Source organism: Arachis hypogaea, chromosome 5 (assembly GCF_003086295.3).
Source record: "Arachis hypogaea cultivar Tifrunner chromosome 5, arahy.Tifrunner.gnm2.J5K5, whole genome shotgun sequence".
Taxonomy (NCBI): Eukaryota; Viridiplantae; Streptophyta; class Magnoliopsida; order Fabales; family Fabaceae; genus Arachis; species Arachis hypogaea.
Genome location: NC_092040.1, coordinates 36,041,047 through 36,113,135, shown reverse-complemented (window position 1 = coordinate 36,113,135; position 72,089 = coordinate 36,041,047). Strand labels below are relative to the sequence as shown.

Genomic DNA, 72,089 nt, shown 5'->3' with positions numbered 1-72,089 from the left:
AAAGGACTGGAGCACTAGGCTCCAAGATACGCTTTGGGCAGATCGGACAGCATACAAGACACCGATTGTGATGAGTCCTTTCTGCTTAATTTATAGAAAGGCCTGTCATCTCCCAGTTGAGTTAGAACACAAAGCCTTCTGGGCAGTAAAGGAATTCAATATGGACTATGAGAAAGCCAGAGCTGAATGGAAGTTGCAACTGCAAGAATTAGAGAACCTTCGCCTAGAAGCTTATGAAAACTCCAGGCTGTATAAAGAGAAGGTGAAAGTTGTGCATGATAAGAACATCAAGAGAAGAGAGTTCCAACCTGGGGACTTAGTCCTTTTTTACAACTCCAGAATGCGGCTCATGCCAGGCAAGCTGAGATCCAGATGGGATGGTCCCTATCGAGTAGAGAGGGCGGAGCCATACGGAGTCTTTCACTTGAGCCATCCTTCAAGATCTGAACTTATAAAGGTCAATGGACATCGCTTGAAGTTATTTCATGGTAAAAAGATGACGAAAAACCAGAAACTGGAGATCTTCCTCTTGGAAGATCCACCTACAGCAGAAGACTGAGCTAGTGGAGCGTCCAACTTAAGGACGTTAAAGAAAAGTGCTAGATGGGAGACAACCCACCATGGTATGATCGTTCCTTCCCCTTGATGATTGGATTTTTGACGGTTTAGAATTTCACTAATGAAATCTCGTTGTAAAGTATAGTCTCTAAACCAACAATAATCCTTTCATACAAAAATTTGTTTGTCACAAGTACAAACCCCTAAAATCTATAAACCGAAGTATTTAAACCCCGGGTCGTTCTCCCTAGGAATTACAATAAAGTGTCTTGTTATTGGTTGTGAGTTATAATTGGGGTTTTTAAGATTTTAGACAAGAAATATAAATGGCAAAGAAAATAAACTAACAACTAACAAAGCTCTTGGCAAGATATGAGAATTAGAAATCCTATCCTAGTTATCCTCTTCAATTGTGATAACAAATTGTCCATTACTCCCACTTAGTTAACCTCTAACCATAGAGGAAAGTCAAGTGGATGAATCAATTTGATTCCTCAAGTCCTAATCAACTCCTAAAGGAAAGACTAGCTTTAGAGGCTGGTGCACGAAATTGTGATCATCAATGGCGCCATCAACATGGTACGCACAATTGTAATCTCAACTCTTTATCACAACTTCGCACAACTAACCAGCAAGTGTACTGGGTCGTCCAAGTAATAAACCTTACGCGAGTAAGGGTCGATCCCACAGAGATTGTTGGTATGAAGCAAGCTATGGTCACCTTGTAAATCTTAGTCAGGCAAACTCAAATGATTATGGATGATGTATGAATAAAACATAAAGATAAAGATAAAGATACTTATGTAATTCATTGGTAAGAATTTCAGATAAGTGAATGGAGATGCTTTGTCCCTTCCGTCTCTCTGCTTTCCTACTGTCTTCATCCAATCCTTCTTACTCCTTTCCATGGAAAGCTGTATGTAGGGTTTCACCATTGTCAGTGGCTACCTCCCATCCTCTCAGTGAAAATGTTCAACGCACCCTGTCACGGCACGGCTAATCATCTGTCGGTTCTCAATCAGGTTGGAATAGAATCCAGTGATTCTTTTGCGTCTGTCACTAACGCCCAGCCTTCAGGAGTTTGAAGCTCGTCACAGTCATTCAATCATTAAATCCTACTCAGAATACCACAGACAAGGTTTAGACCTTCCGGATTCTCTTGAATGCCGCCATCAATTCTAGCTTATACCACGAAGATTCCGATTAAGGGATCCAAGAGATAAACATTCAAGCCTTGTTTGCTTGTAGAACAGAAGTGGTTGTCAGGCACTCGTTCATAAGTGAGAATGATGATGAGTGTCACATAATCATCACATTCATCATGTTCTTGGGTGCAGATGAATATCTTAGAACAAGAATGAGCTGAATTGAATAGAAGAACAATAGTAATTGCATTGTTACTCGAGGCAGCAGAGCTCCACACCTTAATCTATGGTGTGTAGAAACTCCACCGTTGAAAATACATAAGAACAAGGTCTAGGCATGGCCGAGAGGCCAGCCCCCATGATCTAAGATAGCATAAGACTAAAGATAGCTACCCCGATGAAAATACAATAGCAAAAGGTCCTATTTGTAGAGAACTAGTAGCCTAGGGTTTACAAAGAGGAGTAAATGACATAAAAATCCACTTCCGGGCCCACTTGGTGTGTGCTTGGGCTGAGCATTGAAGCATTTTCGTGTAGATACTTCTCTTGGAGTTAAACGCCAGCTTTTGTGCCAGTTTGGGCGTTTAACTCCCATTCTTGTGCCAGTTCCGGCGTTTAACGCCGGGCAGTTTTGAGCTGATTTGGAATGCCGGTTTGGGCCATCAAATCTCGGGCAAAGTATGAACTATTATACATTGCTGGAAAGCCCAGGATGTCTACTTTCCAACGCCAATTGAGAGCCCAGAAAATCCACTTCGAGTGCAGGGAGGTCAGAATCCAACAGCATCTGCAGTCCTTTTTAGTCTCTGAATCAGATTTTTGCTCAGGTCCCTCAATTTCAGCCAAAAAATACCTGAAATCACAGAAAAACACACAAACTCATAGTAAAGTCCAGAAAAGTGAATTTTAACTAAAAACTAATAAAAATATACTAAAAACTAACTAAAACATACTAAAAACATACTAAAAACAATGCCAAAAAGCGTATAAATTATCCGCTCATCACAACACCAAACTTAAATTGTTGCTTGTCCTCAAGCAACTGAAAATCAAATAAGATAAAAAGAAGAGAATATACAATGAATTCCAAAAACATCTATGAAGATCAGTATTAATTAGATGACCGGGCTTTTAGCTTTTTGCTTCTGAACAGTTTTGGCATCTCACTCTATCCTTTGAAATTCAGAATGATTGGCTTCTTTAGGAACTCAGAATCTAGATAGTGTCATTGATTCTCCTAGTTAAGTATGATGATTCTTGAACACAGCTATTTTATGAGTCTTGGCTGTGGCCCAAAGCACTCTGTCTTCCAGTATTACCACCGGATACATACATGCCACAGACACATAATTGGGTGAACCTTTTCAGATTGTGACTCAGCTTTGCTAGAGTCCCCAATTAGAGGTGTACAGGGTTCTTAAGCACACTCTTTTTGTCTTGGATCACAATTTTATTTTTTTTCTTTTCTCTCTCTTTTTTTCTTTTTTTTCGTTTTTCTTTTCTCCCTTTTTTTTGTATTCACTGCTTTTTCTTGCTTCAAGAATCATTTTTATGATTTTTCAGATCCTCAGTAACACGTCTCCTTTTTCATCATTCTTTCAAGAGCCAACATTCATGAACAACAAATTCAAAATACATATGCACTGTTTAAGCATACATTCAGAAAACAAAAGTATTGCCACCACATCCAAATAATTAATCTGTTATAAAATTTAAAATTCATGCAATTCTTCTCTTTTTCAATTAAGAACATTTTTCATTCAAGAAAGGTGATGGATTCATAGGACATTCATAACTTTAAAGCATAGACACTAAGACACTAATGATCACAAGACACAAACATAGATAAACATAAGCATAATTTTTGAAAAACAGGAAACTAAAGAACAAGGGAAATTAAAGAACGGGTCCACCTTAGTGATGGCGGCTTGTTCTTCCTCTTGAAGATCTTATGGAGTGCTTGAGCTCCTCAATGTCTCTTCCTTGTCTTTGTTGCTCCTCCCTCATGATTCTTTGATCTTCTCTAATTTCATGGAAGAGAATGGAGTGTTCTTGGTGCTCCACCCTTAGTTGTCCCATGTTGGAACTCAATTCTCCTAGGGAGGTGTTCAGTTGCTCCCAATAGTTTTGTGGAGGAAAGTGCATCCCTTGAGGCATCTCAGGGATTTGATGATGAGAGGGGTCTCTTGTTTGCTCCATCCTCTTCTTAGTGATGGGCTTGTCCTCATCAATGGGGATGTCTCCCTCTATGTCAATTCCAACTGAATAACAGAGGTGACAAATGAGATGAGGAAAGGCTAACCTTGCCAAGGTAGAGGACTTGTCCGCCACCTTATAAAGTTCTTGGGACATAACCTCATGAACTTCTATTTCTTCTCCAATCATGATGCTATGAATCATGATAGCCCGGTCTATAGTAACTTCGGACCGGTTGCTAGTGGGAATGATTGAGCGTTGGATAAACTCCAACCATCCCCTAGCCACAGGCTTGAGGTCATGCCTTCTCAATTGAACCGGCTTTCCTCTTGAATCTCTCTTCCATTTGGCGCCCTCTTCACAAATGACTGTGAGGACTTGGTCCAACATTTGATCAAAGTTGACCCTTCTAGTGTAAGGATGTTCATCTCCTTGCATCATGGGCAAGTTGAATGCCAACCTTACATTTTCCGGACTAAAATCCAAGTATTTCCCCCGAACCATTGTAAGCCAATTCTTTGGGTCCGGGTTCACACTTTGATCATGGTTCTTGGTGATCCATGCATTGGCATAGAACTCTTGAACCATTAAGATTCCGACTTGTTGAATGGGGTTGGTAAGAACTTCCCAACCTCTTCTTCGGATCTCATGTCGGATCTCTGGATATTCACTCTTTTTGAGTTTGAAAGGGACCTTGGGGATCACCTTCTTCAAGGCCACAACTTCATAGAAGTGGTCTTGATGCACCCTTGAGATGAATCTCTCCATCTCCCATGACTCGGAGGTGGAAGCTTTTGCCTTCCCTTTCCTCTTTCTAGAGGTTTCTCCGGCCTTGGATGCCATAAATGGTTATGGAAAAACAAAAAGCAATGCTTTTACCACACCAAACTTAAAAGGTTTGCTCGTCCTCGAGCAAAAGAGAAAAGAAGATAGTAGAAGAAGAAGAAATGAAGGAGATGGAAATGGCTTTGTGGTTCGGCCAAAGGGGGAGAAGTAGTGTTTAGGGTGTGTGAAAATGAAGGAGTGAAGATGGGTTTATATAGGGGTGGGGAGAGGGTTAGGGTTCGGTTATGGGAGGGTGGGTTTGGGAGGAAAAGTCGTTTGAATTTGAATGGTGAGGTATGTGGGGTTTTATGAAGGATGGATGTGAGTGGTGAAGAGAAAGATGGGATTTGATAGGTGAAGGGTTTTTGGGGAAGAGGTGTTGAGGTGATTGGTGAATGGGTGAAGAAGAGAGAGAGTGGTGGGGTAGGTGGGGATCCTGTGGGGTCCACAGATCCTGAGGTGTCAAGGAAAAGTCATCCCTGCACCAAGTGGCGAGCAAAATTGCTCCCTGTGCCAATTCTGGCGTTAAACGCCGGGCTGGTGCCCATTTCTGGCGTTTAACGCCAGTCTGGTGCCCCTTTCTGGCATTAAACGCCCAGAATGGTGCCAGACTGGGCGTTAAACGCCCATCTGCTAGCCTTACTGGCGTTTAAACGCCAGCAAGTTCTCCTCCAGGGTGTGCTATTTTTCTTTCTGTTTTTCTTTCTGTTTTTGCTTTTTCAATTGATTTTGTGACTTCTCATGATCATCAACCTACAGAAAATATAAAATAACAAAAGAGAATAGATAAATATAATAAGATTGGGTTGCCTCCTAACAAGCGCTTCTTTAATGTCATTAGCTTGACAGTGGGCTCTCATGGAGCCTCACAGATACTCAGAGCAATGTTGGAACCTCCCAACACCAAACTTAGAGTTTGAACGTGGGGGTTCAACACCAAACTTAGAAGTTGGTTGTGGCCTCCCAACTCCAAACTTAGAGTTTGACTGTGGGGGCTCTGTTTGACTCTGTTTTGAGAGAAGCTCTTCATGCTTCCTCTCCATGGTGACAGAGGGATATCCTTGAGCCTCAAACACAAGGGATTCTTCATTCACTTGAATGATCAATTCTCTTCTGTCCACATCAATCACAGCCTTTGCTGTGGCTAGGAAGGGTCTGCCAAGGATGATGGACTCATCCATGCACTTCCCAGTCTCTAGGACTATGAAATCAGCAGGGATGTAATGGTCTTCAACTTTTACCAGAACATCCTCTACAAGTCCATAGGCTTGTTTTCTTGAATTGTCTGCCATCTCTAGTGAGATTTTTGCAGCTTGCACCTCAAAGATCCCTAGCTTCTCCATTACAGAGAGAGGCATGAGGTTTACACTTGACCCTAGGTCACACAAGGCCTTCTTGAAGGTCATGGTGCCTATGGTACAAGGTATTGAAAACTTCCCAGGATCCTATCTCTTTTGAGGCAGTTTCTGCCTAGACAAGTAATCCAATTCTTTGGTGAGCAAAGGGGGTTCATCCTCCCAAGTCTCACTACCAAATAACCTGTCATTTAGCTTCATGATTGCTCCAAGGTATTTAGCAAATTGCTCTTCAGTGACATACTCATCCTCTTCAGAGGAAGAATACTCATCAGAGCTCATGAATGGCAGGAGTAAATCCAATGGAATCTCTATGGTCTCAGTGGGAGCCTCAGATTCCCATGGTTCCTCATTAGGGAACTCATTGGAGGCCAGTGGACGTCCATTGAGGTCTTCCTCAGTGGCGTTCACTGCCTCTTCCTCCTCTCCAAATTCGGCCATGTTGATGGCTTTGCACTCTCCTTTTGGATTTTCTTCTGTATTGCTTGGAAGAGTACTAGGAGGGAGTTCAGTAATTTTCTTGCTCAGCTGACCCACTTGTGCCTCCAAGTTTCTAATGGAGGACCTTGTTTCAGTCATGAAACTTTGAGTGGTTTTGATTAGATCAGAGACCATGGTTGCTAAGTCAGAGGTGTTCTGCTTAGAACTCTCTGTCTGTTGCTGAGAAGATGATGGAAAAGAATTGCCATTGCTAAACCTGTTTCTTCCACCATTATTGTTGTTGAAACCTTGTTGAGGTCTCTGTTGATCCTTCCATGAGAGATTTGGATGATTTCTCCATGAAGGATTATAGGTGTTTCCATAGGGTTCTCCCATGTAATTCACCTCTTCCATTGATGGGTTCTTAGGATCATAAGCTTCTTCTTCAGATGAAGCTTCCTTAGTACTGCTTGGTGCATTTTGCATTCCAGACAGACTTTGAGAAATCATATTGACTTGCTGGGTCAATATTTTGTTCTGAGCCAATATGGCATTCAGAGTATCAATCTCAAGAACTTCTTTCTTCTGATTTGTCCCATTGTTCACAGGATTCCTTTCAGAAGTGTACATGAATTGGTTATTTGCAACTATTTCAATCAGCTCTTGAGCTTCTGTAGGCGTCTTCTTCAAATGAAGAGATCCTCCAGCAGAGCTATCCAATGACATCTTGGACAGTTCAGACAGACCATCATAGAAAATACCTATGATGCTCCATTCAGAAAGCATATCAGAGGGACACTTTCTGACCAATTGTTTGTATCTTTCCCAAGCTTCATAGAGGGATTCTCCTTCCTTCTGTCTGAAGGTTTGGACTTCCACTCTAAGCTTACTCAATTTTTGAGGTGGAAAGAACTTTGCCAAGAAGGCATTAACTAGCTTTTCCCAAGAGTTCAGGCTTTCTTTAGGTTGTGAGTCCAACCATGTCCTAGCTTTGTCTCTTACAGCAAAAGGGAATAGCATAAGTCTGTAGACCTCAGGGTCAACCCCATTAGTCTTGACAGTGTCACAGATTTGCAAGAACTCAGCTAAAAACTGATGAGGATCTTCCAATGGAAGTCCATGGAACTTGCAATTCTGTTGCATCAGAGAAACTAATTGAGACTTAAGCTCAAAGTTGTTTGCTCCAATGGCAGGGATAGAGATGCTTCTCCCATAGAAGTCGGGAGTAGGTGCAGTAAAGTCACCTAGCACCTTCCTTGCATTGTTGGCATTGTTGTTGTTTTCGGCTGCCATGGGTTCTTCTTCTTTAAAGATTTCTGTTAAGTTCTCTACAGAGAATTGTGCCTTAGCTTCTCTTAGCTTTCACTTCAAGGTCCTTTCAGGTTCAGGGTCAGCCTCAACAAGAGTGCTTTTGTCTTTGCTCCTGCTCATATGAAAGAGAAGAAAACAAGGAAATATGGAATCCTCTATGTCACAGTATAGAGATTCCTTGAGGTGTCAGAGGAAAAGAAAAATAGAAGGCAAAAGTAGAAGAATTCGAACTTATCAAGAGAGATGGAGTTTGAATTGTTCATTGAGGAATAGTGTTAGTCCATAAATAGAAGGATGTGAGAAGAGGGGAAGAAATTTTCGAAAATATTAAAAAGATTTTAAAAATATTTTGAAAAACTTTAATTGATTTTCGAAAATAAGAGTGGAAAAGAAATCAAGTGATTTTTGAAAAAGATTTTGAAATTAGAAGATAAAAAAGATATGATTGAGAACTATTTTGAAAAAGATGTTATTAAAAAGATATGATTGGTTTTAAAAAGATTTGAAAAACATTTTAAAAAGATTTGATTTTAAAAATTAATAACTTGGCTAACAAGAAAAGATATTATTCAAACATTAAACCTTTCTCAACAGAAAAGGCAACATACTTGAAATGTTGAATCAAATCATTAATTGATAGCAAGTATCTTTGAAAATGGAAAGAAATTGATTTTGAAAAAGATTTGATTGAAAAGATTTGATTTGAAAAAGATTTGATTTTGAAAAGATTTTGAAAACTAAAAAAAAAAATTTGATTTGAAAACGAAATCTTCCCTCTTGTGCCATCCTGGCGTTAAACGCCCAGAATGGTGCACATTCTGGCGTTTAACGCCCAAACCACTACCCTTTTAGGCGTTAAACGCCTAGCCAGGCACCCTGGCTGGCGTTTAAACGCCAGTTTGCCTTCCTTACTGGGCGCTTTGAACGCCCAGCTTTTTCTGTGTAATTCCTCTGCTGTATGTTCTGAATCTTTAATTCTCTGTGTTTATTGACTTGAAAAGACACAAATTAAAAATATTTTTGGATTTTTAATAGTGAGGAATAATCAAAATGCAACTAAAATCAAATAACAATGCATGCAAGACACCAAACTTAGCAGTTTGTATACTACTGACACTAACAAAATGAGAATGCATATGAGAAACAACAAAACACTCAAGTCAAGAGAATTTAAATATCAGAGCAATGAAACCATCAAGAACATCTTGAAGATCACTTAAGACACATGAATGAATGCAAGAAGAATAGAAACATGCAATTGACACCAAACTTAAAATGAAACACTAGACTCAAACAAGAAATATTTTTTTTGGATTTTATGATTTTGTAATTTTTTTGGTTTTTTTTTCGAAAATTAAGTGGAAAAAGAAATAAAGATATCAAAATTCTTAATGAGAATTCCAGGAATCATGCAATGTTAGTCTAAAGCTTCAGTCTAAAAGGATTAGACATGGCTAGTCAAGCTTCAGCAGGACATTGCATTCAAGAGCTAAATTGATGAGAATCAATCAGCTTTGGTGATGATAAGAATATCACCTTGAAACACTAGAATTCATTCTTAAGAACTCTGAAGAAAAATACCTAATCTAAGCAACAAGATGAACCGTCAGTTGTCCAAACGCAACAATCCCCGGCAACGGCGCCAAAAACTTGGTGCACGAAATTGTGATCATCAATGGCGCCATCAACATGGTACGCACAATTGTAATCTCAACTCTTTATCATAACTTCGCACAACTAACCAGCAAGTGTACTGGGTGGTCCAAGTAATAAACCTTACGCGAGTAAGGGTCGATCCCACAGAGATTGTTGGTATGAAGCAAGCTATGGTCACCTTGTAAATCTTAGTCAGGCAAACTCAAATGATTATGGATGATGTATGAATAAAACATAAAGATAAAGATAAAGATACTTATGTAATTCATTGGTAAGAATTTCAGATAAGCGAATGGAGATGCTTTGTCCCTTCCGTCTCTCTGCTTTCCTACTGTCTTCATCCAATCCTTCTTACTCCTTTCCATGGCAAGATGTATGTAGGGTTTCACTGTTGTCAGTGGCTACCTCCCATCCTCTCAGTGAAAATTTTCAACGTACCCTGTCACGACACGGCTAATCATCTGTCGGTTCTCAATCAGGTTGGAATAGAATCCAGTGATTCTTTTGCGTCTGTCACTAACGCCCAGCCTTCAGGAGTTTGAAGCTCGTCACAGTCATTCAATCATTGAATCCTACTCAGAATACCACAGACAAGGTTTAGACCTTCCGGATTCTCTTGAATGCCGCCATCAATTCTAGCTTATACCACGAAGATTCCGATTAAGGGATCCAAGAGATAAACATTCAAGCCTTGTTTGCTTGTAGAACAGAAGTGGTTGTCAGGCACTCGTTCATAAGTGAGAATGATGATGAGTGTCACATAATCATCACATTCATCATGTTCTTGGGTGCAGATGAATATCTTAGAACAAGAATGAGCTGAATTGAATAGAAGAACAATAGTAATTGCATTGATACTCGAGGTACAGCAGAGCTCCACACCTTAATCTATGGTGTGTAGAAACTCCACCGTTGAAAATACATAAGAACAAGGTCTAGGCATGGCCGAGAGGCCAGCCCCCATGATCTAAGATAGCATAAGACTAAAGATAGCTACCCCGATGAAAATACAATAGCAAAAGGTCCTATTTGTAGAGAACTAGTAGCCTAGGATTTACAAAGATGAGTAAATGACATAAAAATCCACTTCCGGGCCCACTTGGTGTGTGCTTGGGCTGAGCATTGAAGCATTTTCGTGTAGAGACTTCTCTTGGAGTTAAACGCCAGCTTTTGTGCCACTTTGGGCGTTTAACTCCCATTCTTATGCCAGTTCCGGCGTTTAACGCCGCACAGTTTTGAGCTGATTTGGAACGCCAGTTTGGGCCATCAAATCTCGGGCAAAGTATGGACTATTATACATTCCTGGAAAGCCCAGGATGTCTACTTTCCAACGCCGTTGAGAGCGCGCCAATTGGGCTTCTGTAACTCCAGAAAATCCACTTCGAGTGCAGGGAGGTCAGAACCCAACAGCATCTGCAGTTCTTTTTAGTCTCTGAATCAGATTTTTGCTCAGGTCCCTCAATTTCAGCCAGAAAATACTTGAAATCACAGAAAAACACACAAACTCATAGTAAATTCCAGAAAAGTGAATTTTAACTAAAAACTAATAAAAATATACTAAAAACTAACTAAAACATACTAAAAACATACTAAAAACAATGCCAAAAAGCGTATAAATTATCCGCTCATCAGAGGCATTCAAATCAATTAGCAACTTCCAATTGTCAATCAACAAGGGAATTAGATAACTCAAAAGTCACTAATTACTCTACCTAGGCCAAGAGGAACAAAACCTACACTAAAACCCAACCAAGCATTTCATCAAACACTTGGAAGGCACAAAAGAAAAGCATAGTGAATCAACAACAAGAATGAAATCTAGCAACAATTATTGCAAAGAATTAACAACAACAATCAAGGAAATCACAATTATCATGAATTACCTCAAATTTCATTATTGAAAGAAAACAAAGGAACAACAATCTATCCAAAACAAAATTAAGAATTACAATTATTAAAGCACATAACTAGAAAGAGGAGGAGGAGAAGATTAAGAATTGGTAAAGGAAAAGTGAATCAAAGCATGAATTAAACCTAGATCTAAGAAGAGAGATTAACCTAAACCTAATCCTAATTCTAGAGAGAAGTGAGAGCTTCTCTCTCTAAAACTAACTCTAAACTAATCCTAATTATGCTATATGCTAGATTGATTGCCTTCCCCTCAATCCTTGATCCTTTTATTCCTTCCTATCAGCATTTGGTGCCAAAATGGGTTCAGAAACCCTCTCAAATCGCCAGGCACGTGTTGCTTTAATGAAGTCATGTGCGCTCATCGACGCGTGCGCGCACGGTACGCGTGCGCGTCCCTGGTCGATTCTGCAATGTGCGCGCGGGCGCCTTGTGCGCGTGCGCGTGCATGGCTGACTTTGCTTCTTTGACTTTTTATGCTTCTCTCCACTTGTATGCTTCCTTCCTTGCTTCCTTTGATCCATGCCTAGCCTATTTCAATCCTGGAATTACTAGCAAACACATCAAGGCATCTTATGGAATCAAGGAGAAATTAGAATTCATCAAAATAAGGCTTAAAAAGCATGTTTTTACACTTAAGCATAAATATGGGAGAGATAACAAAACCATGCTAATTCATAGGCTAAATGTGACAAAAGGTTATCAAAATACTTTAAATTCAATACAAGATAAACCCTAAAAATGGGGTTTATCACTCCTCTCCTTAATTTCCTTTTTCAAATAACTCTTCTCAGTACTAGTGCCTATTGCTCGCATCTCATTTGCATATTACATATATAAAAAAAAGGGGAATCGCATGCGACACGTCTGCGTTGCATGTGCATTGGGACAAAAAGAAAATTGAACAGAGAGTCACGCAAAAGTGTGGCTGGATGTGTGCCTTTGGCACAAATGGATCCATGCGACCGCATCACTGACGCATCCACGTCATGTGCGTAATCGCCTCCCCACGCGAACGCGTGGCCCTGCAATTCGACATAAAAGGGTGTATGGCAGTAAGTTGCGCTGGAGTTGGGCTGAACTCGTGCTAGACGCACAAGCCCTACCACGCGTCCGCGCTGTATTCAAAGTTTGGCCATCCACGCAATCGCGTCAACCACGCGAATGCGTCACCCTAGAATTTGGCAAAATGAGTTTCGAACAGAGAGTTGTGCGAGCGCGAGGCTGCCCTCGCGCCACTAGCATAAATCATGTCAAGCGTCCGCGTGACCGACGCATCCGCGTCACCTCATTCAAGCGCTATCCGCGCGAACACGTGACCCACGCATCCGCGTCACATGTGCCGCACAACTTATTCAAATCTGCCAGATTATCTTATCTTTTCTTCCCCAAATCCTACTTCCCCCCTTCTTCCTTCTTCCTTCTTTCTCCCCTACTACTCCCTCTTTCTCACCACCATTATCAAGGTTTTTCTTTTCTTCTTCCCTCCATACTTTTCCATTCTTCTTCTTATTTTCATGTTTTCTTCTCCTTTTTCTTTCTACTCTCACTATCCATGTTTTCTTTTTCTTTCTTTTTTCCTTCTAGTGGTGTTGGACATTTATTTGGGTCATTATTTTTATATGTTGCTTGTGGATTGTTAAGGACTTGTTTAACAATTATATATTATTTTTATGGGGTTGCTTGCATGTTCAATTTCATACTTTCTATACCTTATTTACCATGCATGCTATATGTTTGTGCAAAAGTGGTGCACGAAATTGTGATCAATACTTTTCACAAATCAAATAATCCCCGGTAATGAATCCAAAAACTTGGTGTTCAATACCATGGCATAAACACAACTTCGCACAACTAACCAGCAAGTGTACTGGGTCGTCCAAGTAATAAACCTTACGCGAGTAAGGGTCGATCCCACAGAGATTGTTGGTATGAAGCAAGCTATGGTCACCTTGTAAATCTTAGTCAGGCAAACTCAAATGCGTATGGTGATAAACGCATATAACATAAAGGTAAAGATAGAGATACTTATGTAATTCATTGGTAGGAACTTCAGATAAGCGTATGAAGATGCCTTCCCTTCCGTCTCTCTGCTTTCCTACTGTCTTCATCCAATCCTTCTTACTCCTTTCCATGGCAAGCTTAAGCAAGGGTTTCACCGTTGTCAGTGGCTACCTTCCATCCTCTCAGTGGAAATGTTCAACGCACCCTGTCACGGCACGGCTATCCATCTGTCGGTTCTCGATCAGGCCGGAATAGAATTCAGTGATTCTTTTGCGTCTGTCACTAACGCCCCGCCCTCAGGAGTTTGAAGCATGTCACAGTCATTCAATCATTGAATCCTACTCAGAATGCCACAGACAAGGTTAGACCTTCCGGATTCTCTTGAATGCCGCCATCAGGTCTAGCCTATATCACGAAGATTCCGGTTAAAGAATCCAAGAGATATTCACCCAATCGAAGGTAGAACGGAGGTGGTTGTCAGTCACACGTTCATAGGTGAGAATGATGATGAGTGTCACGGATCATCACATTCATCAAGTTGAAGAACAAGTGATATCTTAGAATAGGAACAAGCGGAATTGAATAGAAGAACAATAGTAATTGCATTAATACTCGAGGTACAGCAAAGCTCCACACCTTAATCTATGGTGTGTAGAAACTCCACCGTTGAAAATACATAAGTGATAGTGTGATCATTGGCTTCGGCCCCAGAGAGGGAACCAGAAGAACCAAGATCTGATCTAAGAACTAGATGTCCAAAGATGATCAAAGGATCTAAAATAATCCAAAGATGAAAATACAATAGTAAAAGGTCTTATATATAGAAAACTAGTAACCTAGGGTGTACAGAGATGAGTAAATGACATAAAAATCCACTTCCGGGCCCACTTGGTGTGTGCTTGGGCTGAGCATTGAAGCATTTTCGTGTAGAGACTCTTCTTGGAGTTAAACGCCAGCTGTGGTGCCAGTGTGGGCGTTTAACTCCCATTTTGGTGCCAGTTCCGGCGTTTAACGCTGGAATTCTTGAGGGTGACTTTGAACGCCGGTTTGGGCCATCAAATCTTGAGCAAAGTATAGACTATCATATATTGCTGGAAAGCCCAGGATGTCTACTTTCCAACGCCGTTGAGAGCGCGCCAATTGGGCTTCTGTAGCTCCAGAAAATCCACTTCGAGTGCAGGGAGGTCAGAATCCAACAGCATCTGCAGTCCTTTTCAGTCTCTGAATCAGATTTTTGCTCAGGTCCCTCAATTTCAGCCAGAAAATACCTGAAATCACAGAAAAACACACAAACTCATAGTAAAGTCCAGAAAAGTGAATTTTAACTAAAAAATAATAAAAATATACTAAAAACTAACTAGATCATACTGAAAATATACTAAAAACAATGCCAAAAAGCGTATAAATTATCCGCTCATCACAACACCAAACTTAAATTGTTGCTTGCCCTCAAGCAACTGAAAATCAAATAAGATAAAAAGAAGAGAATATGCAATGAATTCCAAAAACATCTATGAAGATCAGTATTAATCAGATGAGCGGAGCTTTTAGCTTTTTGCCTCTGAACAGTTTTGGCATCTCACTCTATCCTTTGAAATTCAGAATGATTGGCTTCTTTAGGAACTCAGAATCCAAATAGTGTTATTGATTCTCCTAGTAAAGTATGATGATTCTTGAACATAGCTACTTATTGAGTTTTGGTCGTGGCCCAAAGCACTCTGTCTTCCAGTATTACCACCGGATACATACATGCCACAGACACATAATTGGGTGAACCTTTTCAGATTGTGACTCAGCTTTGCTAGAGTCCCCAACTAGAGGTGTCCAGGGTTCTTAAGCACACTCTTTTTGCCTTGGATCACAACTTTATTTCTTTCTTTTTCTTTCTTTTCTTTTTTTTTCGTTTTCTTTTCTTCCCTCTTTTTTTCGTTTTTCTCTCTCTTTTTTTTTATATTCACTGCTTTTTCTTGCTTCAAGAATCATTTTTATGATTTTTCAGATCCTCAGTAACATGTCTCCTTTTTCATCATTCTTTCAAGAGCCAACATTCATGAACCACAAATTCAAAAGACATATGCACTGTTTAAGCATACATTCAGAGAACAAAAGTATTGCCACCACATCAAAATAATCAAACTGTTATAAAATTGAAAATTCATGCAATTCTTTTCTTTTTCAATTAAGAACATTTTTCATTCAAGAAAGGTGATGGATTCATAGGACATTCATAACTTTAAGGCATAGACACTAAGACACTAATGATCACAAGACATAAACATAGACAAACATAAGCACTAAAATTCGAAAAACAGGAAAATAAAGAACAAGGAAATTAAGGAACGGGTCCACCTTAGTGATGGCGGCTCTTTCTTCCTCTTGAAGATCCTATGGAGTGCTTGAGCTCCTCAATATCTCTTCCTTGTCTTTGTTGCTCCTCTCTCATGATTCTTTGATCTTCTCTAATTTCATGGAGGATGATGGAGTGTTCTTGATGCTCCACCCTTAGTTGTCCCATGTTGGAACTCAATTCTCCTAGGGAGGTGTTTAGTTGCTCCCAATAGTTTTGTGGAGGAAAGTGCATCCCTTGAGGAATCTCAGGGATCTCATGATGAGTGGGGTCTCTTGTGTGCTCCATCCTCTTCTTAGTGATGGGCTTGTCCTCATCAATAGGGGTGTCTCCCTCTATGTCAACTCCAACTGAATAACAGAGGTGACAAATGAGATGAGGGAAGGCTAACCTTGCCAAGGTGGAGGACTTGTCCGCCACCTTATAAAGCTCTTGAGCTATAACCTCATGAACTTCTATTCCTTCTCCAATCATGATGCTATGAATCATGATAGCCCGGTCTATGGTAACTTCGGACCGGTTGCTAGTGGGAATGATTGAGCGTTGGATAAACTCCAACCATCCTCTAGCCACGGGTTTGAGGTCATGCCTTCTCAATTGAACCGGCTTCCCTCTTGAATCTCTCTTCCATTGGGCGCCCTCTTCACATATGACTGTGAGGACTTGGTCCAACCTTTGATCAAAGTTGACCCTTCTAGTGTAAGGATGTTCATCTCCTTGCATCATGGGCAAATTGAATGCCAACCTTACACTTTCCGGACTAAAATTCATGTATTTCCCCCGAACCATATTAAGATAATTCTTTGGATCCGGGTTCATACTTTGGTCATGGTTCTTGGTGATCCATGCATTGGCATAGAACTCTTGAACCATTAAGATTCCGACTTGTTGAATGGGGTTGGTAAGAACTTCCCAACCTCTTCTTCGGATCTCATGTCGGATCTCCGGATATTCACTCTTTTTGAGTGAAAAAGGGACCTCGGGGATCACCTTCTTCAAGGCCACAACTTCATAGAAGTGGTCTTGATGCACCCTTGAGATGAATCTCTCCATCTCCCATGACTCGGAGGTGGAAGCTTTTGCCTTCCCTTTCCTCTTTCTAGAGGTTTCTCCGGCCTTGGATGCCATAAATGGTTATGGAAAAACAAAAAGCAATGCTTTTACCACACCAAACTTAAAAGGTTTGCTTGTCCTCGAGCAAAAGAAGAAAGAAGAGAGTAGAAGAAGAAGAAATGAAGGAGATGGGAATGGCTTTTGTTTTCGGCCAAGAAGGGGAAGAAGTGGTGTTTAGGTTGTGTGAAAATGAAGGAGTGAAGGAGGGTTTATATAGGAGAGGGGGAAGGGTGATGTTCGGCTATGTATGGGTGGGTTTGGGTGGGGAAGTGGTTTGAATTTGAATGGTGAGGTAGGTGGGGTTTTATGAAAGATGGATGTGAGTGGTGAAGAGAAAGAAGGGATTTGATAGGTGAAGGGTTTTTGGGGAAGAGGTGTTGAGGTGATTGGTGAATGGGTGAAGAAGAGAGAGAGTGGTGGGGTAGGTAGGGATCCTGTGGGGTCCACAGATCCTAAGGTGTCAAGGAAAAGTCATCCCTGCACCAAATGGCAAGCAAAATCTCGTTTTGTGCCAATTCTGGCGTTAAACACCGGGCTGGTGCCCATTTCTGGCGTTTAACGCCAGCTTCTTGCCCTTTTCTGGCGTTTAACGCCAGTCTGGTGCCCCTTTCTGGCGTTAAACGCCCAGAATGGTGCCAGACTGGGCGTTAAACGCCCAGTAGCTAGCCTCACTGGCGTTTAAACGCCAGTGGGTTCTTCCTCCAGGGTGTGCTGTTTTTCTTTCTGTTTTTGCTTTTTTCATTGATTTTGTGACTTCTCATGATCATCAACCTACAAAAAACATAAAATAACAAAGAAAAATAGTCAAAATATAATATTGGGTTGCCTCCCAACAAGCGCTTCTTTAATGTCAGTAGCTTGACAGTGGGCTCTCATGGAGCCTCAGAAATGCTCAGAGCCATGTTGGAACCTCCCAACACCAAACTTAGAGTTTGAATGTGGGGGTTCAACACCAAACTTAGAGTTTGGTTGTGGCCTCCCAACACCAAACTTAGAGTTTGACTGTGGGGGCTCTGTTTGGCTCTGTTTTGAGAGGAGCTCTTCATGCTTCCTCTCCATGGTGACAGAGGGATATCCTTGGGCCTTAAACACCAAGGATTCTTCATTCACTTGAATGATCAACTCTCCTCTATCAACATCAATCACAACCTTTGCTGGGGCTAGGAAGGGTCTACCAAGGATGATGGATTCATCCATGCACTTCCCAGTCTCTAGGACTATGAAATCAGTAGGGATGTAATGGTCTTCAACTTTTACCAGAACATCCTCTACAAGTCCATAAGCTTGTTTTCTTGAGTTGTCTGCCATCTCTAGTGAGATTTTTGCAGCTTGTACCTCAAAGATCCCTAGCTTCTCCATTACAGAGAGAGGCATGAGGTTTACACTTGACCCTAAGTCACACAAGGCCCTCTTGAAGGTCATGGTGCCTATGGTACAAGGTATTGAAAACTTCCCAGGATCCTGTCTCTTTTGAGGCAGTTTCTGCCTAGACAAGTCATCCAGTTCTTTGGTGAGCAAAGGGCGTTCATCCTCCCAAGTCTCATTTCCAAATAACTTGTCATTCAACTTCATGATTGCTCCAAGGTATTTAGCAACTTGCTCTTCAGTGACATACTCATCCTCTTCAGAGGAAGAATACTCATCAGAGCTCATGAGTGGCAGAAGCAAGTCCAATGGAATCTCTATGGTCTCATTTTGAGCCTCAGATTCCCATGGTTCCTCATTGGGGAACTCATTGGAGGCCAGTGGACGTCCATTGAGGCCTTCCTCAGTGGCGTTCACTGCCTCTCTTTCCTCTCCAAATTCGGCCATGTTGATGGCTTTGCACTCTCCTTTTGGATTTTCTTCTGTATTGCTTGGGAGAGTACTAGGAGGGAGTTCAGTAATTTTCTTGCTCAGCTGACCCACTTGTCCCTCCAAATTTCTAATGGAGGACCTTGTTTCAGTCATGAAACTTTGAGTGGTTTTGATCAGATCAGAGACCATGGTTGCTAAGTCAGAGTTATTCTGCTTAGAACTCTCTGTCTGTTGCTGAGAAGATGATGGAAAAGGCTTGCTATTGCTAAACCTGTTTCTTCCACCATTATTGTTGTTGAAACCTTGTTGAGGTCTCTGTTGATCCTTCCATGAAAAATTTGGATGATTTCTCCATGAAGGGTTATAGGTGTTTCCATAGGGTTCTCCCATGTAATTCACCTCTTCCATTGAAGGGTTCTCAGGATCATAAGCTTCTTCCTCAGATGAAGCTTCCTTAGTACTGCTTGGTGCATTTTGCATTCCAGACAGACTTTGAGAAATCATATTGACTTGTTGGGTCAATATTTTGTTCTGAGCCAATATGGCATTCAGCGTGTCAATCTCAAGAACTCCTTTCTTCTGACTAGTCCCATTGTTCACAGGATTTCTTTCAAAAGTGTACATGAATTGGTTATTTGCAACCATTTCAATTAGTTCCTGAGCCTCTGTAGGCGTCTTCTTCAGATGAAGAGATCCTCCAGCAGAGCTATCCAAAGACATCTTGGATAGTTCAGAGAGACCATCATAGAAAATACCTATGATGCTCCATTCAGAAAGCATATCAGAATGACACTTTCTGATTAATTGTTTATATCTTTCCCAAGCTTCATAGAGGGATTCTCCTTCCTTCTGTTTGAAGGTTTGGACTTCCACTCTAAGCTTACTCAATTTTTGAGGTGGAAAGAACTTTGCCAAGAAGGCATTGACTAGCTTTTCCCAAGAGTCCAGGCTTTCTTTAGGTTGAGAGCCCAACCATGTTCTAGCTCTGTCTCTTACAGCAAAAGGGAATAGCATGAGTCTGTAGACCTCAGGGTCAACCCCATTAGTCTTGACAGTGTCACAGATTTGCAAGAATTCAGCTAAAAACTGATGAGGATCTTCCAATGGAAGTCCATGGAACTTGCAATTCTGTTGCATTAGAGAAACTAATTGAGGCTTAAGCTAAAAGTTGTTTGCTCCAATGGCAGGGATAGAGATGCTTCTCCCATAAAAGTTGGGAGTAGGTGCAGTAAAGTCACCCAGCACCTTCCTTGCATTGTTGGCATTGTTGTTGTTTTCGGCTGCCATAGGTTCTTCTTCTTTGAAGATTTCTGTTAGGTCCTCTACAGAGAGTTGTGCTTTGGCTTCTCTTAGCTTTCTCTTCAAGGTCCTTTCAGGTTCAGGATCAGCCTCAACAAGAATGCTTTTGTCCTTGCTCCTGCTCATAAGAAAGAGAAGGGAACAAGAAAATGTAGAATCCTCTATGTCACAGTATAGAGATTCCTTTAGGTGTCAGAGGAAAAGAAAAGTAGAAGACAGAAGTAGAAGATTCGAACTTATCAAAGAAGATGGAGTTCGAATTTTGCATTAAGGAATAGTGTTAGTCCATAAATAGAAGGATGTGAGAAGAAGGGAAGTAATTTTCGAAAATTAAGTAAAAGAGTTTGAAAACATTTTTGAAAAACACTAATTGATTTTCGAAAATGAAAGTGGAAAAGAAATCAAGTGATTTTTTGAAAAAGATTTTGAAATTAGAAATCAAAAAGATCTGATTGAAAACTATTTGAAAAAAATGTGGTTAAGAAGATATGATTAGTTTTAAAAAGATGTGATTGAGGAGATATGATTTGAAAAACATTTTTTTTAAAAGGATTTGATTTTGAAAATTAAAAACTTTGCTAACAAGAAAAGATATGATTCAAACATTAAACCTTTCTCAACAGAAAAGGCAACATACTTGAAATGTTGAATCAAATCATTAATTGATAGCAAGTATTTTTAAAAATAGAAAGAAATTGATTTTGAAAACATATGATTGAAAAGATTTGATTTTGAAGATTGATTTGAAAAAGATTTGATTTTGAAAAACTTTGAAAACCTGAAAAAAATTTGATTTGAAAACAAAATCTTCCCCCTTGTGCCATCCTGGCGTTAAACGCCCAGAATGGTGCACATTCTGGCGTTTAACGCCCAAAACTATACCCTTTTGGGCGTTAAACGCCCAACCAGGTACCCTGGCTGGCGTTTAAACGCCAGTCTGTCCTTCTTCACTGGGCGTTTTGAACGCCCAGCTTTTTCTGTGCAATTCCTCTGCTGTATGTTCTGAATCTTCAATTCTCTGTATTATTGACTTGAGAAGACACAAATTAAAAATATTTTTGGATTTTTAATAATAAGGAAAAATCAAAATGCAACAAGAATCAAATAACAATGCATGCAAGACACCAAACTTAGCAGTTTGTATACTACTGACACTAATGAGAATGCATATGAGACACACAAAACACTCAAGTCAAGAGAATTTAAAGATCAGAGTAAGAAATCATCAAGAATTACTTGAAGATCCTTAAGACACATGAATGTATGCAATTGACACCAAACTTAAAATGAGACACTAGACTCAAACATGCAATATTTTTTTGGTTTTTATAATTTTGTAAAATTTTTTGAATTTTCGAAAATTAAGTGGAAAAAGGTATCAAAATTCTTAATGAGAATTCCAAGAATCAGTGCAATGCTAGTCTAAGACTCCGGTCCAGGAATTAGACATGGCTTCACAGCCAGCCAAGCTTTCAAAGAAAGCTTCGGTCCAAAATACTAGACATGGCCAAAGGCCAGCCAAGCCTTAGCAGATCACTGCTCCAAAAGCAAGATTGATAGAAATCAACAAGCTTTTGTGATGATAAGTTGAAACCTCGGTCCAATGAAATTAGACATGGCCTCTCAGCCAGCCAGACTTCAACAAATCATCATGAAACTCTAGAATTCATCTTCAAGAATTCCGAAAAAAAAATACCTAATCTAAGCAACAAGATGAACCGTCAGTTGTCCAAACTCAACAATCCCCGGCAACGGCGCCAAAAACTTGGTGCACGAAATTGTGATCAATACTTTTCACAAATCAAATAATCCCCGGTAATGAATCCAAAAACTTGGTGTTCAATACCATGGCATAAACACAACTTCGCACAACTAACCAGCAAGTGTACTGGGTCGTCCAAGTAATAAACCTTACGCGAGTAAGGGTCGATCCCACAGAGATTGTTGGTATGAAGCAAGCTATGGTCACCTTGTAAATCTTAGTCAGGCAAACTCAAATGAGTATGGTGATAAACGCATATAACATAAAGGTAAAGATAGAGATACTTATGTAATTCATTGGTAGGAACTTCAGATAAGCGTATGAAGATGCCTTCCCTTCCGTCTCTCTGCTTTCCTACTGTCTTCATCCAATCCTTCTTACTCCTTTCCATGGCAAGCTTAAGCAAGGGTTTCACCGTTGTCAGTGGCTACCTCCCATCCTCTCAGTGGAAATGTTCAACGCACCCTGTCACGGCACGGCTATCCATCTGTCGGTTCTCGATCAGGCCAGAATAGAATCCAGTGATTCTTTTGCGTCTGTCACTAACGCCCCACCCTCAGGAGTTTGAAGCACGTCACAATCATTCAATCATTGAATCCTACTCAGAATACCACAGACAAGGTTAGACCTTCCGGATTCTCTTGAATGCCGCCATCAGTTCTAGCCTATACCACGAAGATTCCGGTTAAAGAATCTAAGAGATATTCACCCAATCGAAGGTAGAACGGAGGTGGTTGTCAGTCACACGTTCATAGGTGAGAATGATGATGAGTGTCACGGATCATCACATTCATCAAGTTGAAGAACAAGTGATATCTTAGAACAGGAACAAGCGGAATTGAATAGAAGAACAATAGTAATTGCATTAATACTCGAGGTACAGCAGAGCTCCACACCTTAATCTATGGTGTGTAGAAACTCCACCGTTGAAAATACATAAGTGATAGTGTGATCATTGGCTTCGGCCCCAGAGAGGGAACCAGAAGAACCAAGATCTGATCTAAGAACTAGATGTCCAAAGATGATCAAAGGATCTAAAATAATCCAAAGATGAAAATACAATAGTAAAAGGTCCTATATATAGAAAACTAGTAACCTAGGGTGTACAGAGATGCGTAAATGACATAAAAATCCACATCCGGGCCCACTTGGTGTGTGCTTGGGCTGATTATTGAAGCATTTTCGTGTAGAGACTCTTCTTGGAGTTAAACGCCAGCTGTGGTGCCAGTGTGGGCGTTTAACTCCCATTTTGGTGCCAGTTCCGGCGTTTAACGCTGGAATTCCTGAGGGTGACTTTGAACGCCGGTTTGGGCCATCAAATCTTGAGCAAAGTATGGACTATCATATATTACCGGAAAGCCCAGGATGTCTACTTTCCAACGCCGTTGAGAGCGCGCCAATTGGGCTTCTGTAGCTCCAGAAAATCCACTTCGAGTGCAGGGAGGTCAGAATCCAACAGCATCTGCAGTCCTTTTCAGTCTCTGAATCAGATTTTTGCTCAGGTCCCTCAATTTCAGCCAGAAAATACCTGAAATCACAGAAAAACACACAAACTCATAGTAAAGTCCAGAAAAGTGAATTTTAACTAAAAACTAATAAAAATATACTAAAAACTAACTAGATCATACTGAAAACATACTAAAAACAATGCCAAAAAGCGTATAAATTATCCGCTCATCAAAAAGCCTGTATGGCATTGTGCACTATTTTTAGATTTCTTTTAATCTAATACTCTAAATGCTTGCTTTTCACAAAATCTTTTTTCTATTTTATTATTTTTATATAATTTTTATTACAAACATATTATTAGTTTGGAAGACTTGGTAATCTAACTTGGACATTGAATGCTTGATCTATGCTACTCATGCCTTTGCTGGCATTCCAATAAACACCTTGCATTTAACTGTCTTCACATGCACTTGCTATATTTCTATTGATGACTTTTCACATGTAGTCATGACCATGTGTTAACATCTTTCTTCTTTACTGTGCATTGATTACCATCTTTCTCGTTCTCTTCCTTGCTTTAACCCTTGACGTTTTGACGTACCTTCTCTTTTCTTTTTTTAGGATGGCCACTAAGAAAGGCAAGGAGAAAGCTACCCCCAAATCAACAGCAATGAGAGGAATAAAAAGAGCATTAATGGCAGAGCCATCTTCAACTATAGTTAAGCCCTCAACAAAAAGAATTAAGAGGATCATAAAGGTCGATGAAAAAGAGAAAGCCTTCCCAACAAAGGACACTGCGCGATTTTCCAACCACTACTGTAAGCAGATGTTCCCCATCCTGGCAGAAAGGAGTTACAACAATGAATACCTTCTTATCCTCCCGACCCGTGTTGCTGACTTTGTTGAGCTGCGAATTGAGCAAAGACACTGGGGATTCCTACAGAGACAGCCACGACAGGTTAATCTTTCATGGGTAGTTGAGTTCTACTCCAATTTCCACCTGCCAACCCTACAGTTTGTATATGTCCATCAGAAGTAAGTCCCCATTACAGAAGAGGCCATTCAACGAGCCTTAGATCTCCCCCCTGCTCCAGAAGGACTGGACGCATTTCAAGAAGCCGCACTCAAGCGCCAGACGTACAACTTTGACTGGGACGATCTTCTCAGAGTTATCGCGCAACCTGGCAGCAGATGGATTTTTGGATACCATCGTTCCCGGCCTAAGGGAATATCAGCTTCCGCTCTCACCTTGCAGGCTCGCGTATGGGCACAGATTATGTCCCATTACGTCTTTCCGAGCACTCATGAGTCCTTCTTCACTGCAGACATGGCCGTTCTACTCTGGTGCATCCTCACAGACCAACCTCTAAATCTACCAAGACACATCTGGAATGCTATGGGACACATACAAATTGCGAGCAACTTACCTTTTCCCGCCTTGGTCTCAAATCTTGTCTCAGCAGCTGGAGTCTCCTACAGAGCTGGGGACACCAAGGTCATACTTCTACGGGATGATCAGTACGTCCCCAACGGGAAATATCTCAGACCACCAACAGCCACTACCACCCAGTCTGCAGAACACGCTGCAGACATTCCTCCTTCAACACCACAAGCCCCTTCAACAAGTCAGCTGCTGCATCAAATACTGGAGAGGTTGGACCGGCAAGACCAAAAAGCGAAGCTACGAGAGCACCTCAACCAGCGCCGATTCAATTACCTCAAGGAGCTACTCACAGGCAACCACAGCCTTGACAAAGACCCAGACACTCCAAACTCCACTTCCTTTACTAGCACAGAGAGCCATGACGGTCCCGACTGTGGAGATACTGCTACCAGCCCACCTTTATTCCTGACAGATGGCACCGAGGACAGTGCAAAGCCTTAAGTGTGGGGAGGTCGGTCAGTACCTGACTTTCGGAGGTAATTTCTCTTCCCTAACACCAATTTCTTTTTTTTAGAATATGATAGATTGCATAGTAATAGGTTAATTGTATGCATGTTCTACTTGATTGAAAAGATAATAAGTTTCTTTTAAGACCCTATTTTTGAAAAATTTCACTAATTTAAATCAAAACCTTTATGTTAAATTTGTTTGAAGTTGTAATTGGAACATGGTTTTTGAGCTAAAGAACACACAACCCGTGAAACTTTGAGCCTAAATACATGGTTACATTATTTAACCATAAATATTTTTTCTTGTGTGTTTACTTCTCTATGACTGTAATCTGAATTTTGTTTTATCATATATGTCCAATGTTAATGTGTTATATGCATGCATATGATTGAGGCCATTATTTGTTTAGCTCACTTATCCCAAATAAGTCTACCCTTTTAATTACATTTGTCAGTCACTTTGAGCCGTTTTTAATCCGATTTGTTCTACATTTTACCGCATTACTAGCCTTAAGCAGAAAAATAATTAAAAATCTCAATTGAATCTTTGGTTAGCTTAAGATAGAAATTGTGTGTTAATTGGGTTTGGGAAGATTGTGGGAACAAAGGTTAATAAAGGAATATGTCATGATAAAATAATGGGAATTTGGGTACCTACTCATGTGAAACCATAAAAGAAAAATTAGAAATCTATGTGCATTAATAAGCTATGTTAAAAAAATAAAATAAAATAAAATAAAAATTCAATAAAAAAATATTTATTTTAGTAAATGAGGGGACAAAATTACCCCAATGATAATTTAAAGTTCAACAATCAATGCACATATGATAAAATTAAAATAAAGGTTGACGCATGAATGTGAAATGTGAAAAGGAAATTCTGGGTAGCTAGGTATAAAATTTGAAGTTATATAGAATATGCATATATGATTAGGTGAAAGCTTGGGTTAATTAAAGATTCAATTTATAAGCTCACTTAGGCATATATACCCTTACCCTTATCTTAGTCCCATTACAACCGTGAAAAGACCTCATGATGTTTACATTGATACATTAAATGTTGTTGATTAATTAGGTGAAAAACAAAAAAAAAATTTGAAAGCATGATTAGAGAAGGATAGAGTGATTACCCTATACACTAAAGATATTAGAGTGCACATACAACAGCAGTAAGGGTTCAATGCTTAATCCTATGTTCCCTGCTTTCACGAGCTGTCTTCTTACAAATTTACTTGCTTTTACTGAATGATTTGAACTAGTGGAATCTGCTCCATGTTTTGTCTTAGAGAACTTATTTATTTTTAATCAGATAGACAAAATCATATAGTTGCATTCATACATATAGGTTGCATTGCATTGCATGAGTCTTACATGTCCCTATTCATTTAGATTTATCTTCTTCAACTAAGCATGAGGACATGCTAATGTTTAAGTGTAGGGAGGTTGGTAAACCATTATTTTATGATTTATATTGTGTTTAATTGTGTGGTTTTATCAAGTCTTCACCCACTTATTCATATGATTTGCATGTATTTACAATTCTTTCCTGAAAATGTTCTATGATTGAAAACTTGCTTCCTAAAGATCTTTTAATTGTATATTTTTAGTCTCCTTTATACCATTCGATGTCGTGATCTGTGTGTTAAGTGTTTCAAACTTCATAGGGCAGGAATGGCTTAGAGAATGGAGAGGAAGCTTGCAAAGATGGAAGGAACACAAGAAATTGAGAAGATGACCAGCGAGAAGTGACGTGGGCGCATGGCTCACGCGACCGCGTGGATTGGAAGCTGCACGAGTGACGCGAATGCATGGACGACGCGCACGCGTGGCACAGGAAACGCTGAAGTGACGCGAACGCGTGGATGACGCGGTCGTGTGACGTGCGCGATCTGCAGAATTACAGAAGTTGCTGGCATAGAGTCTGGGCCGCGTTTTAACCCAGTTTTCGGCCCAGAAACACAGATTAGAGCCAGGGAACATGCAGAGACAAGGGAGAAGAATTCATTCCGCATAATTTCTAGTTTTTAGATCTAATTCTACTTGGTGTGCGAAATTGTGAACATTACTTTTTCACAACTCTCATAATCCCCGGTAATGGCTCCAAAAACTTGGTGGCTCAATACCATGGCATTACACAACTTCGCACAACTAACCAGCAAGTGCACTGGGTCGTCCAAGTAATAAACCTTACGCGAGTAAGGGTCGATCCCACGGAGATTGTTAGTATTGAAGCAAGCTATGGTCATCTTGTAAATCTTAGTCAGGCAAACTCAAATGGATATAGTGATGAACGAAAATAACACAAAGGTAAAGATAGAGATACTTATGTAATTCATTGGTAGGAACTTCAGATAAGCGCATGAAGATGCCTTCCCTTCCGTCTCTCTGCTTTCCTACTGCCTTCATCCAATTCTTCTTACTCCTTTCCATGGCAAGCTCGTGTAGGGTTTCACTGTTGTCAGCAGCTACCTCCCATCCTCGCAGTGAAAACTAATGCTCATGCACTCTGTCACAGTGCGGCTAATCACCGGTTTGGTTCCCTCCCCTACCGGAATAGAATCACTCTTTTGCGTCTGTCACTAACGCCCAGTAGGTTACAGGTTTGAAGTACGTCACAGTCATTCAATCATTGAATCCTACTCAGAATACCACAGACAAGGTTTAGACCTTCCGGATTCTCTTGAATGCCGCCATCAGGTCCTGCCTATACCACGAAGACTCTGATCTCACGGAATGGTTGGCTCGTTTGTCAGGCGAGCACTCGGTTGTCAGGCGATCAACCACGCATCGTGCAATCAGGAATCCAAGAGATATTCACCAAGCCTCAAATGCTTGTAGAACAAGAGTGGTTGTCAGTCACTTTGTTCATGAGTGAGAATGGTGATGGGCGTCAATCATCACCTTCATCAAGTTGAAGAACAAGTGATATCTTGGAACAAGAACAAGCGGAATTGAATTGAAGAACAATAGTAATTGCATTAATACTCGAGGTACAGCAGAGCTCCACACCTTAATCTATGGTGTGTAGAAGCTCCACCGTTGAAAATACATAAGCATAAGGTCTAGGCATGGCCGAATGGCCAGCCTCCCAATGATCTAAGATAGCATAAAAAATAAAGATAGCTACCAAAGTCTCTCTATCATGATCTAAGAACTAGATGTCCAAAGATTCAAATACAATAGTAAAAGGTCCTACTTATAAGAACTAGTAACCTAAGGTGTACAGAAATGAGTAAATGACATAAAAATCCTCTTCCGGGCCCACTTGGTGTGTGCTTGGGCTGAGCAATGAAGCAAATTTCGTGCAGAGACTCTTCTTGGAGTTAAACGCCAGCTTTAGTGCCAGTTTGGGCGTTTAACTCCCATTTGGGTGCCAGTTCCAGCGTTTAACGCTGGGATTTCTTGAGGTGACTTTGAACGCCGGTTTGGGCCATCAAATCTTGGGCAAAGTATGGACTATCATATATTGCTGGAAAGCCCAGGATGTCTACTTTCCAACGCCGTTGAGAGCGCGCCAGTTGGGCTTCTGTAGCTCCAGAAAATCCACTTCGAGTGCAGGGAGGTCAGAATCCAACAGCATCTGCAGTCCTTTGTGGTCTCTGAATCAGATTTTTGCTCAGGTCCCTCAATTTCAGCCAGAAAATACCTGAAATCACAGAAAAACACACAAACTCATAGTAAAGTCCAGAAAAGTGAATTTTAACTAAAAACTAATAAAAATATACTAAAAACTAACTAGATCATAACAAAAACATACTAAAAACAATGCCAAAAAGTATACAAATTATCCGCTCATCACAACACCAAACTTAAATTGTTGCTTGTCCCCAAGCAACTGAAAATCAAATAAGATAAAAAGAAGAGAATATGCAATGAATTCCAAAAACATCTATGAAGATCAGTATTAATTAGATGAGCGGGGCTTTTAACTTTTTGCTTCTGAATAGTTTTGGCATCTCACTCTATCCTTTGAAATTCAGAATGATTGGCTTCTTTAGGAACTTAGAATCCAGATAGTGTTAATGATTCTCCTAGTAAAGTATGATGATTCTTGAACATAGCTATTTATTGAGTCTTGGCTATGGCCCAAAGCACTCTGTCTTCCAGTATTACCACCGGATACATACATGCCACAGACACATAATTGGGTGAACCTTTTCAGATTGTGACTCAGCTTTGCTAAAGTCCCCAATTAGAGGTGTCCAGGGTTCTTAAGCACACTCTTATTTGCCTTGGATCACAACTCTTTATTCTCTATTTTTTTTCGTTTTTTTCTTTTTCTTTTTCCTTTTTTTTCGATTTTTTTTTTTGAATAGCTTTTTCTTGCTTCAAGAATCATTTTTAATGATTTTTCAGATCCTCAGTAACATGTCTCTTTTTTCATCATTCTTTCAAGAGCCAACATTCATGAACCACAAATTCAAGATACATATGCACTGTTTAAGCATACATTCAGAGAACAAAAATATTGCCACCACATCAAAATAATTAAACTGTTATAAAATTCAAAATTCATGCACTTCTTCCTTTTTCAATTAAGCACATTTTTATTCAAGAAAGGTGATGGATTCATAGGACATTCATAACTTTAAGGCATAGACACTAAGACACTAATGATCACAAGACACAAACATGGATAAACATAAGCATAAATTTTCGAAAAACAGAAGAACAAATAACAAGGAAATCAAAGAACGGGTCCACCTTAGTGATGGCGGCTCTTTCTTGCTCTTGAAGATCCTATGGAGTGCTTGAGCTCCTCAATGTCTCTTCCTTGTCTTTGTTGCTCCTCCCTCATGATTCTTTGATCTTCTCTAATCTCATGAAGGATGATGGAGTGTTCTTGATGCTCCACCCTTAGTTGTCCCATGTTGGAACTCAACTCTCCTAGGGAGGTGTGTAATTGCTCCCAATAGTTTTGTGGAGGAAAATTCATCCCTTGAGGAATTTCAGGGATTTCATGATGAGTGGGATCTCTTGTGTACTCCATCCTTTTCTTGGTGATGGGCTTGTCCTCATCAATGGGGATGTCTCCCTTTATGTCAACTCCAACTGAATAACAGAGGTGACAAATGAGATGAGGAAAGGCTAACCTTGCCAAGGTGGAGGTCTTGTCCGCCACTTTATAGAGTTCTTGGGCTATAACCTCATGAACTTCTATTTCTTCTCCAATCATGATGCTATGGATCATGATGGCCCGGTCTATGGTAACTTCGGACCGGTTGCTAGTGGGGATGATTGAGCGTTGTATGAACTCTAACCACCCTCTAGCCACGGGCTTGAGGTCATGCCTTCTCAATTGGACCGGCTTTCCTCTTGAATCTTGCTTCCATTGTGCGCCCTCTTCACATATAACTGTGAGGACTTGGTCCAACCTTTGATCAAAGTTGACCCTTCTAGTGTAAGAATGCTCATCTCCTTGCATCATAGGCAAGTTGAACGCCACCCTCACACTCTCCGGACTAAAATCCAAGTATTTCCCCCGAACCATAGTAAGATAATTCTTTGGATTCGGGTTCACACTTTGGTCATGGTTCTTGGTGATCCATGCATTGGCATAGAACTCTTGAACCATCAAGATTCCGACTTGTTGAATGGGGTTGGTAAGAACTTCCCAACCTCTTCTTCGGATCTCATGTCGGATCTCCGGATATTCACCCTTTTTGAGTGAAAAGGGGACCTCGGGGATCACCTTCTTCAAGGCCACAACTTCATAGAAGTGGACTTGATGCACCTTTGAGAGGAATCTATCCATCTCCCATGACTCGGAGGTGGAAGCCTTTGCCTTCCCTTTCCTCTTTCTAGAGGTTTCTCCGGCCTTGGATGCCATAATGGTTATGGAAAAACGAAAAAGCAACGCTTTTACCACACCAAACTTAAAATGTTTGCTCGTCCTCGAGCAAAAGAAGAAAGAAGATAGTAGAAGAAGAAGAAATGAGGAAGAGGGAGATGGTGGTGTGTTCGGCCAAAGAGGGGGAGAAGTGGTGTTTAGGTTGTGTGAAAATGAAGGGTTGAAGAAGGGTATATATAGGAGAGAGGGGGTAAAGGGTTCGGCCATGATGGGTGGGTTTGGGAGGGAAAGTGGTTTGAATTTGAAGGGTGAGGTTGGTGGGGGTTTATGAAGGATGGATGTGAGTGGTGAAGAGAAAGATGGGATTTGATAGGTGAAGGGTTTTTGGGGAAGAGGTGTTGAGGTGATTGGTGAATGGGGGAAGAAGAGAGAGAGTGATGGTAGGGTCCTGTGGGGTCCACAGATCCTGTGATGTCAAGGAAAAGGCATCCTTGCACCAAATGGCATCAAAATCCACGTTTTGAGCCATTTCTGGCGTTAAACGCCGGGCTGATGCCCATTCCTGGCGTTTAACGCCAGGTTCTTGCCCTTTACTGGCGTTTAACGCCAGTCTGGTGCCCCTTTCTGGCGTTAAACGCCCAGAAGGGTGCCAGACTGGGCGTTAAACGCCCAACTGCTAGGCTGACTGGCGTTTAAACGCCAGCAGCATCTTCCTCCAGGGTGTGCTGTTTTTCTTCCTGTTTTTCATTTTGTTTTTTTGCTTTTTTCATTGTTTTTGTGACGTCTTATGATCATGAACCTACAAAAAAGATAAAATAACAAAAGAAAATAATTAATTATAAAACATTGGGTTGCCTCCCAACAAGCGCTTCTTTATTGTCATTAGCTTGACAGAGGACTCTCATGGAGCCTCAGAAATGCTCAGAACCGTGTTGGAACCTCCCAACACCAAACTTAGAGTTTGAACGTGGGGGTTCAACACCAAACTTAGAGTTTGGTTGTGGCCTCCCAATACCAAACTTAGAGTTTGGTTGTGGGGGCTCTGTTTGGCTCTGTTTTGAGAGAAGCCCTTCATGCTTCCTCTCCATGATGACAGAGGTATATCCTTGGGCCTTAAACACCAAGGATTCTTCATTCACTTGAATGATCAACTCTCCTCTATCAACATCAATCACAGCCTTTGCTGTGGCTAGGAAGGGTCTGCCAAGGATGATGGATTCATCCATGCATTTCCCAGTCTCTAGGACTATGAAATCAGTAGGGATGTAATGGTCTTCAATCTTCACCAAAACATTCTCTACAAGTCCATAAGCTTGTTTTCTTGAGTTGTCTGCCATCTCTAGTGAGATTTTTGCAGCTTGTACCTCATAGATCCCTAATTTCTCCATTACAGAGAGGGGCATGAGGTTTACGCTTGATCCTAAGTCACACAAGGCCTTCTTGAAGGTCATGGTGCCTATGGTACAAGGTATAGAAAACTTCCCAGGGTCCTGCCTCTTTTGAGGCAATTGCTGCCTAGACGAGTTATCCAGTTCTTTAGTGAGCAAAGGGGGTTCATCCTCCCAAGTCTCATTTCCAAATAACTTGTCATTTAGCTTCATGATTGCTCCAAGGTATTTAGCAACTTGCTCTTCAGTGACATACTCATCCTCTTCAGAAGAAGAATACTCATCAGAGCTCATGAATGGCAGAAGTAAGTCCAATGGAATCTCTATGGTCTCATTTTGAGCCTCAGATTCCCAAGGTTCCTCATTGGGGAACTCATTGGAGGTCAGTGGGCGTCCATTGAGGTCTTCCTCAGTGGCGTTCACTGCCTCTTCTTCCTCCCAGAATTCGGCCATGTTGATGGCCTTGCACTCTCCTTTTGGATTTTCTTCTGTGTTGCTTGGAAGAGTACTTGGAGGGAGTTCAGTAATTTTCTTGCTCAGCTGACCCACTTGTCCTTCCAGATTCCTAATGGAAGATCTAGTTTCAGTCATAAAACTTTGAATGGTTTTGATTAGATCAGAGACCATGGTTGCCAAGTCAGAATTATTCTGCTTGGAACTCTCTGTCTGTTGCTGAGAAGATGATGGAAAAGGCTTGCTATTGCTAAACCTGTTTCTTCCACCATTATTGTTATTGAAACCTTGTTGGGGTCTCTGTTGATCCTTCCATGAAAGATTTGGATGATTCCTCCATGAAGGATTGTAGGTGTTTCCATAGGGCTCTCCCATGTAATTCACCTCTTCTATTGAAGGGTTCTCAGGATCATAAGCTTCTTCCTCAGATGAAGCTTCCTTAGTACTGCTTGGTGCATTTTGCATCCCAGACAGACTTTGAGAAATCATATTGACTTGTTGAGTCAATATTTTATTCTGAGCCAATATGGCATTCAGAGTGTCAATCTCAAGAACTCCTTTCTTCTGACTAGTCCCATTGTTCACAGGATTTCTTTCAGAAGTGTACATGAATTGGTTATTTGCAACCATTTCAATCAGTTCTTGAGCTTTAGTAGGCGTCTTCTTCAGATGAAGAGATCCTCCAGAAGAGCTATCCAAGGACATCTTGGACAGTTCAGAGAGACCATCATAGAAAATACCTATGATGCTCCATTCAGAAAGCATATCAGTGGGACACTTTCTGATCAATTGTTTGTATCTTTCCCAAGCTTCATAGAGGGATTCTCCTTCCTTCTGTCTGAAGGTTTGGACTTCCACTCTAAGCTTACTCAATTTTTGAGGTGGAAAGAACTTTGCCAAGAAGGCATTGACTAGCTTTTCCCAAGAGTCCAGGCTTTCTTTAGGTTGAGAGTCCAACCATGTTCTAGCTCTGTCTCTTACAGCAAAAGGGAATAGCATCAGTCTGTAGACCTCAGGGTCAACCCCATTAGTCTTGACTGTGTCACAGATTTGCAAGAACTCAGCTAAAAACTGATGAGGATCTTCCAGTGGAAGTCCATGGAACTTGCAATTCTGTTGCATTAGAGAAACTAATTGAGGCTTAAGCTCAAAGTTGTTTGCTCCAATGGCAGGGATAGAGATGCTTCTCCCATAGAAGTCGGGAGTAGGTGCAGTAAAGTCACCCAGCACCTTCCTTGCATTGTTGGCATTGTTGTTGTTTTCGGCTGCCATTTGTTCTTCTTCCTTGAAGAATTCGGTCAGGTGCTCTAAAGAGAGTTGTGCCTTGGCTTCTCTTAGCTTTCTCTTCAAGGTCCTTTCAGGTTCAGGATCAGCCTCAACAAGAATGCCTTTGTCTTTGCTCCTGCTCATAAGAAAGAGAAGAGAACAAGAAAATGTGGAATCCTTTATGCCACAGTATAGAGATTCCTTTAGGTGTCAGAGGAAAAGAAGAGTAGAAGACAGAAGTGGAAAATTCGAACTTATCAGAGAGAATGGAGTTCGAATTTTGCATTAAAGGATAATGTTAGTCCATAAATAGAAGGATGTGAGAAGGAGGGAAGTCATTTTCGAAAATTAAGTGAAAAATTTTGAAAACATTTTTGAGAAACATTACTTAATTTTCGAAAATGAAAATGGAAAAGAAATCAAGTGATTTTTGAAAAAGATTTTGAAATTAGAAATCAAAAAGATTTGATTGAAAACTATTTTGAAAAAGATGTGGTTAAGAAGATATGATTGATTAAAAAAAAATGTGATTGAGAAGATATGATTTGAAAAACATTTTAAAAAGATTTGATTTGAAAATTAAAAACTTGACTTAACAAGAAAAGATATGATTCAAACATTAAACCTTTCTCAACAGAAAAGGCAACATACTTGAAATGTTGAATCAAATCATTAATTGATAGTAAGTTTCTTTGAAAAAGGAAAGAAGTTAATTTTGAAAAAGATTTGATTGAAAAATTGATTTGAAAAAGATTTGATTTGGAAGAAATTTTGAAAACTTAGAAAAAAAATTGATTTGAAAACAAAATCTTCCCTTCTAGCCATCCTGGCGTTAAACGCCCAGAATGGTATCCATTCTGGCGTTTAACGCCCAAAATGCTACCTTTTTGGGTGTTAAACGCCCAACCAGGTACCCTGGCTGGCGTTTAAACGCCAGTCTGTCCTTCTTCACTGGGCGTTTTGAACGCCCAGCTTTTTCTGTGCAATTCCTCTGCTGTATGTCCTGAATCTTCAATTCTCTGTATTATTGACTTGAAAAGACACAAATTAAAAATATTTTTGGATTTTTAATAATAAGGACAAACCAAAATGCAACAAGAATCAAATGACAATGCATGCAAGACACCAAACTTAGCAGTTTGTATACTACTGACACTAACAAAACGAAAATGCATATGAGACACACAAAACACTCAAGTCAATAGAATTCAAAGATCAGATCAAGCAAATCATCAAGAACATCTTGGAGATCAATAAGACATATGAATGCATGCAATTGACACCAAACTTATGATGAGACACTAAACTTAAACAAGAAACATTTTTTTGGATTTTATAATTTTGTAAAATTTTTTTTTTGTGTTTTTCGAAAATTAAGTGGAAAAAAGGATATCAAAATTCTTAATGAGAATTCCAGGAATCAATGCAATGCTAGTCTAAGACTCCGGTCCAGGAATTAGACATGGCTTCACAGCCAGCCAAGCTTTCAAAGAAAGCTTCGGTCCATAACACTAGACATGGCCAAAGGCCAGCCAAGCCTTAGCAGATCACTGCTCCAAAAGCAAGATTGATGAAAAATCAACAAGCTCTTGTGATGATGAGTTGAAACCTCGGTCCAATGAGATTAGACATGGCTTCTCAGCCAGCCAGATTTCAACAAATCATCATGAAACTCTAGAACTCATCTTCAAGAATTTCGAAAAAAAATAAATACCTAATCTAAGCAACAAGATGAACCGTCAGTTGTCCAGCCTAAACAATCCCGGGCAATAACACCAAAAACTTGATGTTGTTGCCGGATCTTGGCACTGATGTTACCAAAAGCTTGCTCAAAACTTGAACAATCCCCGGCAACGGCGCCAAAAACTTGGTGTGCGAAATTGTGAACATTACTTTTTCACAACTCTCATAATCCCCGGTAATGGCTCCAAAAACTTGGTGGCTCAATACCATGGCATTACACAACTTCGCACAACTAACCAGCAAGTGCACTGGGTCGTCCAAGTAATAAACCTTACGCGAGTAAGGGTCGATCCCACGGAGATTGTTAGTATTGAAGCAAGCTATGGTCATCTTGTAAATCTTAGTCAGGCAAACTCAAATGGATATAGTGATGAACGAAAATAACACAAAGGTAAAGATAGAGATACTTATGTAATTCATTGGTAGGAACTTCAGATAAGCGCATGAAGATGCCTTCCCTTCCGTCTCTCTGCTTTCCTACTGCCTTCATCCAATTCTTCTTACTCCTTTCCATGGCAAGCTCGTGTAGGGTTTCACTGTTGTCAGCAGCTACCTCCCATCCTCGCAGTGAAAACTAATGCTCATGCACTCTGTCACAGTGCGACTAATCACCGGTTTGGTTCCCTCCCCTACCGGAATAGAATCACTCTTTTGCGTCTGTCACTAACGCCCAGTAGGTTACAGGTTTGAAGTACGTCACAGTCATTCAATCATTGAATCCTACTCAGAATACCACAGACAAGGTTTAGACCTTCCGGATTCTCTTGAATGCCGCCATCAGGTCCTGCCTATACCACGAAGACTCTGATCTCACGGAATGGTTGGCTTGTTTGTCAGGCGAGCACTCGGTTGTCAGGCGATCAACCACGCATCGTGCAATCAGGAATCCAAGAGATATTCACCAAGCCTCAAATGCTTGTAGAACAAGAGTGGTTGTCAGTCACTTTGTTCATGAGTGAGAATGGTGATGGGCGTCAATCATCACCTTCATCAAGTTGAAGAACAAGTGATATCTTGGAACAAGAACAAGCGGAATTGAATTGAAGAACAATAGTAATTGCATTAATACTCGAGGTACAGCAGAGCTCCACACCTTAATCTATGGTGTGTAGAAGCTCCACCGTTGAAAATACATAAGCATAAGGTCTAGGCATGGCCGAATGGCCAGCCTCCCAATGATCTAAGATAGCATAAAAAATGAAGATAGCTACCAAAGTCTCTCTATCATGATCTAAGAACTAGATGTCCAAAGATTCAAATACAATAGTAAAAGGTCCTACTTATAAGAACTAGTAACCTAAGGTGTACAGAAATGAGTAAATGACATAAAAATCCTCTTCCGGGCCCACTTGGTGTGTGCTTGGGCTGAGCAATGAAGCAAATTTCGTGCAGAGACTCTTCTTGGAGTTAAACGCCAGCTTTAGTGCCAGTTTGGGCGTTTAACTCCCATTTGGGTGCCAGTTCCAGCGTTTAACGCTGGGATTTCTTGAGGTGACTTTGAACGCCGGTTTGGGCCATCAAATCTTGGGCAAAGTATGGACTATCATATATTGCTGGAAAGCCCAGGATGTCTACTTTCCAACGCCGTTGAGAGCGCGCCAGTTGGGCTTCTGTAGCTCCAGAAAATCCACTTCGAGTGCAGGGAGGTCAGAATCCAACAGCATCTGCAGTCCTTTGTGGTCTCTGAATCAGATTTTTGCTCAGGTCCCTCAGTTTCAGCCAGAAAATACCTGAAATCATAGAAAAACACACAAACTCATAGTAAAGTCCAGAAAAGTGAATTTTAACTAAAAACTAATAAAAATATACTAAAAACTAACTAGATCATAACAAAAACATACTAAAAACAATGCCAAAAAGTATACAAATTATCCGCTCATCACTACTCCTGCTCTAGGTTTTTTTCTAGATACTCATAATTTAGGATTTGAAGATTTTGGCTTTTGGTTATTGAGAAGAGTCTACCTCCGAAACTGGTCATTCTAGTTTGTTTACCCACTTTCTATTTACTCTTCCATATTCTTAATTTGTTCAGAGTTGACATTGGATTATTTTTAGAATTCATTAACACAAGACTATTTTTATTTTTAATTGATCTCTTTGATTATTATTTATCATGTCTCTTTTTATTTTCCCCCTTAATTTTGTGAAGTCTACATTTATGATAATGGAGTAAGTTTCCCAACTTGATTGGGAGTTGATTAAAAGGAGAACCTTGAGTTGGAATACTCAAGAGTTCAATTGTAATTGGTTCGTTGTTGGTTGGCTTGTTAGTCACTAACTCTAATCCTTCCCAAGGGAGAGGATTAGGACTTGTGAATAGAAGTTGACTTTTAACTTGACTTTTCCTCATTCGTTGAAGGTTAACTAAGTAGAAACAACTACTAATTATTAATTGATCTTGAGAAAATTCCAACAAGGATAGAACTTCTGATTAATCTTCTCCCGGTCAAGATTTTTATTTAAATCACATAAATTCTCTAATTTAATTTTCTGTTTATCAAACTCAAAACCAATTTGGAAAACCTCTGATTAATAAAATAGCACATCTTCCTGCAACTCGTTGGGAGACGACTTGGGACTCATACTCCCAGTATTTTATTTTTAAAGTTTGTGACAACTCTTTTCTAAATTGACAAGTGGATCTTTGCTGGTTAAGAACTGTACTTGCAACGCCATTTTTCTAAAATATTCTTAATCTGCCAATTTTCGCCACGTCAGTTACTATAACCTCAAGAATTCCAAACCTCGTTATCACCTCTCGCCATACAGATTTCCGACATTGAGCTGAAGTAATACTTGATAATGGCATAGCTTCAATCCATTTTATGAAATAATCTATCGCCACCATTAAGAACTTTACCTGCCCAGTGCCTTGGGAAAACGGTCCTAACAAATACATCCCCCTCTTTGCAAAGGGTCTTGTCGGAACCACATAAATGAGTTCATGATGTGGGGCTTGATGTAAATTGCCATGAAGTTAGCACTTCTAACACATCTTTACATACTCCATGCACTACAATATTTTCAGACTGAGACAACATTTCAAAATTTTTGCCTAAAAATTTGATAAAGAGTTGCTTTTGATCTATAGCAACACTTTTGTACTTAAAGCAATGTTTTTGAACTCCTTGCCAATGCGGCCATTGTCTTAGATTACAGGCAATGCTTTTCTGATTCAAAAGCAACGCTTTTGTAAGCAACACCTGATTAGTGTTGCCTTTGGTTGAAAAAGAACAACGCTTTAGAGGTGTGCTTAAGACAATACTTTTGCCATGTTGTCTTTTCTCTCATGTTTCGGACACTATAAATTGAGTTGTCTATTTGCTATAAAATGCAACCCTTTTATGCATGCTTATAAGTTTAAATTTGTAAGTCCTTAAAGTGTTGACTAATATTCAGAATATACAATTTATTAAAATATTGCTCAAAGCCAAATATGCAACTAGAGAAGAGCTGCCCTTTTGGCAAAAATAAAAGTTATTTTGTAGTGAAAATACAAAAACTATAAAATTCACAATAGAAATTTTTTCGTGCATGAATAATCATTTAAATTATTAAATAAATTTGTGCATAATAGAAAAAATTCTGAAAAGAGACAAAATAACTAATAAAGTTCTAATTAAAATAGATATTAAAAGATCCAGTTAGCATTTTAAATATATATTTGCCAATAATTCCAAACAAAATAGTAATTAATATTTATCAAAAAGACATCAATCTACTTGCATATTTTATATCCATGCTTAACTTGTCCAATATGCTAAATCTGCAAATAATAATACAAAGAAGCTTAACTCAGTAGTGCACTTAGTATGATTGTGTGAATTATCTCTTTCCTCATGAGTTTTTCGTTTCCTTATATTATACCTTTTCTGGAATAATCGTTAGGCATGTACGACCTCAAATGTACGTTTCGATGTCATGATTTGACAGCTTTTTGAGATAATGATTTTTTATTTATTTTAATGACTTTTCTGTTACCTATTAATAGAGCTGGTAATGTACTATTCTCATTTAATCGAATTCTCAGCATATTATTCTTGTCCAGAACAAGGTATAAAATAGGACTTCCAAATGTGATAAAGTGGTGATCTCCCAATATTAGAAATGCATAATAAACAACTTAAAACTTCAACTTTTTCTTCTTAAGTCGAGTTACTCCTATATGAAATTCCTCCACGAGTTCCATTGCAACTTAAATCGATGTATAAATTGCAAAGCGAAAAAAACGACGTACATATTTAAATAATTACAAACTATTTTGATCAGTAATATTATAACTGTTAGGGTTAAGTATAATTTTGGTTCCTAAGATTTAATTTGAAAATCGAATTCGTCCCTAATTTTTTTTTGCAATTGTATTCGTCCTTAAGCTCTATTTTGGTTTTAAAATCGTCTTTTCAAGAGAAAAAAGTTTTTAACGACAATTTCACACCTTGGGTGTCGTTTCCTATATTTCATTCCCCAAAATCATTTTGTCTTCCCTAACGCACAGAGCTCACACTAGGAGGTGAAATCGACAGATTTTGGTAGGAAAAGGTCGGCGGAACGGTGCCTTAGGACAAATTTGGTAGTGAGGAGAATTGCAGTGCCTGAGGAGGCGGCAGCCGAAAGGAAGGCGCGGCGAGAGGCGCAAAGGGGGCTCCAGCAGAGACTTGAGGCGGCGCGAAGGATGACGATGTTGCTGCAATAGCTTCACAAGTTTCTCTTCTTTCTCTTTCTCTGTAATTGAAGGAAGTTCCGTCGTCACCGACATCGTTGCTCCATTTGACCCTCATCCTGTATTGCTACTCCGTTTAACTCATGCATTGTCGCTTGTGTCTCTGCCGCCTACGCTATGACAATGTCTCTGCATGCGTTCTTCTTTTAGCATCTCTGCCTACCATCTTTGTCATAGTTGTTCCACCTCTGCCCACCCTCTCCTTTGTCCCTGGTATGACATTTTGACGCTCTCAATTTCTGTATTGAATTTGCTTCTTGATTCATAGATTTCATTAATAATTTATCCTAATGTTTGCCTTGTTATTCAGTGCTGCTTATTGTTTGATTGGAGAATTTGTCCTAATTTCATGAATTTGTATTTGAAGTTGTGAATCAATTTGGAAAAGAATTACATCTTTCAGGTTTCAACCACAGTCAGTATTCTCATATATTGTTTGAAATTTATAGTTTGAAATTTAAGATTGTAAGGCTTAGTTAGGTGAATTGTGTTTGGAATTTAGTTATTATTGTTTTCATGTTGGTTGAATGGATGAAGTATGTAAGCCAATGTGTGATCTACTACTCCACATTGTTCACAATAACAAATTTCACTGAGGAGTGCTTAATGCTTTTATTGGTGATCAGCAAGTGAGGGTATAATTGTCTAAATAACAATTTTAAAACTAAAATAGACTTTAAGAACAAATTTAAATACAAAAAATAGAAACGATATGAGCACATTTTAAAAGCGTAGCCATATGTCTGGATATTGACACACTTTTAAAGCATAGCAATCTTTTAAAGCGTGGCGATAGGTCACCAAAAGCGAGGTGATAGAACAATCGTCACCCTTATAGGGGTGACCCTTTCAAAAGCGTCTCGATAGCTTCAAAAGCGTGGCGAAAAGCTATCACTACGCTTTTTTCAGCTTTTCGCCACGCTTTAAAAGCGTAGCAAAAAACGTGTTTTCTTGTAGTGCTTAGGACTAACATCGTACTTAACCCTAAATTTTAATAATCAGCATCGTAAATTGAAATAATGGATACTCTTTTTATCAATGAAAGTCTTGAGTTTTAGATTCAGTTTAGCCAATATTAATTAGAATTATGTTTCTTTATCAAATCTTTAATGTTCAAATAAGATTACTTTTGTTCCGGGGGTTACCTGAAACCGGAGGGTGACATGGAGCCCAAACGTTTGAGGTGGGTGATCTCCAACTTGTTCCTGCATTAAAGAGTCGCCGCCGAATTGTGTGTTTGAAAGGGTGGGGGTGATACCTGCAAGACACACCAATACCTAAGTCGGCAAGGGGTTAAGCAGGTTTAAGTATCTTGGAACCTTTTTATACCTGAGGGGATCAGTGTATTTATAGGTGATGAGCCAATAACCACTGTTAAAGTAGTTCCACTTTTGATGGTGGATAACCGCCCTTTTATCTTAGGGTTGTTGAGATCTCTCTTCTAAAAGTGGGTGGGAGATTTGGGGGGAGGCGGTTACTCGTTTGGATAGGCGTTGGTTGCTTGCCTACGTCGAACCCGACCTCTTAAAGAAGGTCGGACAGACAGTGGAAGCCAATCTTTTATATTGGTGGGTCCTTTAACTTGATTGGGCCTGACTTGAACTTTTGAGCCAGGATATGAACAACTTCCAAGGTTAATTATATTATATTATATATTTGACGATAAATTTAAAATTTTAAATATTTTAAATAAATATCACTTTAAGATAATTTTAAAATTAAGATATATTTATAATATGTAAAATATAATCTTAAATATATTAACATTTAAAAATTAGTTTTAATAAATATATAATTTTTATAAATATATAATATAATTAAATAAAATATGATACTCATTTAAAAATTTCATTTTTTAAAAAACAATATGATATCCAAAATCATTATAACATTCCTTATAAACACTTTAGTAAAATCTTTTTCGTTTAAAAGTTTTATCGAATTATATTAAACTAACATTCAATTAAATTTTAAAATTAAATGTTAGCCCAAAAGTCGTCCCAACATTCCTTAAAAATGGTTGTATATATTTCTAAATTAGAATAAAATATCATGTAAAAATGACAACATGAAAAATAATGGATTTAATTAATGAATCATGTTAAATATAAAAAATTAATTAAATTAGTTATTTACATATAATATAAATTAGAATATAAAATACATATTAAAAATCATCGTATAAAATAATATGTTTATTTATACATAAATACATAATTATTGATATAATTATTTTTTTAATAAACATTAAACAAATACATTTTATCTAAAAAAATTTGATTAATTAAAAATACAAAACTGTCCCACACTTTTTAAAATACGAAATATTTAAATTTTTGACTAATTTATTTTTATATATTTTAAATGATTTTTTTTCTATTTTTTCTGTTTGCATATATTTTTAATATAGTAGTATTAGGAACAACAAATTTTATAATTTATAGTTATCAATTAATTATTATTAATATTTTTAATAATATAAAATTACAACTATAATAATATAAAATTATTTAATTTTTTTAATAATTAAATATTAGTCAAATTTTAATAAAAGTGTGGATAGACATTCTCTTCTTAATAATTAATAGCCAGTTGCATAATAGCCTCCGTTGAAATTTCTCTATAAAATGATCCATTCTGCTACCATATGCCTACACCATTTCACAACTTGGAAGTTAATTACATATATTTTAAGTTTTAACTTTGTGCTTTCATTCTTATCATTTTGCAATAATTGTTTCAGGCACCAAGGATGGCTTCAAATTCAAGCTCGAAGAAAAACAAAGGTCGCCACAAGATCGAGATGAAGAAGATGATGAAGGAGAGCAACTTGCAAGTGACATTCTCAAAGCGTCGCGGTGGGCTTTTCAAGAAAGCGAGCGAGCTAAGCACCCTTTGCGGTGTTGAGTTGGCACTCATCGTGTTCTCGCCGGGGAACAAGGCCTATTCTTTTGGGCACCCCAGCGTGGAAGCCCTCATCAAAAGCTTCACGGAAGGTGGGGGCCCGCCACACCTGGACGCTGCCACCGTCCACTTCACGACGGAGGCTCATGATGAGCTCAACACATTGCTGGCGAAGATCAACGAGGAGATCGAAGCGGAGAGGAAGCAGTTGCAGGAGATGAACCGCTGGCGGAAGGAGGCAGAGGCTAAGTGGTGGTGGGCTGCTCCTGTTGGTGAGATGAGTGTGCCCAAACTGAAGCAATATAAGGTGGCGCTGGAGAAGCTGAAGAAGACCGTTACTTGCCACTTCGAGAAGCTTCGTATTAATAAAGACCCTGTGACTGTGGGGAATTATACTCCTAATAACATGATGCGGCTGCCTGTGCATGTGCCGATGCAAGTGTCGTTGCCGATATTTTTCTCGTCACTGTTTCAAAACTCTCAAATGCATAATCATCATCAAGCATTTCAAGATGAGATCCCGTACCACCAATTTTATAGCTACACTGCCATGTTGCAACAGGGAGGAGGATCCTCCTTTGAACCATACACTCGTCATAACTAATAGTAGCGAGCTTCTGAATTATGATCATCATGCATGTACCCATCCTAGCATTTATGCATGCATGCGTTGTTTATTTTATTGTTAATTGTTGTTTGAGGCTTTTATTTTTGTCTTTGTTATTAGTCATAGTTTAATTTTTTTGTTAAGTTTCTGTATGTGCACTTATTTGCATGCAGCTTGAAACTAAAAATTAAAGCATGTGATACCCCATATCATTTTCTTTTTAAAAATAAATAGCATCTTATTGCATTTTTATTATATTATACGGTTCTTATAAAAATAAGAATTATTCATAAAGCGTATTTAATTTGAAAGAAAGAACAATAGAAATCGATCAAATTACATATTCAAATCAAATAAATAAAAGATAATCACTAAATAATTAATTAATTAAAAAATATATTTTTACATTGTGATATCTCTTATAGTGTTTAATATTTATATGTAAGATTCAAAAATAAAAAAAAGTCTATTTTATATTATTTTTATTTTTAGATAAATTAAATAAAAAATTTTAAGCACACAAAAATCCACCTTCTTATAGTGTTTTTATATATCCACATATTTTTTTTTATTTTCTCTGTCTATATTCAGTGGGCGAATGGATATAAATCATTTTTTCGTGTAGATTTTCAATTTTAATAGAGAATAGATGTATATTTTTTTGTGTAAATTAGAAGATATAAAGTATGTGTGTGGTTTAGTATTAATAACTTCATATCGTGCAAATGTAAGAAAAAATAGAATAAAATAAGTGTTCTGTTAGGGTTGGCTGATGCTCTGCTAGGGTTTCATTGTGCCTAGTAAGGTGGCTGCTACACAATAAATTTTACACCAAATCAATCACCAATCATTGTGATGCAACATGGATGACTTGCGAAGAGATCCTAATGTAGAGAACATTGACAGTGAGGAGAGTGAGGAAGATATAGTAGTACTAGAAGAGACAGATATCTCTCATGGTGTAAAGGCATGCACAAAGAGCTTAACAGGTCGAATTTTTTCGGCACAAAAAATCTCTGCGGGTACTATGGAGAATGCACTATCCGCAATCTGGGATAAACCAATAGGGTTCAGAGTAGTCAATCAAGGGACTAATCAACTTCAGTTCTTCTTCGATGAAGAGAAAGACATGCGGCGTATAGAGAAAGGATCCCCTAGCTATTCAAGGATTACATCCTTCATGTGCGACAATGGAATGACACACAAAATTCTGACGAGAATTCAGATTCAACATTCTCCATTTGGGTGCAATTTTGGGGTGTCCCTGAATGTTATAAGACGTTGGAAGCTGGGCGGAAACTTGGCGAAAAACTGGGAGAACTTATGGAGATAGGAATGTATGAAGTCAGAGGCAAAGAATCTTGGATACTGAAAGCAAAAATTATGCTTGATGGGGATAAGGCAGTGAAAGATAGCCTCAAGGTGAAAGGACCGACCCAACGACTGGTGGAGGTGGGGCTGAGGTATGAACGCATTGGAATCTTCTGTACGTACTGTGCTCACCTTGGGCATAGTGCGAGGGTATGTAGTGTTCTATTAGAGGATGCAGCCTGTAACAAACTGAACCAAGATTTGGTGGGAGAATATTTGAAAGCTGACCAAGTTGGAAGGAGGGTGGATATATGGAAGGAAGATAATCAGGGCAATGATAAACAACATATGCATTTAGCCCCAAAACCAACAAAGAAACCAGTCCCTTCATGGCTACTTGATGGATTTGCAAAACTTGAAGTTAATACCCTGGAGCAACAACGCAGCAGTCTCAATACAAGCAGCAGCAGCAGCACTAATCTAATGGGAGAAAATAGGGGCCACCGAAAGACCATAGTGGAGCATGTACTCGTGGACCCACCAGTTCTCGAAGACATTACCTCTGCTACTAATATGGAACTGTGGAGCCCAGGCTTTCATGTTCAAATGGCAGAACCAAAGAAGGCATTGAAACTGAAACAAAAGGCCCGTCAGGACAGCAGCCAAGCAATACCAATCATTGGCGGCAAACGGGATCTGGAAGGGAAAGAAAACGACGGGAATCACAAGCGAATATGCATAGAGAATATACTCATGGAGAATGCAAAGGTGGGAGATGCCACCCTCAATATGGCATCCAAGAAGCCATGAAAATCCTAATGTGGAACTGTCGGGGTTTGGGGAGACCCCTGACAGTCCACAATCTTAAAGGGATCATTCGATCTCACTCCCCCGAGATTGTGTTTTTATGCGAGACAAAAAACCCTTCTCGAAGTGTGGAGCAAAAGTTGAGAGGATGTGGATTCAAAGACTGGAGCCTAGTCAATCCAGAAGGAACAGCAGGAGGATTGGTAATAGCATGGAAGGAAGGTTTAGAGGTAACAGTTATCAATTCAAACCATTTTTTCATTGCTATCATAGTTAAAGATAAGGTCACGAATCATGATTGGTGTTTGCTTGGGGTTCATTTAAGTACTAATGACCAGATTCGATCACAGCAGTTTGGAGAATTATCGCTAATATTGCAACAGGTTCATGGGGAAGTTGCAATCATCGGAGACTTTAATACCATTACAAACCAGCGTGAAAAAAAGGGCAGAAATGAGAAATCTCCAGCTTCCATGGCATGTTTTAATAACTTTTTTAATGACTGTGAACTGGTGGACATTGGTATGATTGGTAGGCCGTTCACTTGGTCAAATAGACGAACAAGAGGAGACCTTATCCAGGAGAGGCTTGATAGAGTGCTCGCTGGAAATGGGTGGTTGCAGAAATACCAAAACGCAGCTGTTTTGAGACTTTCTGAATCTGGTTCGGATCATGCACCACTACTCCTAGACACAAATCTGAGGCATGAGCAATCTAAACGTCGGTTCAAATTCCAGGAGCAATGGTGTGCGGTTCCTGAGGTTCAGAATATTATTCAGGATACGTGGAGAGATGAAGTGAGGGGTTCACCTATGTATAGCTTCGCCCAAAAACTCAAGAAATGTAGACACAGACTTGTAGCATGACAGAACAGGAGCAGGTCAAACAGTAAAGTGAGAATTGATGAGCTTATCCAGCAAATTGAGGGTATCTGAGCCAGCGGGACACATGGTGGTGAGGAGATGATCGAGTTGGAGCGTGATTTGGAGATAGCTTACCACGATGAGGAGATGTATTGGAAGGAAAAGTCTAGAGTTAAATGGCTCCAGGCGGGGGATCAAAACACAAAATTTTTCCACCAGAAATTTAAGACTAGAGCCCGACAAAACCGAATATGGAGACTAATTAGCGAGAATGGGGATGTTGCGACCACAAATGCTGACATTGCAAATGTGGCTGAACAGTATTTCAAGAATATATTCACCTCCACCTGCCATGCAGATCTGGCACCTTGTTTTACTGAGTTGGAGCCTAAGGTCACTGCTACCATGAACCGACGGCTCTGTGGACCAGTTTCTAGGGAGGAAGTCAAAAGAGCAACATTCAGCATCCACCCTCAGAGTGCCCCAGGTGAAGATGGCATGACAGCTAACTTTTTTCAACATTACTGGGATATTGTTAGTGAAGATGTCTTTCGAGCTGTGCGGAATTTCTTCGCAGGAAGGAGGATTCTTATGGGATTTAACCATACTCGGATATTCCTTATTCCGAAGGTTCCAGATGCCAGCAGTATGGCCCAAATTCGGCCTATCAGTCTTTCCATGGTTATCTATAAAATCATGTTAAAGGTACTGGTTCACATACTCCAACCTATTATGAACAGCTTGATTAGTCAGTCTCAGAGTGCATTTATTAAAGGGAGGATTATTTCGGATAATATCCTTATTGCTCATTAGTACATGCATTATCTTAAGAACAAGAGGCAAGGGCTGGAGTATGAAATGGCAATTAAGCTAGACATGAGTAAGGCATATGACAAAGTTGAGTAGGATTATTGTGGTTCATTATGGAAAAACTGGGCTTTGAAGAGAGATGGATAAGATGGATCCGGGAGTTAGTCACTACTATTTCTTATTCCGTTAATGTGGAAGGTCAACCTTTTGGTTTTTTCAAACCAAATAGAGGTATCCGACAAGGAGACCCTTTATCGCCATACCTATTTCTTTTCTGCGCTGAAGGATTATCCTTTATGCTACACAAGGCGGAGCAAAACAGACTGATTCAAGAAATTCAGATCAACAGGAGGTGTCCTCGAGTCAGCCACTTGTTATTCGCAGACGATTCAATCCTCTTTAGCAAAGCTACAGCACCAAACTGTGAAAGAATTCTGGACTTATTGGAGCATTATCGAAGCTACAGCGGCCAGCAGGTAAACCTGAGCAAGTCAGCAATCTTCTTCAGTCACAACACTCCAATGGAGTCTCGGCGCCAACTGGCTCATGCTCTCCACATTGACCACATTGGAACACAGGATAAATATCTTGGACTCCCAGCTACGGTTAATAAATCCAAGCGGGCTACCTTCAACTTAATTAAAGAAAAGGTCCGGAAAAAAGCTCAGCATTGGAAGCGCAACCTCCTCTCGGTGGGTGGAAGACATGTATTAATTAAGGCTATAGGAGATGCTATATCAATTTACTCTCTGTCATGTTTTCGATTGCCTGATTCTCTGATTATGGAAATCCACCATATCCTAACTCAGTTTTGGTGGGGTCAAAAGGGGGAAGAACGGAAGATGCAATGGGTTAGTTGGGATACTATGACTCGACATAAGAATGAGGGAGGTTTGGGACTAAAAGATCTCAGGGCCCAAAATCTTGCTCTCCTAGGAAAATAGTGCTGGCGATTAATTACTCATCCTAACTCACTCATCGCTAGAATCCTCAAAAGTAAGTACTTCAAATACTCTGATGTAATGAAAGCAGAGGTTGGAGTATTACCTTCCTGGAGATGGAGGAGTGTCCTCGAAGGCAGGAAAGTGGTGGAGAAAGGGCTTCAATGAGGAATTGGCACCGGAGAAGACATCCAAATTGTTGACGAGCTATGGCTTTCTCTGCCATACCCCTGCACATTACCTCCAGCAGTGTACCTACAAAACACAACACTACCAGTATTTAGAGTGAAGGATTTAATAAATTAAGAACAGAGAAGTTGGAACCAACAACTCATCCAATAGCTTTTTCCTGTGGACATTAGTAATCAAATATTAACAATCCAATTGGGGAAAAATAAAGACAAGTTACATTGGGCTTTGAGTAGTACACACCAATACTCTGTTGTGTCAGGGTACAAAGTGGCTTACAACTTCTTCCACAGCCCAATCGAAAGCTGCCCAGACCATTTCAGACAAAGCCCCTTGTGGAAGGGACTATGGAAGCTCCGGATCCCTCATAAGATAAAGATCTTCCTCTGAAAGTCGTTGCATGACCGCCTCCCAGTCTTACAAAATATCCACCAGAGGTTTCCAGGAACGCTGGGGGAGTATCCCGTCTACCACCGGGAAGAGGAATCAACCTCCCACTGCCTAATCTACTGCTCTGAGGCTCAGGAAGTGTGGAAAAGAATGCCCATTAGTTGCTTATTACCGCTGCAAAGAACGATGACCTTTCAGGAGTGGTGGACACAAATGAAAGAAAATATAGCACAACAGCACAATGAAAATTTTGAGCTCAATATCCTGGCTATTACCTGTTGGAGCGTGTGGAAAAGGAGAAATCTGAGAGTTTTTGAACAAACCAACAGCCTTCCCAATGCAGTGGTGGAGTCGGTCCTGAAGCTCTGCAACGAACTGAATCATCACCCACAGAGAAGATCGAGCCCTAATCCTTGAAAGTCCATCTTTGATTTTCTGCTTCCCTTTCAATTTTGTTGAAGCTACGCTATTGTTTGCTCTGTTCGCTTGCTTAGCAATTATGGGAGATCCCCAATTTCTAATTGTAAGTCCAATTTTGGACAAATTCAATTATTTTAGTAATAAAATAATATGCCATTGTCTTTGAAAAAAAAATAATTTCATATGTGCATTTAGTTTGTTTTAAAGTTTTATTTTTTGTTTCACTATTTTTTTTGTTATCTCAAAAACAAATGTAATTCTATAGTTTAGCGTATGTTTATTATCAAAAACTAAAAATTGTAATTTTTGTGTTAACTTTTTTAGTTAAACTATTAATTACAAAAAATTATTTTTTATTTATCAATTTTTTTCTTTATTATTTGTATCATAAATTTTATTGCTTTTTTTTTCTAATATTTTTTTTCTAGTATTCTCTGGTACATGTTATTACTCTTAGAATTTTTATTATTTCTTGTTTATATGAGTTTTTTACTACTATTTTTTTATATTGTAATTTATTAATCCCATTAGAAAGACTAAATTAAATAAAAAATTAAAATAAAAATAATATTAGAATTATAATAAAGAGTGAAAATCATAACTAAAAGAATACTAAAAGATATTGAGTATTAAAAAAAATACTAAAATTTAAATATTTTTATTAATTTAGTTATTTTATTGATCTTTATAATTTCACCAAAATTGTAATGAGGTCCTATACTTTTTTTTAATTGAACAGTGTAGAAATACAATTAAAAAAAATACAATAATCTAATTGCGAATTTGATGAAACTATAAAAACTAACAGAATAACTAAATATTTTTTTAATCTCAAAATGACTTTGAATAATATAATTTAAATAATATTTATTTTATTACAACTTAATTTAATATAAAAATCGTCAAACATAAACTCTATTAATACTAACTTATTTTTAATTAAAAATTAATTTTAATCAAATTACTGTATACTAACTGTAATTCGAATGGACAGAAATATTAAAATTATCCAGCAATAATAAATGGCAGTGAGCATATTAATTAATTAAGCGTTACATATTAATTAAGTGTTACATATTCTTTTGTGTAGATTTTTAATTGTATTTAGAGGGAGAATGGATGTACTCATGTACACAATTTTTTTCGTGTAAATCTTCAATTATAAAAAAAATGATAAGATATAAAATATGTGTTTGGTTTAGGGTTGTTTGGGTGAACTTTTAAGAAAAGATTTTTTTGAGTTATTTTTTTTTTAAATCTTATAAAAAAGTAAAAGTAATTTTATGTTTGGTATTCCATGCAAAAAGATTTTTTTATCTATCAAGTATTTTTAGGTATAACAATATAAAAGTACTTTTTGTTTATTTATTGCATGAAGAACATCTTTTTTTTTTAAGAAAAAAGATCTTTTAAAAAAATGTAAATTACAGCTTCTCAAAAAATATTTTTTTCTAATACTTTTACTTTTACTATTAAAAATTTGTCAAACACACTAAAAAATAAAAAAAGATCTTTTGTCATTAAAAAAAAAATTTTATTAAAATAATGACGCGAAAACAAGCACTTAGTATTAGTAACTTTAAATTATATATTTAGTTTAGTTTAAAGTTTTATTTTTTGGTTTGACTATTTCTTTTATTCTAAACACAAATGTAATTCTATAATGTAACATATATTTATTATCAAAAATTAAAAATTGTAATTTTTGTATTTACATTTTCAATTAGACTATTAATTAAAGAAATTATTTTTATTTATCAATTTTATTCTTTATTATTTGTATCATAAATTTTATTTTATTTTTATTTTTTTGTAATATTTGTTCTCGGATACTCTCACGTATGTTATTATTTTTAGAGTTCTTATTTGTTTTTTTTGTATATATGAGGTTTTTTTATTGCTATTATTTCTTTTTTATGGAGTTTTTGTTGTTGTTTTATATTGTAATTCTATTAATCTCATTAAAAAGATTAAATTAAATAAAAAATTAAAATAAAAGTAATATTAGAATTATAAGTAGTGAAAATTATAGCTAAAAGAATACTAAATAGTAGCGAGAATACTTTTTATTGATTTAATTATTTTGAATTGTAATTAGGTTCTTATATATCTTTTCTTTTTAATTAAGTAGTATAGAAATACAATTAAAAAAAAATTAATTAAAAATTTGATAAAATTATAAAGACTAATAAAATAATTAATTTTTTATCTAAAAATAATTTTAAATAATATAATACAAACTAACATTTAATTTATTATAATCTATTTTGATATAAAAATTATTAATCATAAATTCTATTAATACTAACTCATTTTTAATTAAATATAAATTTTATTCAAATTATAATATACTGACTTTAATTCAAACACAAAAAAATATTAGAATTATCCAATAATAATAAATGGCCGTAGACATGTTAATTAATTAAGCGTTATATATTATATATTTAACTAAGTGTTGACACAATTATCTAATGAATTTTTTTGTCAAATGAATTTTATTTATTGGCTTTTAATTTTAAATTTTTTTATTTATTGTTTCAATTTTAAATTTGATATAGAGAATGAAAACTGCACACGAAAAACTTTTTTGAGAAAATTTTTTTTATTATTTATTAGTTTATTTTTAGTTAGTAATTATAATAATTTTTAATTATTTAAAAAATATTTTTATATATAAATACATTGTGATAAATTTTTGTACACACATAATATTTTTTATTACTAATTAAATAATTAAAAATTATTAAGATTATTGACTAAAAATAAATAATAATAATAATAAATTTTATTAACATTTTAGAAATTATTCCCAATGAATTATAACTCAAATAGTATAATCTCTCCATACTCACTTAAGAGATGACGGATTCGAATCTCACTATCTTCAGTAAAAAAAATTAAAAATTATTATAATTACTAACTAAAAAAATAAACTAATAAATAAAAAAATTTTCCAGAGAGTTGTTGCTTCGTTTGTCTAGCTTTTATTTCCTATATCAAATTCAAAATTAAAATAATAACAAAAGATAAGATTCAAAAATAAAAAGAGTCCACTTTATATTATTTTTATTTTTAGATAAATTAAATAAAAAAATTTTAAGTATTAAAAAATTCACCTTCCTGTGTTTTTATTTTTTTTATTTTCTCTATATTCAGTGAGAGAATGGATGCATGTACATCCTTTTTTTCGTGTAAATTTTTGATTATCAAGAGAGAAATGAGAACATATAAAGTATGTGTTTGATTTTGTATTAATAATTTCATATGTACATTTAGTTTGTTTTAAAGGTTTATTTTTTTGTTTGACTATTTCTTTTATTTCAAAAACAAATGTAATTCTATAGTTTAGCGTATGTTTATTATAAAAAACTAAAAATTGTAATGGTTGTATTTACTTCTTCGATTGACTATTAATTACAGAAATTTATTTTTTATTTATCAATTTTAATTTTTATTATTTATATCATAATTTTTTTTTCTAATATTCTCTCGTACATGTTATTACTTTTAGAATTCTTGTTATTTTTTATTTACATAAGTTTTTTTATCGCTATTATTATTTTTTATATGGAGCTTTCTTTATTTTTTTATATTGTAATTTATTAATCCATTAGAAAGACTAAATTAAATAAAAAATAAAAATAAAAATAATATTAGAATTATAAGTAGTAAAAATTATAACTAAAAAAATACTAAAGAGTATCGAGAATACCAAAAAAAGTACGAAAATTTAAATATTTTTTATTGATTTAATTATTTTGTTGGTCTTTATATTTTTGCTAAAATTATAATTAGGTCTCTATACTTCTTTTTTTCAATTAAGCAGTGTAGGAATGCAATTAAAAAGAAAAAAATATAAGAATCTAATTATAATTTTTTTTGTGACTATCTAATTACAAATTTGATGAAACTATAAAGACTAATAGAATAATTAAATTTTTTTATCTAAAAATGACTTTAAATAATAGAATCAAAATAATATTTAATTTATTACCATCTATTTTGATATAAAAGTCGTCAAACATAAATTCCATTAATACTAGCTCATTTTTAATTAAAAATTAATTTTATTCAAATTACTGTATATTAATTAACTATAATCTAAACACACATAAATACTAAGATTATTCAGCAATAATAAATGGCGGTGGGCATATTAATTAATTAAGCATTATATATTAATTAAGCGTAGATCTAAATGGTTTGATCAATTTTTTTTGTCAAATAAGATTAAGCGTTACATATTAATATTAATTAAGTGTTACACAAAATTTTCAATTGTATTCAGATGGAGAATGGATATACACCATTTTCTCGTGTAAATCTTCTATTGTCAAAAAGAAAATGATAAGATGTAAAGTATGTGTTTGTAACATATATTTAGTTTGGTTTAAATTTTTTTTTTCTAAATATAAATGTGTTTTTATAGTCTAACATATCGTATATTTAGTTTGTTTTAAAATTTTATTCTTTTGTTTGACTATTTTTTTGTTATTTCAGAAACAAATGTGATTCTATAATTTAGCCTATGTTTATTATTAAAAATTAAAAATTATAACTTTTGTATTTACTTTCAGTTTGACTATTAATTACAGAAATTTATTTTTTATTTATCAATTTTTTTCTTTATTATTTGCATCATAAATTTTGTTTTTTTTGTAATATTTTTTCTAATATTGTCTCGTAAATGTTATTACTTTTAGAATTCTTGGTATTTCTTGTTTTGATGAGGTTTTTTTACCGCTGTTACTATTTCTTTTTTATATGGAACTTTTTTTTAATGTTTTATATTGTAATTTATTAATCCTATTAGAAAGACTAAATTAAATAAAAAATTAAAATAGAAATAATATTAAAATTATAAGCAGTGAAAACTATAACTAAAAGGATACTAAATATTATTGAGAATACTAAAAAAATACTAAAATTTAAATATTTTATATTAATTTAATTATTCTGTTAGTTTTTATAGTTTTATCAAAATTGCAATTAAATGCTTATATTTTTTTCTTTTTAATTGAGCAAGTAAAAAGACAATTAGCAAAATATATATAAAAATCTAATAACAAATTTAATAAAATTATAAAAACTAATAGAATAATTAATTTTTTTAATCTAAAAATGACTTTAAATAATATAATTCAAAATAATACGTAGTTTATTGCCATCTATCTTAATACAAAGGTCGTCAACCATTAACTCGATTAATACCAATTTATTTTTAATTAAAAATTAATGTTATTTAAATTACTGTATACTAAGTTTAATCCGAACATACAAAAATATTGGAATTATCCGGCAATATCTGTGCATGTGCCACTGCGCAGTTGCCGCCAATATTTTTCTCGTTGCTGTTTCAAAACTCTCAAATGTATAATTATAACAAGCATTTGAAGATGAGATCTGATACCACCAGTTTTATAGCTACATTGCCATACTGCAGTATGGAGGAGGATTCCCTCTGGACCATACACTTGTAACAACTAACAATTGCGAGCTTCTGAATTCTGATCATCCATGCATGTTTCGATCCTAGCATATATGCTCGCTTTTATTATAACCAAAACAGGGTTAATTACGCATTGTAAAAGTTATCCTCAAAAAAATATTAACATATACTATCTTAGATAAAATATAACTCAAATTAAGTTTTTTCATATAAAAAGGTTTACAGTATAGGGAAAGGAGAAGTGGCACACAGGTCCAAAATGTTGGGTACTAGAATTAATAAAGTAGGATAACATAACTAAATTAAAATTTATAGACGCCGATATATAAATTTAAATAAAAATTTTAGATAATAATATAAATAATATAATAAAATAATAAAATTATAATTTTAAAATATATATAATAAATTATAATATTTTTTTATACATTATAAAAATAATACTCATAAACAGTTATAATATATAAAAAATCTTATTATTTTCTCTCTTAATTTCCAGTTACTCGAACTTTACAAAACATAGTATACAGTACAATTGCTTATGAGAACTCTTCAATTTATATCGAGTGTTTGGCGGCTTACAAAGAATACTTGTACTTTAATGATAATCAATTTGAATTAAATGTGATATAGATTTAGTTTGAAATTTTGGATAAATAGATTAATTAAATTTCTTTAAAAAATGGTTTAAATAATAAATATTTATATAAAATAATTTATTTTTTATTAAAAGAATTGTTTAATTTTTTAATTTTTAAAAGTATTTATTTTAAAAAATATAATAAAAAATTATTATAAAAGAATTTATTTTTATTAATTTTTTTTGTAAATACTTAAATAATTTTTTAAAAATTATATTAAATACACGTACGGGAACTTTTTCTCATGGCGGTGCATGACGCACTTGGTTCATATATTGGACACGTTCTAAGGTATAAGCACAACTTGCTTATTGAACCAAATGAAAACAAATACTACTTTACATTTACTGCTGCCTTCTTTGACTTTTCAACCATTGAATTGTAAAGTTTTAAATTTTTCTACTTTCTTCATTTATTCTTATTAATTTTTTGTTTGTCTTTAACCATAAATTGTATAACTTGACAAAGAGTATCAAATAAAATTTTCCTTCTCACAAAAAATGGAGAGGAAACATGTAAAAACAAGAGATGGGATGTTTGATATTTGAAGATCACTCGAGTTTTGATGATGCCCGCATTGCATTATGGGTTATCCTTAAACCTAAGAAACGCATATTCTTTACTTTACCCCCTTCTCTTAATGTAATGCTTTGGTAACAGAAACCAACTTGAAACAGATTCCCAGATCATGCGTCTCTTAAATACAACAATGGTAAGCAATAGAATTCTTTTGTGTTGCAAATATCAGAGATGTGTGACACCGAGTACAAGAGTTTCTACTTATGGCTGGCAGAATTCATAGGCTTCTTAGGCCTACTTGCACTGTGCCTGTGGCTAGCCTTACGACCCAAAGAGCCAACATGCAGCGTCACCTTCGTAACCATAGAACAGCCCTCTGATCAAAACGGGACCATCTTTTACTCTCTTGAATTCGAGAACCAAAACAAGGACTCTAACATCTACTATGATGACTCAACTTTCCTTTTCTTGTATGGGCAGCGTCAAGACAAGGTGGCTGAGACAACCTTAAAATCATTTCATCAAGGGACTAGTAGCAAGCGCGAGGAATCTGGCACTGTCCACGCTAAATCTGAACTACTGAAAACTCTGCTCTCCAATGCAATAAAAAATGCCACCAGTGAGTTAAAGGTGGCTTTAAGGACGAGGTTTCACTACAAGACATGGGGAATCAAGAGCAAGTTTCATGGGTTAAACCTTGCTACTAATCTACCAATAGGTGGTGATGGGAAGCTTAAGTTTTCGGAGAAGAAAAACAAGTACAAACTCAAACAGTGTGGTACCAAGAAATTGGTCAGCTCGGTAAAGCACTGATCTCATTCCCTCCATTTCTTTCTCTTGGTTCAATTCTTCATCTTATCCTTTTCCCTTCATTTCTTCTAACACTTAGAAAACATACCCAATTTGTGTGCATGTGATCCAATACCTATATGAGAGAAATAGAGAATGTTGCTTTACATAGGAAAATTAAAGATTAGGTTATGATGGTTTCTTCAAATCAATATTAGCTACAATACAGTCAGCGCAAAAAAGATTATTTGGTTTTGCATTATGTTGTGTGAGAAAACTGTGTAGTTTTAGTTTTAGTAAGATTTTCTTGTGTACATAGTTGGTGTAAACCAGATAGAAACAAGAGAATTCAATATTTGTGTATTCTTTTTCCCCCTTCAAATAAGTACTCATGTAGTGGTATCCATTGAACTAAACGTCAATAATGAAATAAAGCAGCGTTCACAATACACATTGTCGATCTACTCCATATTTGAATTTCCTTCCACTCGGTTGCCTATTATTACATTCAACATCTACATATTTAAGAAAGAAATATGCAGTGTTTTTAATTAAATATAAGCAAGATGAAAGCTAAATTATATTTTACAAAAGAGAAATATAAAGGACCAACATTTTTTTATCAATATTAATTAATATTTTAGGTTAATATTTTATTTATATATTATTAAAATTTAAAATAAAAAATTTATGATTTAAAATTTAATATAAAAATATTTTTATTAGTCAAACATTAATAAAAAATAATAAATTTTAGAGGCCTGCTATATATACAAGCCTTTTTGGCTTACAAGTTATACAAGTTGCTCCAAGTACAAGAAAAAAACACGTGCTCCTTCAACAACACGTTCACTCTTCGTCTTCTTCCTCAATCAAAACACAAACCATCAAGAAAAAAACACGCGCCCCTTCCACAACACGTTCACTCTTCCTCTTCTTCCTCAATCAAAACGCAAACCATCAAGATTCAAGAGACATTCAAAACAAACTATTACGATTCTGCAGAAACGTTCCAACTTCTCGCGAAGAGTAGAAGAAATCAAGAAGAAAAGATACAAATCTCCATCAAAAATCACCAAAAAATGGAAGAAACATTATTCAAGGTACTGTGTTCTTCTAGGTTTTTTTTCTAGATTGTCTCTGCCATGTGCCTCATCCTTAACCAGTAAAATATTAAAAGATTTCAAGAAGAAATATACTGTCTCTCCCTGTTTTGGGTGTATTTCTTAAATTCTTTGGGTGTATTTTTGTAATCCTTTCTGTAACCGTTTGGGTGTATTTATGTAACCGTTTGGGTGTATTTCTATAATCGTTTGGGTGTATTTCTGAAGTTCTATTATTTTCAAAACGATTTCAAAATTTGATTTCAGAAATCATGAAAATCGAAAAAAACGAAGTAAAGAGAGAACGCATGAAGGAGATCCAACAAATTTGACAAGAAACTCGAAAAAAGAAACGAAATCTTTTGAAAAATGGAAGTTATATATTTGTGCGTTAATTGATTTGAATTGATTTAAAATTCTGTTAAAAAGGCACGTAACAAGCAGCGCGTTTAATGGATGGATTTCGTTTAGACTTGTAAAGCTTGTAAATGCAAAACACACTTGTATGTATAGATTAATCCTAAATTTTATTGGTGATATAGTATGGTTCAAACCTAAGAAATACGAAAGAACCAAGACCATATTAGTACAAGCAAAGATCATTAGCATTATTGGGCATAAATTTGATGTTTATACACAAACATGCAACATGCATTTGAGCCTCTCTGCATACAATATAAAAGACGAGTGCACTGGATGCAGAGTGCAACATGTCACTTAATAACTAAAAAGGAATAAAATTATGCAAATTATGCAAACCTTGTGGCTAACAATGCAAGTTGATTTAAGGTAGTTTTCATAGTATTTATTGGAGATGAACTTATATTTTTCACTACTTTAGTTAATTTGATTAGTTGTCTAACTTTAATTTCTTTTATCATTTCTATTCTTAAATAAATTAAACATCATTTAATAGGTACATATTTAAATTATCAACACAAATTAAATGAGTCTTCTGTTTATAAAATTACATAGATATGTTGCAACATAATAGAATAATTTTTTTGATTTTGAACAAGTCTGATCACTTTTTAAATTTATAAATAATTTCATAAATATCTAGTTTCTTCCAAAATATATTTTTCTCATAACAAGATCAGCATCACAGAAAGCAAAATATTCATAAAAGAAAATCAGAAGATCATAAAAGAGATCCATAATACCACAAAATAAGAAAAATAACCACCAGAAAATTATTGTTGTACTAAATCTATGAAAAAAAACTGAAAAAAAACTAGAAACTAGACAAACGATAGCAGAAACAGAAATTAAAACCTGAAACATCAAAAGGGAAAGAAGGGAGTGGAAGAAAAGGAATAAGAGAGAAAAGAAGAGTCTTTTCCAGATCTGAAACCATCGAGAAAAGAAAACTCAAAAAAACAGGATAACAAAGGTAGGAAAAGGAGAAACGAGATAGGTGGGTGGGGAAAGAAAGGAAGAGGAGAGAAAGTGAAAGCTTGTTGGGGGAGAAGAGATCAATGGAGATGGAGGGCTGCAGCTCCGGTGTTAGCTCTGTTTCTGTTATTTAAGATTCTCTGTAATTGAATATTACGTCTCCTCTTAGTTCATTGTTCAACAAATAGGATATTTATCTTCTAATTTAGATATTGATTTAACAATCCCGCTAGGTAACTATCAATGGGGTCCAGCCAACTCCTGCCAATTCCTATTGGGCTAGACCTAAAGCCTACCACACTAAAAAAATCATTCCCCCAATTATCCATCCTTATCCTAATTCAGATATCACCCATCACCTTTCACCTTACTCTATTTTCACTGCATCTGCTCCACTCCCTCCTCCCTTATCATGTCGTCACCTTCGCCGTTAACAACGCACCTTAGCGCCACCGTCGTTCCTCCAATTCCACCGCTAATCAAGAACTAGCACATGGAAGTCATTGCGAGCCAGTCGCCACCAGCACACGGAAGTCATGGCACCTCCATCGCGCTATTGCGGCACCGACCAGAGATGCGCTCCCTGTCGCTGTTGCATACTGCCGCAACCTTCATTCACGTTGCATGCCTTGCGACACAAGTCAACATGCCACAGTGCCGCCACTTCATCGTCCAGGATCACTGGATCCTCCTCGGTCGAGAAACGAGTAGCCGCCTCCCCCACCACCGTTCACGAATGCACACTTTTCACCCTATTTCCCGTCAGCCTCCTCTCTGCTCGCCACCCTGTTCCCTCGGACACATGCCCATCAATATAGTAATGAGGTCATGCAGTGCTGTTTCAGTTTTTTTGTTTCTTTTTTCTTTAATTTTTCATATTTGCAGGAAGATGTTTTTTTATGTTTTTTGTGTTTCTTTTTCATAAAATTTGAGGTTTATTTTACTGAAATTGGATGTTTTTTGGAGATGGTATTATGTTTTTGATATTTTTTATATCTTCTGTTGGATGTTTCTTTAATATTGTTATAGTAGCTATCATAGGGTTAATTGGTTTGTTATAGTAGTTATAACATGTATTGTGGTTGGATCTCCTTCTTCATTCTTTTGTACTATAAATTGCCTCTAAAATATGGAAAGAAGCCATATTATAAAGTTGTTTATTCGGATACTTTCAGTACTTATTCTTAATCACCTGGACACTTTATCAATGATGCAAGTCAAATTCAATCACGAAGATATGAATATTAATATTGATATTATTTTTTATTTAGTATATGAAAATCCTATGATAAAGACAAATTTTATGAACGACTGTTTTAACTAAAAAATTGCAAGCCTGACTTAAAATTATTTGGAGCATACCATAACATATTAATGAAGTTGAATTAATACTATTGATAGTAGCATCCTGAATTTGTTGATGATCTCATTATCCTTCAAAAAAATATGTCGCTTATTTTTAAATCCCGTTTAATACATGTTAATATTGCTTCTATAATCATTTGACTGTCAACTCTTCATGTGTGTGTAGTATTTTAGGATAATAGCCTGTCGTAATTGATAATGATTTATATATACTAATTCCTATAAATGCCACCCTATAATGTTAAGGGATATTGATGGGGTAAGGTGCATAAGGCTCTGAAAGAGAAGTATGGAGACTAAGGGTATAAGGAAGGTGATGTTATTGGTTTCTATATCATTGTTTTTGGATCTGGGGTCTGATTGTGTAAAGTATGGTTTGTACTTGTAACACCCTACCATACTTAATCTTATACTTAAGTCATAAGATTGAGATAGTAAGGTATTACAACCTCTAAAAATAAAAATATATATAATAATATAGAAAGAGATACTTAACTAGGAGTCTTGAAAAACGGGTAAAACAGGATCACAAAATTCAAAAGCGCAACCCTCAGAAAACGTGGTTACTTACGTGAGAAGAAAACTAAAGTTCAATAACGTATATGTACAGATGATACGAGTAGAGGGCCAAGAACACAGCATAACTAACTCCTGACTCCACCTGCGAAGCCAAGGCAGGTTGGAGAACATATACGTACATATATATCATAATAATAACCCAAAAGGACATGTTCAAAACCCTAGTTCTTCATAAAACCTCTAATAGGTACATAAACAAAGTAATTCTTACATACAAGAGGAGAAACTATACATATATATGCATCAAAATAACAAAAGGAGACCCCAAAGTAAACCACTTCACCGCAGAACCTTCAGACGCCTACCGAGGAGCCACTCGACCTGCATCTGAAAACAACAACACAGTATGGGGTGAGAACCGGAGGTAAAGGTGCCACACATGTAATATATAATGTCCTGGGAATGCCAAAGGCAATCCTAGAATTCCAACATACAGTTATAAAACTTAATTTCTAAGCAGAAGCCATAAAAAGAGGTAGGTAATCTAAAACACTCCTAGACTTACTCACTTTTAAACCTAACATCAACGCCAACCCATTTTACCCTTCCTCCGCTCCTCCGTCATCCATAAATCATGCAGAGATAAGCAACCAGACAAATTCACACACAAGAAGAATCAGATAGAGCAAGTAACAAGTATAGCAGGTAGCAGGATATATATTCAGTTAGGCAATCTCAGATAATACATAGCAATCAAAACAAACAAATGCGCATGATGCATACCTGTCCTATAGCTGTTGATATCAACTGTCGGTTACGTAGCCATCCCAACATGTTCTCAAGCTCAAAATACACAATGGGGAGGACCCCCAAGCTGACATGGGGAAAAGAACGCCCCAAGCTCAATAATATCCATGGGACGAATCCCAAGCTGACATGGAGAGAAGAGACAACACCCCAAGCTGACATGGGGAAGGAATACCCCAAGCTGACATGGGGAAGATAGTACCCCAAGCTCAATAATGTTCAATCATTAGCGTACATATGCAACTCCGGCATACTCGCGACATTACTGCAGTTTCTCAATAAATACCACAGGAAAATCCCGGCTGACATGGGGAAGACAACGCTCCAAGCTCAGGTTATTCAATCATGTCTTACAATTTATCATTTTCATTCTCAATACTAATTCATGTCTCAATCTCGTCATTCTCCATTTCACTCAACTCATTGATCATACATTTTTATTATTCTTGATTAATCAATATCATCAAGTCTCAATTTCTTACATTACTCTCTTCCTTCATCTTATCAAATCAAATACTATCTTCTCCAACTATTAGTTATCTTTCTTCATCTCTAAGTTACCACCGTTTAACTTTAAATGTGTCCTAGAGATAACTTACACACTTTTACTTACCTACGTTCATGCATACAGTCAAATTTGGACATACCCTTTGGATCTAAATCAAAGTTTTACCGCCTTTGGATTAGAATTGAATTTTATAACAAATTCAATAAAAATCTGCTGCTACACTTAAGAAGGTTTAGAAAAATACAGCAGGCAACTCCGTTTTTACAAAATCTATAACAAATTCAATTATAATCCATTACTCCTAGATTTTGGTGAGGATACACTTTACACCCCTAAGTTTTAGAAAAAATAAGTTTCAGGTTCATAGCACTTCGTTTGGTTAATTAAATGTCAATTGAAATTGCTACCCTGTTTCCAGTAATTGGTTCTGAATTTTCTGTGAACAGCCTAACTTCCAAGAGACATAACTAACTCTACAAAGTAGATATGGACATGAAATTGGTACCCAATTAAAGTAGACTCAAGATATTCAAAATCCTTTTAAAAGCAACTCAAAATTCAATTTAAATCAAAAGTTATAGCGTCTGGAAGTTGGTACTGCAGAACCAGAAAACCAGAAAATTCTGCAGCGACCACTAAATTTCAAAAATTTATATCTTCCAAACCACTTAGCCAAATTCCATGAAATTTTTATGGGGTAATCTTGACTTATAGGGATTTGTTAGGAAAATGAGTTGGTTCGAAAATCATGTCTAGATTATTCCCAGTTTTCGTTTTAAGTTGCTGTCCAAATAGTTTAGAAATTTCTGCAGCAAGACTTTTCAATTTCACTAACCAAATTTAGTCCTCTAGGTTTCCAACTTATACTAATCCACCATTCCTCTTATTCATCACCTTATCTACTTAAATTATATCACAACCCTACCCCGAAACCTCAGTTCCTTGTACCTATTAGAAATCACCATATTTATATCATACAAGCTCACTTTAAAGCATTAAAATTCTGCACTTCTTTCAACAATAATAAACCAACCAATCAACGGAATTTCAGCAACAACAACAATCTTATTAACTCATCACCACAACATTAATCTAAATAACCATACCAACAATTCCACATAAACACCACTCAATCTCAACCATATCATTAAATTGTCATAATCATCAATCCTTCATCCATCATCATTATACTAACATACATATATATATTTGCATTCAACCCATATTATCAATTACTCAACACATGTCCACATCAACTTGTCCATCAATATCATAAAGACTAATAATTTAACACAATTAATCGTTTCAACTTATCCTATAGTGCTCTAGCCCAAGTTTTCACAAAACCTTACATATTAAACACGCGAAACTTAAACCATACCTTGGTCGATTACGATATTTAGTCCAAGGCAGCCCCTCAAGTCACCACACAGCCCCTCAAGTTTAGAGAAACCCACCAAAATCTTAGCTCCAATCATCACCAAGCCTCCAACATATACACGTATACACCTAATTTCACTTATATCACCATACATACTCAAAATTCACATTTAACATACTAGAACTGAAATTGGCTAGGGTTTATAAACCTTACCTTGTATGTGTCTCAATCAAACCAAAGCCCACTCATTCCTCAACTCAATTTGATCCTATAACATCAATTTATTCAAAATCTTAACACCCAAAAATCTTACTATTCTCGAATTGAAGAAGAGAGAATAGAAGCTGAGATTTTGATTTCCTTACCTTGAATGGTACTGAGCTTTGTAGAGCTCGTCACTTCAGTCGCGTGGCCGCAAACATTGCGGCGATCGGAGCTCCGGATCAAAAGTTATGTGGATTTGAATTTGTGGTGAGGATTTGTGAGTTTGCATGTGTCTTCCCCTTCCTTGGTGTTGCTTCAACGTTTATGCTGAATGGAAGGAAGAAGAATGCTTCTTCTAAAGTGAATTTGGGCTGTTGGGTTGGGCTTGGGCCTATTCTGGGTTCGGTTTGACCGGTTCGGCCCATTCAGCCCAATTTTAGGCCAAATTCTTTAAAATTGGTGTCAAAATTCTCGTTTTAATTAGCTCTATACTATTTTACTATTAAATTCGTATTTCTAATTTTCTTTTATTAAAATTAATTCATTGACTAATTATTCGCTAATTTAGCGGAGTTTACAGTACTGCTGCATCTTTGATTCATTATACATTATAGATATAATCGTATTCCTTTTTGAATTTTGCAAACTGAATATCTGCTTATTGGAAATTAGGTGTGCTTAATTTACCTACTTGAAAAAATTTATTATACAAATGAATGAATCAATAATAAATTTGAATTTGGAAGATACAAATCGCTTCTTTTTGTTGAGAAAGATAATAAGTTGGCAGAATCTGTCATCAAGAGGATGTTGAAGTACTGGCCAGTAACAAATTATCAGAAAGAAGTTCTTTTTTTGGAGCTCTGTCTTGTTGGTTGATGTAGTAATAAATCAGATTTTGTAAGTGTCATTACTTCTGCTGTTATAAATGAAATTCCCTTGCCTATAATATAAGTTTTGAATTTCCTTTGCTGTAAGTTGTATTTTAAGTGTTCCATGTTCATAAAAATAACATGATTCCAAGTATCACATTGTATGTAGAAAGTGAGATATCTTTCTTCAAAAATAGCGTGTACTAAGGTGTAGTTTTCAAGGTTCTTTTTAACAAGCGATACTACCCTGCCGCTTCAATGTATACTCTCCCCAATGAACCAAACTGCACGGTCAAGTTCAACTTTGGCCCCGACTTTAAATTCTTATACCTAAGAATTTCCAAGATCGGCCAATTCTCAATCCGATGATCAAAGTTCCCTACCATAGTTTTGATAATTGAGGCTACTGAGAAGAAACTGTGAAAAAGTTGATGACCTTTAAATGAAATTTAAATTCTTTTCTGTTTCAAGCTTGATAAATTCTTATATTGCACATATACTTCTTTGATTATGCTATCAAAGGACTGATAGATTCTTATGTAATTGCTTGATTGGTGTTAATGTTTAAATGATATTTAATCCATGGGATGTTGCCTATACTTACGTTGCATCCTTAGGTGATTGTTGCATGCTAAAAAATATTGTTTAGCTTCGAAGATGGAGAAGGGAAGGTAAGAGAAGAGAAGAGAAGAGGAATTTAGGGATTAGGATTTTTAAATTTGATTCAGGAATCAAATTTCCGCAAAAAGGTTTACTAATCCACGTTAGCTAGCCATTGCCTAGTCAGCGAGTCCACATTAGCTTTTCGATGGTGCCTATTGATGAAAAATGCTTGAAGGATGACTCTGAGTCCCAAAGTGTAATTTCAGGGATGAATATGGGTAATTATTAATTTTAGGGACTACTTTGAGTCTCGAGTGTAACTTCAGGGACCACTTTGAGGCTTAACTTGTCAAACCTTGATTATCACCTTTGGGGGTTTGGGTGGTTTTAATTAGATATTCATTTTAGTTGCCGTTAAATTTGGAAATTTTAGCTGAATTTTTGAATAGTTTTTGTTGGATTCTCAAAATTTTTTAAATTAAGTGATTTATACTCTTAAGGATTTATTAGATTCTTATTTTGAACATCAAGGAACCTAGTTTATTCATCAATAAACTTTCTAAGTTTATATGAATGTGCATATAATTTTTCTAAGATACTCAGTTTCTCTGTAGATATATAACATTAATGTAAGTTCAATTGTTTGTTACATCTATTTGGTTATAATAATCTAGTAACTATAAATTTATCATCATACTGAGATGCAATGAAAGGAATCATTTACAATATGCATCAATGTGGAATCAGAAATTCATCATGACCAAAAAATTTACAAGAATTTTATATTTTTTTTAGAGGAGGTGAAGCTATATCGGTTAGAAAACTATTATATAATTACTATACAACTAGCTAAACAAAGAAAAACTTTCTAGCTGCTAAACTTGAATCACATCTTTTTCACTTCGTCCGATTCATCAAATATTTCATATTCCTCTTCCATCAATTTAAATTCATCAATCATTTTAAAGTAGACTTTCTATTTTTCGATGTAATCTTGCAGGCCAAAATCCTTGAGCGCATCTTCTGATGATGTGGTACATTACTTCTGCAAACAGCAAAACTGAACCAAAAATCTTCAGCATTGTATCTATTACGACATGATTCAATCAGGAACATCCCAAAGCCTATAAAAAAACCTCTAGTAACTCATAAAGAAACATCCCAATTAATCCAAAAGTTTTCTTCCATCTTCTCTTTTGTGTGGGAAGCTTTTCATCCTCACCAGGTGCAAACAAGTTCCGAATTAGCTAATCCATCTAGTTTAGGCTGAAAAATATCTTATGAGATATTGGGGCTGCAGTAACCACCTAGTAACTTTGGCAAAATGGCAGTCACGAAGCACATGCATAACAGTTTCATTACTATGACGACAATGGGGGCAGGTAGCGTCTTGGGACATATGTCTTCTGTACCTTTCATCATTGCCCAGAATGATGTTATGAGCCACTAACCATAAAAGTAATGGATCCTTTCTGGACCTTTCCATCTCCAGATGAGGTTGAAGATATGATTTCGGACTCCCAAGTTATCTTGCAACGAGTTATAGGCAAATTTCAAGGAGAAAGTTCCATCAGAGGAGTTCTCCCACGCGATCTGATCACTTTCCTTCCAAGCCAAAGGCAGAGACATAGCCACAATTTTCTGAACTACCATCTCTGGAAAGTAAGCTTTTCATTTTATCTACATCCCAACCACCTGAAACGGTAAGGAAGTCCGTAAGTAAGGTTCCTGAATCAGAGGCAGAACTTACCTGTGGATGAAGCTTATTCAAGCTTCCCAGTTTTGGCACCTAGTTGTGTTTCTAAAACCTTATTTGAGACCCGTCACCTATGCGCCAGATCAAGTTAGCCTGGACATCTTCCCAAGAAGAACAGATACCCTTCCATAAATTAGAATTGATTTTCCTCATATTAATCAGAGGAACAATGTCATTTCCATATTTGTACTTAGCCCTCAGGACTTTCAACCAGAGGGAGTCTCTTTTATTGATCAAACCCTGATCTACTTTCATCATGAAGGCACGGTTTAAATCCTTAGCATGTCTGACTCCGAAACCACCATACAATTTTGACTTGTTCATTGTCTGCCAGTTTAAGAGATGGACTTTTCTAGTATGTTCTGTTTCTCCCCAAAAAAAGCTTATGCATTTACAATTAATGAAGTTACAAGTGGCAGTAGGTAATAAAGCAGCTTGCATAGTATAAGAAGGCATAACAGATAGAACAGATCTCATCAAAGTGGTTCTCCCTACTAGGGAGAAGGAGGAGGCCTTCCGATTGTTAAGTTTCCTCTTAATCTTAGCTTCAATATCCTTGTATGTGTCCTTCATCACTCTGGAGTGGATAATTGAAACACCCAAGTATTTACCCAAGTCGACCGTTCTAGGGAAATTCAAACAATTGCTTATGTTATCTCTCACATAGTACCCCACGTTCTTGGAGAAAAAAATTCTAATTTTTTCACTGCTAATTTTCTTATCGGAGCTCGTGTAAAACGCTTCCAAAATTCTCTTAATAATGTCTACTTGCTCCATATTTGCTTTCATAAAAAAGATCAAATCATCTACAAAACAAAGATGGGAAAGTTCAGGAGCCTCCCGATTTAGACGAATGGGCTTCCAAAATCCCATACTGACCACAAAATTAATAAGACGAGATAGTTTTTCCATGCACAGAACAAAAATATAAGGAGATATTGGATCACCTTGACGAATTCCTCTAGAAGGATGGAATTCGTTTAAGGAATCCCTGTTCCATAGAATTCCCATTCTAGCGGTGGAAATGAACGCACAAATAAGCTCAATTATGTTAAGAGGAAGCCCAACATCAATGAATGTGTCTTGAATGAAGCTCCACTTTAACCTGTCATAAGCTTTCTTAAGATCAATTTTGATGGGCATCCACCATTTTGAACCCTTTTTGTTCTTCATCGAGTGAATGATCTCTTGAGCGATGATGATGTTATTGAAGCTCTGTTTACCCGAAAAAAAGGTACATTGGGTAGGACTAACAATCTTATCCATAACTCTTCTCAATTTGTTAGTCAGAGTTTTAGCTATCACTTTATAAGAGTCATTACACAAACTAATTGGACGCATTTTCTTCAGATTGGTGACAGGTTCTACTTTTGGAATAAGCGTAATAATAGTTTTATTTATTTTCCCTACTTTATTAGGAGTAATAAAGAAACCCTTAATAAGCTTAACCAGATCCAAGCCAACTTTATCCCATTGATTTTGATTAAAGACTGCTTGAATGCCATCAATACCTAGCACTTTAAGACTTTCCATATTGAAAACTGACTCCTTAATCTCAGAGAAAGAAAACATATTACCTAAGGCATCCAGGTCCTCTTAAGGCAGTACCGGAAAAGAGTTTCTCAGAATAAATTCATAATTCAGGGTATCCTTCGAATATAGGCTGCACAAAAAAGTAGAGGCCATGTCCTCTAGGGCAGTTTTATCACTTACCCAGTTACCATCCGTGTCTTGGAGGCTGAACACCTTATTCCTTCTTCTTCTGGCAAGAGTAGTTGGTGCACGAAATTCTGATCTCAATGGCGCCAACAACTTGGTACGCACAATTGTAATCTCAACTCTTTTTCACAACTTCACACAACTAACCAACAAGTTCATTGGGTCGTCCAAGTAATAAACCTTACGTGAGTAAGGGTCGATCCCACGGAGATTGTCGGCTTGAAGCAAGCTATGGTCATCTTGTAAATCTCAGTCAGGCGGATTCAAATGGTTATGGAGTTTTGATAATTAAAAGATAAATAAACATAAAATAAAGATAGAGATACTTATGTAATTCATTGGTGGGAATTTCAGATAGGCGTATGGAGATGCGTTATTCCTTCTGAATCTCTGCTTTCCTACTGCCTTCATCCAATCATTCATACTCCTCTATGGCAAGCTGTATGCTGAGGATCACCGTTGTCAATGGCTACCGTCCGTCCTCTCAGTGAAAATGGTCCAGCTACGGGTTACGTAGGGCTAATCATCTGTCGGTTCTCACTTGTGTTGGAATAAGATCCAATGATCCTTTTGCATCTGTCACTACACCCAACATTCATGAGTTTGAAGCTCGTCACAGTCATCCCATCCCAGATCCTACTCGGAATACCACAAACAAGGTTTAAACTTTCTGGATCTCAGCCAGAAAATACCTGAAATCACAAAAAATATACAAACTCATAGTAAAGTCCAGAAATGTGAATTTTGCTTAAAAACTAGTAAAAATATACTAAAAAGTAGCTAAATCCTACTAAAAAGTATCTAAAAACAATGTCAAAAAGCATATAAATTATCCGCTCATCAGTAGTCCTATGAAAGTATTTAGTATTGCGATCTCCGAATTCGATCCACTTACATCTGGATTTCTAGAACCACATTACTTCTTCTTGAATAAGGATTTCGTCATATTCCCTCCAAAGAGAAACTTGTAAGTCTTGGAGAAAATTATTATTCTGGAGATTCATGCTAGTTGTATTCCCATTTAAACGCTTAATAATTCAGCTCTTCCTATTCATAATGTTCCCAAACACATTAAAATTCCAAGACTTTATTGATTTTTAAAACTAGAGAATGCAATCAGACCAAGAACCCACCAGATTCCAATTACTGCTGACCATGTTGGAGAAGTCGAGGTGAGTAAGTCAAGCGGCCATAAATCTGAAGGGTCTACGACCAGATTTAAAGCTGGGAAGGTGTTTAATAGAAGCATTCAGAAAATGGATTTGCCAATCCAAGTTGCAGAGTCCATGGTCTAATCGCTGAAACAAATCTCCCTTTTCCAGGTAAAAGGCCATCCAGAGAAATCCAGATCAAGAAGCCCAGTATCGAAAACACAGGATTGAAAATCCTCGCAAGCATTTCTACTATTTGATTAACCTCCCCTTCGCTCATGATTATAAAAAGTAGCATTGAAATCCCTGATCAGACACCAGGAAAGATCATTATCTAGATTCAGGTCACAAATATTATTCCATAGAGTTCTACAATTAATATTTTGGGGGCTAGCATAGATAGCAGAGAGTAACCAAGGTTTAGAATTTTCATATTGAACTTTCGTATTAACCATATGGTAATTATGACTAAGAATATCCACCCTCTAAAGATTAGCGTCCTAGAGGCACTAAATACTCCCAGAATGCCCTCTGGCCTCTTCAATGAAATATCCATCAAGTCCAAACTTCTCCCATACTGATTTACCATGGGAGCCATTTAAATGTGTTTCGACAAGAATAAAAAAACTAATCTTATACTTCTTTTGCAAGTCTTTGATGAGGCTGGAGAAAGCTATTCCTCCTGCTCCCCTGTAGTTCCAAGCTAAGATATTCATAAAAACGGCAAGAAAAAAGAGGAGGTCACAAGACCACAAATGCTTAATGTAGATCTTTAGCTATAGCACCTAGATTAGACGAGTTCATTATGTCTTGACTTTGTTCCTCAAGCTGAGGACTCCAATTTGGTGGTGAGGATTTCAATGGCTTATCCAGTAGGGGTTTTCTTTGTAGAATAGCTGACACCTTGTCCTCGTTGATGGTTCTCTTTGATGGAAGAAAACACTTTTTATCATAGTTGTTAGAACCAGACCAAACTAATTGGTTCGACCGATAAACTAAAAACATAGACGGTTCGATTTGTCTATCAAATTGTATAAGGAATAAAACCGGTCAAAAACAAGAAAAATCGTTAAAAACTGGACGCAAAATCCAAAACTAAAACAATAATTATTGTAAAAGTTGGGAATTGAACCCATCCCTATACAAAAAGAGGGAACTATTAACCACCAAGCTACCTTTTATATATGGTCCTTGTTTTGTTTTTATATTTCTATCATTTTTATTAATTCCATTTTAAGTGAGATTATATTAGTAAGTAATATTATATAAAATTTAATTTTTTTTCTCCTTTTTCATATAATAAATACTCTTTTTAGTTTTTTCAGTTTGTATCAAATTTAAATATTATAATAGTTGTAATACTAATTAATTTTATTTCTATCTTTGTATTAGTTATTTTTAAAATTTGAAACTTTATTATTCTTAAAATGTTAGTAAAAAATATGTATTTAAAATTTTAATTTTAGGTTTTTGATTATTTTATATTTTTTATTTACATAAAACCGAATCAACAGATTCAACTAGTGATCCACCAGTTGAACCAATAACCCAATAACATAGTAATCTGATCGGTTCGATCATTGATTCAGTTCTGAGAACTATGTTCTTTACCACGTGTGCCTCCATAAAATTCTCATTCTGAATAGTAAAATCTGCCATTT

The 72,089-nt window shown here is 36.7% G+C and overlaps 4 protein-coding genes, 1 long non-coding RNA gene and 1 other non-coding gene across 6 annotated transcripts; 5 read left to right on the top strand and 1 right to left on the bottom strand.

Moving 5' to 3' along the window:
- Window positions 1-33,429: 33,429 nt before the first annotated feature.
- Window positions 33,430-33,537, top strand: LOC112804556 (small nucleolar RNA R71). The gene has a single exon (XR_003203167.1). It is a non-coding gene; the product is annotated as a small nucleolar RNA R71 (small nucleolar RNA).
- Window positions 33,538-43,072: 9,535 nt separating this feature from the next.
- Window positions 43,073-44,113, top strand: LOC112799656 (agamous-like MADS-box protein AGL62). The gene has a single exon (XM_025841724.3). The coding sequence runs from the start codon at window positions 43,155-43,157 to the stop codon at window positions 43,908-43,910; it is 756 nt and encodes a 251-aa protein (XP_025697509.1). The 5' UTR covers window positions 43,073-43,154; the 3' UTR covers window positions 43,911-44,113.
- Window positions 44,114-44,775: 662 nt separating this feature from the next.
- On the top strand, window positions 44,776-45,246 carry LOC140184888 (uncharacterized). The gene has a single exon (XM_072238083.1). It carries the CDS (start codon window positions 44,776-44,778, stop codon window positions 45,244-45,246), a length of 471 nt encoding a protein of 156 aa, XP_072094184.1.
- Window positions 45,247-46,030: 784 nt separating this feature from the next.
- On the top strand, window positions 46,031-46,897 carry LOC112803447 (uncharacterized). Its single transcript, XM_025846943.1, has one exon. The coding sequence runs from the start codon at window positions 46,031-46,033 to the stop codon at window positions 46,895-46,897; it is 867 nt and encodes a 288-aa protein (XP_025702728.1).
- A 9,590-nt stretch (window positions 46,898-56,487) lies between these two features.
- LOC112799655 (protein NDR1-like) lies at window positions 56,488-57,069 on the top strand. The gene has a single exon (XM_025841723.3). It carries the CDS (start codon window positions 56,488-56,490, stop codon window positions 57,067-57,069), a length of 582 nt encoding a protein of 193 aa, XP_025697508.1.
- Window positions 57,070-61,637: 4,568 nt separating this feature from the next.
- Window positions 61,638-64,651, bottom strand: LOC114927724 (uncharacterized). The gene is made up of 4 exons (XR_003818847.2): window positions 64,489-64,651; window positions 64,337-64,391; window positions 64,124-64,251; window positions 61,638-61,814 (listed from the first exon to the last, which is right to left on the bottom strand). It is a non-coding gene; the product is annotated as an uncharacterized lncRNA (long non-coding RNA).
- Window positions 64,652-72,089: the final 7,438 nt, after the last annotated feature.

Bases quoted from the DNA above. Each gene is read 5' to 3' on its own strand.
- LOC112799655 (XM_025841723.3), top strand. From the start codon at position 56,488: ATGTGTGACACCGAGTACAAGAGTTTCTACTTATGGCTGGCAGAATTC.
- LOC140184888 (XM_072238083.1), top strand. From the start codon at position 44,776: ATGGATGACTTGCGAAGAGATCCTAATGTAGAGAACATTGACAGTGAG.
- LOC112799656 (XM_025841724.3), top strand. From the start codon at position 43,155: ATGGCTTCAAATTCAAGCTCGAAGAAAAACAAAGGTCGCCACAAGATC.
- LOC112803447 (XM_025846943.1), top strand. From the start codon at position 46,031: ATGAAAATCCTAATGTGGAACTGTCGGGGTTTGGGGAGACCCCTGACA.